This window comes from Camelus bactrianus, chromosome 18 (assembly GCF_048773025.1).
Source record: "Camelus bactrianus isolate YW-2024 breed Bactrian camel chromosome 18, ASM4877302v1, whole genome shotgun sequence".
Lineage (NCBI taxonomy): Eukaryota > Metazoa > Chordata > Mammalia > Artiodactyla > Camelidae > Camelus > Camelus bactrianus.
Window position 1 is genome coordinate 33,377,075 of NC_133556.1, and position 72,089 is coordinate 33,449,163.

Sequence of the window (72,089 nt, forward strand, 5' to 3'; positions counted from 1 at the left end):
GCCAGGAGGACATGAACACAGAACACAGAAAGGAAGTCACATCAAAGGCCAATCTGATATATTGTTCAGATTCTGGTTGTCTGTCTGGGGCAGGGCTGACATTTGCAATTTAAACAAGACACCCCAGGAAATACAGACCCTGCTGGTCCGCTGGCCACACTTTGAAAATCAAGGTTTAGATGTTACTTCGCCCAGTGCTTCTAAACAGCCTTTATGAGAATCACCTGGAAGTAAAATTATTATGATTATGACTACTTTTAACATGAGCGAGGTTTAGAAGCCTCGTCTGTGTCAGGTAAAGCAAATTCAAATATCCCAGAGTCCAGCTAGGTGACATGAATGATCTAAGGTGTCCAGGTAACAACAGGGAGCAGTGGGGCTGTGGTAAGCTTGGCATGCCTCAGCTAAAGGAGGCAGCCACTTTTCTGCTCCAATCAGATGTTGCCATGAGGGAATTCAGGCCGCCCATCTTTGTAGACCTTTTCATTTTGTAGCAGAAACTCCAGATTCAGATTTTGCAGTGAACTATCTTGATATTTTTTTAAGGCTCCTTTGCAAGAGCAAAACATACACGTCTGCAGGCAACCTTCTGTAACCTCCTGGGGTCCAGCAGATAAGAAACAGCGCTCTGTGGCTGCACTGTGTGTCTCGAAAGGCCTGGCAGAACTTGAACTCAGGCGTGTAATCAGGCATCCCTGGCCAATCAGCGTACTCCATCCCTCGGCCACAGTGATTGCTCCTGTCATGGGCACAAGATCCAGAGGTGTCCAATTAGAGTCAGCCCTGGGCTCTTTGACGGAGCTACCAGGAAGGAAACTCTGCACTCACTCTTGTTTCTCTGAGTCATTTAACTGGCAGAATGAAGGACCAGAGCTTCTGGTGGCCATCCTGCCACCTTGGGAATTGGGATGAGGGAATATTCCCTGAGAATGAAGCTAATAAAGAGAAAACCCAAGCTGAGAAATGGGAGAGACCAATGACTCCCGGATCTGGCCGAGCGAGAAGATGATTCCTGGCACTTTCAGTTCCATCACCCACCTTGTCTGACTTTGTAGAGCTGCCGTTGGTTAATAATAACCACAACACCAGATTCTTTTTGTGCTGAGATTTAGACTTTACAAACAATGTTCATTTGCATTACAGCGTGTCACCCTCAAAGCACCTCTATGAGGTAAACAGGCCACGGGCTATTTTCCACATTTTACAGACAAGATACCAGGACTCAGAAGGGAGCAATGTCTTGCAGAAGGTCACACAGCTCGCCCACGGCAGGACAGGGACAATTAATCTAGTCTTATGACTCCAGTTAGGAGGGCCTTCCACCCGCTCCTCCCCTGCCTCCGCCCAGTTGCGTCCGTCTCTCCTGTAACACTCGACAGGGATATATTGGAGGGCTGGCTCCAGCTCCAAGCTCCATGGCAAAATTCTTCCACGCTACTTGTTCTGAGATATGGGAAGGAAGAAATGTACATCCCCAAATGCCCACTTCCTCACATTCCAGGGAGCGAAAGCACACAAGCCCACAAGGAGCTATTGGAAGATTTACTGAGTCTCACGGAAATGACCGAAAGGGCTACAAAGAAGGGAGAGCCCAGCGTCAGAGTCAGAGCTTTGCTGCTTAAGTGTAGACATTTAGAAAGGGGAATAAGTTTTCAAAACAGACAAATAACAAGGACCCAGGGCTCCATAAAGACAAGAGCCCTGACTTAACTTCACCCACCAAGGCTCACGTTCAATCAGTTCCACAAACCGTGGGCGTCCAAACACTCCCCAGACTCCTCCTTACTCTGCACAACCCCGGCCTCGACTCAGGCCCCCTTGCTATGATCTCACTCACTCGTGCTCCCATGTGAAATCCTCGGGTCCCGTCCCTTTTCCAATTAGGTGCTTAATACAACTCGGATCCTTGTGCCACCACATAATAATTTACACAGAACACTTAATTAGCTTCTTGGATAAAAATAACATGTAATTTGTTTGGTAATTATATGTTTCCACAACTGCTGAAAGCAACTCATTACAGGAATTTGGTACACTTAGGATAGATTACCTTAATTTTATTTTCTGTTTATTCAATTATATCTGTCGGTCTTAATTGTATTATAAATTGTGTTGAGCTGGGGAAGGTGACTATAAAGCTGCTGCTCCTTCGGATTTCATGGTTGGTTTGCATGTCCCTGGTGTTCGCTCCAGGCTCTGACTGGCTCTGTCGACGCAGAGAAACAAGGACACACTGAGACCCTTCATGGGAGCAGAGAAGAAAGTCATCAGAAGTTTCTGCCCAGGGCCTCCTTAATGTGGTGTGTTCCTAGGTGAGCGTACATGGACCCACTTTCCTTCAAAGCTTTTAATAATTCGGTAGTTATCCTAATGTGTATGAGAAGAAATACAAATAGCGTTTCCAAACCATAATTTCAAACAAATTGTTGCGTGGAATGAAGCTTAAGTAGGTATTTATGTTTAAAAACATTGAGTCAATTTATGGGCAATTGATGAAATGAAGGAATTATTAGTTTTTCTAATGTAATAGCAAAATTATGTTTATATTCGCTACATGGAGTCTTTTTCTTTTAAGATTCTTACTGAAATTTTATAATAAAATGATACAATCCCTGGAATGTGCTTTAAAATAATTGAGGCAGTGGGTATGAAGGAGGAGAGAGCATTAAGAAAACAAGACTGACTTTGAGTTGAAGCTGAATTAAGGGCACAATGAGGATTCATTATATTTTCTGTCTACTCTTGCTTGATAATTTCCATAATAATATATTTTAAATTGAGTTAAAGGAAAAAATTGGTTAAATAATCATGTAGGTCAGGGATCAGCATACTTTTCTGTAAAGGGCCAAATAGTAAGTATTTAGGGTTTGAGGTCATACCTTTGGGGCAACTACTCCACTCAAAATATCAAGAAAGCAGCCAACACATGAATGGGTGAGCGATAGTCCAGTAAAATTTCATTTACAAAAACAGGGGACCAGCTACGTAGTTTGCAGGCCTTTGAGGTAGGCAATACACTGATATGGCAAAAACCATGAGAAGAAACTATAGAGAAGACTGTAAGAGGGAAAAAAAGCACTCAGTTCTTGGAACCCCGAGACTCCTTCCTTCAGGGTAATAAGAGACACAGAAAAGGGAAGTCGGGGACTGGGGAGAGCAGAGGAGCATATCCACTCTTCCATTGACTCCACAACACTGTGTAAGGTCCCCAGGAGGAGGACATCATGTCAGCCTGCATCAGGGGACGGTGCGAGGGGAGGGAGTTCATCTATTCTTGTCATCCCTAGCTCCTGCTGAGACCAGCTCACACACAGATGCGCCTCTGTTGTGCTGAACCAGCGGGAGAATGGAGGCTCCCGGACGGACTGTAAATTGGTAGCGCTACTTCAGAGTGAGAGTTATTAATACTATTATTGTTCTGACTCTGAAAGTCCACTCACCTTTGGGTTTCTTTCTAGAGGTGAAGGACAAGAGTTAAGGAGGTGACTCCAGGGGTTACTAGGCACGAGCCTGAATCCTAGAATCCACAGCTCATAATCATGCCTGGGACAAAGGGTTTCCCTGTCTCTGGCGTCCACTTGCTTTTGGAGAAACTACGTGGCAGTGACATTCCCAGGCTACTGACGGGAACAAGAGGTGAGAGGCTGCGATGTGGTTGTCCTCACGATGCTGGCTACACAACCCTATCAAGTGCAATCACAAATCCTGGACTCCCAGCAAAGATCAGACATGCTGAACTCTTCCCTGGAGACCTCCCTTCCGTCCCCATTGGGTCACCTAAGTGTGAGGGGACTTTGTGATTAGATAATCAAAACACCCCTCACTCAACAAAATACTTGCCAAGCCCTTAATATGCACCAGGCCGCAATATTAGGAAACCAGAGAGACCAAGAAGAGTCCATTTAGTCCATGCCCTCCAGGGGCTCACGTTGTAAATCAGTGGTTCTCCACTGGGAACGCTGACGTCCCCAGGAGATACACGGTCATGTCTGGAAACACGTGTGGCTGTCATAGCTAGGGGGAGGGGTGCTATTGACATCTAGTGGGTAGAGGCCAAGGATGCTTCTAAACATGTTACAGTGCACAGGACGGCCCCTCACAGCAGAGAATTATCCAGCCCAAAATATAAATGCACCAAGCTTGAGAGACCCTGCTCTCCCAAAAGACACAGATTGTAAACAAATGACTGTGTGAAAGCGGCAATTATAGAAGTGTGTGCAGATAAAGCTACGACAAAAGGAAGAGAGCAACTCTGAAATACAAACAAAGTCTCTGCCTTAAAAGCAGAAATAAAAATCCTTATTTGACCCCATAGCCCATCTAGATATATTCTCCATTTCTTTGTTCCCTTTTATAGCAAAAATGATCCAAAAGTCGTCTATAGCAACCGCTTCCACCTCTTCATTTACCACCTCTCCTCTGCCAACTCTAGTCAGGTCAGGTCACCACCATGCTGGTGGAGGGCTTTGCTAAGGTCTCTGCCTTCTCCATGCTGGCAGGTCCCCAGCCAGTTCCCAGCCCTCAGCCTGCCTGACATCTGACACCGTGCACCCCTCCTTTCCTTGACTTACCCTGGGTTTTCCAGCTACCCTCCTGGCGGCCCCCTCTCAGCCTCCTTGCTGATTCTTCTTTAACCTCCTGACCTCTCAACACTGGAGGCACCCAGGAGTTGGCAACCTACAGCCTGCAGGCACATCCAGTCTGCCACCCAGTTCCTGTTAATAAAGCTTCATTAGAACTCAGCCATGCCCATTCATTTCCGTACTGTCCAGGCTGCTTTCTCTCTACAGTGGCAGAGCTGAGTCATCGAAACAGAGACCCTATATCCCACAAAGCCTGCAAGATTCCCTACCTGGCCCCTCCTGAAAAGCATGCTGACCCCCACCCTAGTTATTATTTAATCATTCTTTTTCTTTAAATTGTCTCTATTCTAAAATGAATTTTTCATCGTAGAAATGATCGAATACACAGGAGTGGAAAGTTCTGTGACATTAAACACCATGTGACTGCAGGGAAGGAGCGGCGTCTAGAGCCCAGGCTTTTCCCTGAGCTCCAGATTCACATATCCAGCCGACTTACTCAACCTCTGTCATCACTTGGATGTAAAAGGACATGACAACATGGCCAAAGCAGAGCTAGAGGCACACCCCTCCTCTACATCTCCCCTATTCCAGCAAGTAGAAATTCCCACCCACCATGTTAACAACACTAAAACCCTAGGGTTTTACTTGTTAGGGCAACCTGAGTGAAAGGTGTACTGAAATGCTCTGTATTATCTTTGCAATCTTTCTGTAAATCTAAAATTATCCCCAGATTCAAACGTTTATTAAGTAAAAACCCTAGGAGTCTCCCTTTCTCTCTCTTCTTGACTTCTCTTTCTCTCACTCCTCATATCCAATCAGTCAGCAAGGAAGAGTGGTCTACCTTCCAAGCATATGCCAAACCTGATCCTTCTCACCACTTCCACCAACACCTGCTGGCCCAAGAAACCCTCCTGGCTTGTCTCCCACCTGGATTATTGCAATACCCTCCTAACTGGCTTCCCAGGTGCCCCTCTCATCCCCTCCTCACTCCCTTCTACTGGCAACACAGCAGCCACAGTGAGTTTCTTTTAACAGAAGTAAGGTTATATCACTCCTTTGTTTAAACCCCTCCAATGGTTTCCCATCACACTTTAGAATAAAATCCAAATTTCTTTTCATAGCCCACAAATCCTTTGGGAGCTGCATCTGCCCACATTTCAGAAACTGTCTCCTCCCACTTCCCATCTGATTGCTGTGTTCTAGCCACCCTGGTCTGTTTCCTGAACATGCCAAGCCTACCCACCCCTTCCCCAGGGCCTAGACACTTGCTGTCACCCTCTGCCCATCCTCCACACAGCTCACTCCCTGACTTAACTCAGGCGTCTGCTCAAATGCCACCCCCTCCGACCACTTTCCCTGGTCAGTCTATCTAAAATATGCCACCTCTCCCATCCCCAGTCTCTCATCTGACTCCACTCTATTCCTTGCCAACCACTTATGGCTACCTGAACTTATCTTATATGGTGATTCATTCTTTATTATCTATCTTCCCCACTAGAAGGTGCATTCCCTGTTTGCAGGAACCTTTTCTATCTTGTTTATCACCGCACCTGGTTGCTTTGAATATGCCTGGCACATGGTAGATGCTCAAATGTCTGTTGAATATTACATGTTGAATGAACAAAGAAGTCAAAGGAAGTTTCCAAGAAGAGATGACCATTGATCTGAGGAATGAACTGTATATATGTTCATTTCTTTGGCATCAAAGCAACCACCTCTACCGTAAATGCCTTTGAGGGATCCTCACTCTTGCCATCCACCATCTTGGTGAGTCTGTTAAATGCCTTCCCCTGGTCAAGACCTGAGACACAGGATGTAAAGTGGGTCCCACAGGCTTTTTAATTTTAAACAGCGTGTCCCCTAAATCCTGCCAAGAACCCCGAGTTGTTTATGTTCTCCTAACTCCAAGACCTGCCTTGGCCCCCTTCAGCCTCTCAATCTTATGAGCTCCCCTCTCTTTTCCTGGCCAGAGAATATGTCTGGTGCTTATAGGTGAGTAACTATTCCTGACTTTGCCAGCTGGGTGGGGAGGGGCATTTGAGATGCAGGTAACAACTTATACTAAGGCACTGAAGCATGACACAAAAGGAAATGATGGGGCATGAAAATCAAATGTCCCTTCAAGGCACAGACATACTGTCCCAAAACTCTGGGACCCCCTAAGGGTTCAATTGAAAAGTTGCAGAGTTATGTTTTCAAGAACATGTCTCATCTACAGGAAAACAGGGCACTTTCTGCAAGATCAATGTTTGGCCAACATCATCAGCCCCCAGTTTTGCATCCTTAAAATGGTAACAGACTGGCCAACTAAAGTTTCCTCCCACCTTTATCATGATGACTATCATGGCCATTGCCATCTTGTGTTTGTCCGGTAATTTCAGCTTTTCAAAGAACATTCACATACAGGCTCCCTCAGAGCCTCTGTTCAAGTCATTAAAGGTTCTGCAGGTGGAAATACCAACCTGTTAAAAACAAACAGATGAACTAGCAGAGCCCTCAAAGTCACTGAGACAGCCCAGCCTCTACTGACCCTCAACCCTTCTCATCAGACACTGCAGCCTTTCTTGAGGCAGCTGCAGGTGAGACATCTATTCAACCCAGCAGGGAGATAAATGCTGAGCCTGCACACTCAGGACCTTCTGCTGACTTAGCATTGTGCCAGCAGGGATGCTGGACTTGTCACTCATCATGAGAAGGAGCCAGTGTGCTCCCGCCAGCCCACGTCAGACGTGTCCCCAGTGGTGGCCACCAGGGAAGCTGGTCCAGTGGCGGTCTGAGCAGGAAGGAGCACAGGAATGAGCAAGCCGTTACGGGAAATTCAAGATACCTGGAAGATCCAAGAATGCGGTGAGTGCCATTTTCATTTGCCCCAAATTAGCATCAAGTCAAGAAGAGTTAGGGTTAAAATGCAAACACCCCATGCTCCAACCATACCATCTACATATGGTTCCCCACACACACCATGTACTTGGCCGCCTACGTCTTTATTCATGCTGTTCTCTCCGGCTGGATAAGCCCAGGCAAATTGCTTATTTTTGCCAAAGTTAGCATTTAATATGGACATAATTATGGTTAAACGCCATGGATCCCATGTGGCAATCTTTCCCCCAGCTCCACAATTGAAATCCTACTCATCCATCAAGCCTGTTCTTCCTCCCCACCAGCACTCACTCTGATCTGATTCATTTCCCTGTGGTCTCAGCTAACTGTTCTCTAGCTTTATCATCCTTCTTGGCTGGGTGTTCAGTTCATCATTGTCTTTACCCAGTCTTCCTCTAGTTAAATCCATGTCACCTTCCTGACAGGCAGTGGTGCTGAAGTCAGAACTCTCTCCACAGCCAAACTCTAAAAAATGCATAGCCTTCCTTTTCCTCTGCCAACCAGTCCACAAGTATTAGATGTATTGGTCACCCATTACTTGCCAGGCACTATTCTAGGTGCTGGGGATATTCAGTAAAGGAGATAGACACATCCCTGCCTTCTTGGAGTGTACCAGGGAGTCAGGACAGTGATAAAGTCATTTCAAGTATGATAAAGCCATCAGGTATACACATGAATAAACACTCGTTTTCCTCTTTATATGAATTTTATTAACATTATATAGCTAGAGTGACTTTACTTGTTTCTATCTTGTTTCATGGCTGGAACGTAAGATCCTTGAGGGAAAGGCCCTCAATCAAAGGACAGGTCAAAATAAAATATGTAGCCACAGATAAGGTCAGTAAACTGACCTGAAGCTCTTTGACCAAGGGACTCCAATATCAAACAACCCTCATGTGGGCCGGTTAAATATGTTCTATTCCTACAAATGTGCACTCACCTGAATCTACCACTTAGACGACTGGAACAGAAAGATCTCACGAGTGCACAATGTCCTGGAATTCAAGATATTCATTCAACAAACATTGCCTGGTCACCTGTTTGATGCCAAACTGTGCTGAGTGCTGAACGGTCTTTGCACATGCTGTTTCCTCCACCCAGAATGCCTTTCCCCCCTACCCTCATGGCTCCTTTCCTCTCTCTCGTTGAGGTGTCTGCTCATGCATCCTCGCATCAGAGGGAAGTTTCTGTGTATGCATTAATGCTGTCCGTCAACTACTCCAGTGCCCTCTTTTTCCAGGCACAAGGCAGGAGAGCATGTCCCTCTCCCCTTGAGTTAGTTGTAGCCAATCAAATGTATGCTGAAGCCTTGAAGAGCCAGTGCATGACTCATCACACCCCTTCTTCCCCATGTGGCCCAAGCCTTGTTCACCTGAGTCCCCAAGTGAAAGGATGTGGAACAGGGCTCCTAGCTGACCCATGGATGGGTACATTGCATGAATGAGACATGAGCCTCCACTGTTATAAGCCATTAAGATACAGGGGCTATTGTTTCTGCAGCACAACCTAACCCATCCTAGCTGATGCAGCTTTTCTGAAAACCCCATGTCTAAGAAAGGGCATGTCCTTTCACTTTCAGTCTCTTTGTCCTGCTTCTATCTTAGCACATACCCCAATCTAACATTATATATTTGTCACAAGTTCATATTCTGTCCCCACCCCCTTGAATGTAAGCTTTATGAAGGCAAGGACTTGTTCTGTTCACCTAGAATCCCCAGTGCCTTCAACAGTATGCCTGGACACAGGAAGTACAATACATATTTATGGAATGACTCATTGAACACGTGAATAGAAATAGGTACAAACAGTTCCTATTCTCAACAAAAATATCCTCAGCTTCAGAATGCAGGCGCTGCAAGAGCACAGGAAAGGCACCTAATCCTGGGCAGGGCAGCGGTGCAAGTTTTCCCAGAGGGCGTGACTTCTGAGATGAGTTTCAAAGGGTCCCAGAGGGAGGCAGGGCAGCAGCCTGGGAAAGGACCAGCAAATGTATATTGAAACAACCAGGGCAATGTTTTTTGTTATATTTTATCAAGCCAACAAGAACAAGCATTGTATAAAAAAAAAAAAAGGGGGGGTTTCGCGATTGAATCAATTTAGGAAACAATTTAAACACAGTTGAAAAGAGTTCTCTAGTGCAGGACTTCTCGAAGCCTTGTGTTGTAAATATCCGAGAGTTTCCTGACGTTCAGCATCTTCTAAACTTATTTTGGCTTAAACTCTTCTCTGGAGAGAACACCTCCCAGGACTAGTATTCCTCCAAACTCTCTTTGGGAAATACAGGACTAGAGGAAATTGAAAAGAGGAGAGAGAATGGAAGCTGGAGGTTGGAGAGGTGGCCAGAGGTCAGAAATCAGGGTAAGAGGACTTGTATGGCCAGTAGTTTACATTTCATATGAAAGCACTGTAGTGTGAGTGACAAGTCTGCATCGAGGATCCTCCATCACAGAAAAAGGATGCCCTTGTTGGTCCTTTCAACAGCACCAGTAATCAACATCCAATGAGCCAGGACATCTATGGACAAGGAGTCAGGGAGGAGGCTCAGCAAGTCCTTGAGCCTCTCTGAGCCTCATCTTCCACATCTGCTTGATGGCTTGAGTTAAATACACCCCTTTTATGGTCTCTGTCGATTACTGTGTTCAATAATGTGACTTTGATGCCATCAATGATTATGATGTTGGGTGTCTAAGGTACCAACTTTCCAAAGGCTCAAAAGATTTCAAGAGAGTGAACAATCATGAAGAAAACCCATTGTAAGTGGTAGAAGGGACCCTGGACAATAAAAGGGATAGCTTAGCCTCGAGGCCAAGAGAACTGTCAGCTTTCCTGCCTCTGCACACACACACCTGTCTCCTTGCTCCCAAAGGAAGCTCCAGTCCCCTACAGTGATTTTCAGCACTCTTGCCACTCATGGCATTAGCTGTTTTGTGGCTCCACCCAAATCTTCTGATGCAAAGAACAAGAGGGAAGGGATCACGCCACGAGGCTGAACTGCCTACCTTATCACGTGTGGTCAGCTGTGTAGCAGAGTATAAATTTTTTAAAACCCAAACAATTAAACTGTCACTTCCTATTAGAGGAATAGTATTCAAAGATGCAACTAATAGGAGAAGAAAAATAAGGAAAGAAAGTTATGTTTGATGGAGCCAGTGCAGCTACAGCTTTCTTCACCCCTGTCTACAATGTCAAGACAGCTTCTCGGGCAGGTAGACACAGATTTGCTCTTTCAAACCACACACACCAGGCACCGAGGGGAAGAGGGGTGCGGGAAGATGAAAATGGCTATAGCACGGATAAAGAAGAGGAGTAAGTTCAGTCGTGGGAGGCCATTCTGTCTGTCGCGCGGCATGAAAAGTATTGAGAGCATAGGAGGCAGGGGAAGGCCACTGCTTCAAACCTGAGACTGGAAAAGGCACCTTGACATTCAAAACTCAAAGGACTGAAGACAAAGCAGGGCTAGCAGAGACCTGTTTTGAGTTTGCTTTTCTTTTTAGAGTTTTCAGGGTTTCCCTATACCCTGTTTCACTTGATCTTCATTAAAAACCCTGAGAAGTACATCAACCAAGGTGAAGACCAACACAGGTGGGAGACGGAGGAGGGAGGGTAGAACTCAGGGACAGAGTCTATGGGGAATGTGGAAGAAAGAGGCAGCTCTTGAATTCACCTGATGGGGACAGTAAGGGAGACAGAAAGAGCTGGAAGGTGGCTGGGAGCAGATTGCCATGATTCTTGGGTGCCTGGCTAAGGGTTTAAACTTTACCCTGGAAATGATGGCAATTATCACCAAAGCTTCAAGAGTGGAAACGAGTATGCTCAAAGCTCCCCTTTGGTGGTGGAAGCTGTGGCTGACGGTGAGCACATGGGCAGGAAGACTGGAGTCAGAGTCCAAGTGAACGGGGATTGGGACCCAGTGACAGAGAAAGGAAGGAGGTCACCTAGAGTCAGGTAGTTAAGGAATGGACAGAACCAGAGGACCAGATGTGGTAGCAGAGATAGTTTTGTCTTACACAGACCAGGCACGAAGTAACATTATAGCACACAGGATAAAGCCCTGATTCTCTGTCAGTCCTTCTAATTAGTTGATGAGAAAGTCTCATTTTGGCGCTAATAGGTCTTCACGCCTTTCTAACACTTTCTAATGTCCTTTTTAGAGAGACTGTAACATGCTAAACCTTAGCAGGAAATAGCACCCAGTTATATTTAATAGCACTGCTGTGTTTCCTCTTTTTTATTTTTAAGTGTTGTGTGTGTGTGTGTGTGTGATTTTGTTGGTTTCTTAGTTTGCTGTTGTCATCTATTTATGGCAAAGGAAACTGGTTTCTATTTTTGGTAGTGATATAGCATTTCCTCTTAAAATGTATTTCCTTTTAAAATGTAAAGAAAAGCACTGTGGGAAAAAAGGTCAGTCTTTAGTAGCATTATCATATGACCCAGCAATCTGTTGAGTATACACCCAAAAGAATTGAAAACAGGTATTCAACAACAAAAAATGTGTACACAAATGTTCATGGCAGCACTACTCAGAATAATCAAAAGGTGGAAACAACACAAATGTCCATCAGTGGATGAATGGATAAACAAAGTCTGTTTCTCCACAATGGAATATTATCCAGACGTAAAAGGGAATACAGTACTGATACATACCACAGCATGGATGGTCTAGACCACACGCCATAGCTGTGTGGCTGACAACTCACATTTCTGATACCCCTGCTTGGAGGCAGAGGTACAGTCAGAGGACAGAACCTTTCCTACGTGCAGTGGAACCAGCGATTTTAGCTCCCTTAATGAATTCTTCCAAACAATTGCCCTAACCCAAATCAACCTTGGAAGTTAATAGATTCATTTGCGAGATAAAACTTGATATTGATGTTATTTTGGAGAAATGCTCAAATAAACAGAAAGCTCACTATTAATTTGTTCTTCCTCTTTCTCTTCCCCAAGTATCCTGAATTTCTTTACTCTTTTTTTTTTTTTTTCCCATCTAGGTCCAAGAGTGACGGGCAAACTCTGTTCATGAAGAATTTGGTGGAGGCATATTAACTGTTCAGACAACTCCCCGTAAGGCCATGTGTGAGCTACATGAATCATCTCTCTCAAAAGAATATTAAGCTCCTATGTGCACAAGTGCCTGTGCCTTGTGCAATCTGCTCGGTGCCCTTACTCAATCTGCCACAGCACTCCTCAGCTGCCAGGGAAGCCAACGAAATGTATTAACAGCCTCGCACACAAAGTTCTGCTCGGGCTTGACACCAGCCCCCAAACAGGAGAACAGACTCCACTGGATGCTGGTTTGATAAAGAGGCAGGAACATCAACTGACACTTGTCTATTCAGAGCTTTGAAGGTTTTGTAAAACGTAGGGCCCAAAGTGCAATGAAAACATTATTAAGCACCTACTGTGTAGATGGTATTGCACAAGGATCAGACCTCAAAACCCAGAGCCAGGGTTCAAGACCAGGGAGCATTTAGCAGGTCTGGAGACATCTTGGGTCATCACAACTGGGGCTGCAGGGCTGCTCCTAGAATTTAGTGGCCAGGGATGCTGCTAAACGTCCTACAATGCACAGAACAGCCCCTGCAACAAAGGATTATGCAGTCAACATGTCAGCTGTGCCAAGGATGAGAAACCCTGCCCAAGAGCCAAATTAGAACTGGGTTCAAATCCTGGCTCTACCACTTACCACCTGTTTGAATTCAGACACATGCCTTAAGTTCTCCAGGCCTCAGTTTCTTCATCTGTAAAATGGGGATGATAATGAGACCTACCTCATCATGCTATTGTGAGAATGAGCAGTGTTAACATGTAAAATATATTAGTGTTAGCATAGCATGTTCTGCCTTACCACGCAAGGTGCTATACACTTTTCATAGATAATTACTGATCTTCAGAACAACCCTGAAGGATTGATAATACTATTAATCCATTTTATAGATAAAGAAGTTGAAGCTTAGGATGGTTAAGTGACCTGTCCAAGGACACAGAGTTAGTAAGTTGAGGAGCCAGGTTTTGAGTTTTCTGGATTCTAAGCAGACACTCTCCCAGGATTCTCAAACAGAGGCTTGCATGGCCCAGCAGTACACACGTGCAGAGAATAAATACGGTAGAATTTCCTAGAGCATCATTTTCTCTTGACTCCTTGGTGACAGGAAAAATTGACACATCTATCTGACAAGTCATCTTAAAATGATTTTAGCCTTAATACCATCATAGTTACATTATGAGACGGGCTGCATCCCCTGCATGAATTTCTAAGATAAAGCAGAGAGAGAAGGCCACTTGGGGCACAGCCTGTCCTCCAGTGCTCGTTTACCAGACTGGTTTCCTATGGCTGCTGCAACAAATCCCCACAAACTTAGTGGTATAAAGCAACACAGATTTGTTCTCTTATAGCTCTAGAGGCCCAAAGTCTGAAATGAATCTCTGAACTGGACTGAAATCAAGGTGTTAATAGAGCTGTGTTCCTTCTGGAGGCTGTAGAGCAGGATCTGTTTCCTGGCCTTTCCCAAATGCTAAAGGCTGCCTGCGTTCCTTGGCTCATGGCTCTGCCTCCACCTTCAAAGGAAATGACTCCAACCTCTGCTTCTGTCGTCCGATCTCCTCTCATTCTAACCACCCCCACCCAGTCTCACTTGTATAAGGATCCTTCTAATTATGTTGGACCCCCCCCCAGATAATCCAGAAAAATATCCCCATTTGAAGATCCTTAACTTAATCATACTTGCAAAGTCCCTTCTGCCATAAAAGTTAACGTATCCACGGATTTCAGGGATTATGACATCTTTGCAGAGGGGCCTTTATTCTGTCTACCACACTCCCTAAGGTTGTTGTGTAAAAATAGTTAGGAAATGCTTAAGTCCTAGAAGTGTTCTAGGAAGGATTCCAAGACAAGGACTGGGTTCCTCAATGGAGGAACCCCGTGGCCAGAGCAGAAACCCTACTACGAGAAGAACAAAGTCAGTGTTAGAGAAGACGGGGGTCTGCATTCTGAGCTGGAGCATCCGAACTCCCTCCCAACTGGGGAGTAAATTAGAGCACTAAGAAGGCTTGGAATTAAGCTTAAAGCACCACCCAACCTCTTTGTATTGGTTTGCTAACGCTACCAAAGTAAAGTGTCACAGCCTGGGTGGCTTTACCATGAAAAACTTATTTTCCCACAATTCTGGAGGCTACAAGTCTGAGACCGAGGTGTCAGCAGGGTTGGTTCCCTCTGAGACTTTCCTCCTTGCCTTGCAGATGGCTGTCTTTCTTCCTGTGTCTTCACGTGGTCTTCTCTCTGTTGTGTCAGTATCCTAATCTCCCCTTCTTATAAGGACACCAGTCACCTTGTATTACAACCTCATTTTAACCTAAATTAGGACCTCATTTTACCTTACCTCTCTGAAGACCCCATCTCCAAATACAGTCACATTCTGAGGCACTGAGGGGATTAGGACTTCAACATATGGCTTTTAGGGGGACCACAACTGAGCCAGTAACACTCTCAAACAATAAACTCCAAAATGTCCCAGGTTCCTCCTACCCTCTGATGAAGCCAGAGACATGCCTCTTCTCCCTGGAAACCATCAGAATTTGAAAACCTCTGTATAGCACAGGTAACTACATTCAATATCTTGTACTAGCCTATAATGAAAAAGAATCGGAAAAGGAATACTTACATACACACATATGTAAAACTGAATCACTACACTGTACACCAAAACTAACACAACATTGTAAATCGACTACACTTCAATTAAAAAAGAAAAAGAAAAAGAAATACACTGAAAAAAAAAAATTGAAAACCTCTATGCACCAGCATGGGGAAGGGGCATTCCCCATTCTAGAGGTGGGAGGAAAGCCACAGACTCTACGTGCAAACCAAGTACGCGGTCTCACCAAGGTCTATCCATGGCCATCTTTTGAAAGTTGATCTCTAACCAAGCTCATTTAGGCTGTGGAGTAGTTCCAGCAGGTTACAAGAATATTTTTATGACTCGGCAAGCAACCACATCACACCTCAAAATCAGAGACTGAAACAGACCCTTACATTCAATGCCAGTGAAAAATAGGAGTTGCCTGGGAAGAGCTTGCTCTGGAAGACCAGGAGCTTCTGGAGGGGTAGGGGGCAGTGGAGGCTGCAGCTGGCTTCAGCTCCCAAGCCTGCCGCTTATCACGGGAGGGAGGCATGCTTGTGGAGCACAGGTGGAGAACTCACTCACAGGGGAGAAGGCAAAAACACTGGGCTCAGAGGTACAAGTAGAAGAAAGCATATTTCTATTCTGTATTTTAGGAGAGGGAGCTTGGAACTGTCTTCAGCCTCACCTCCCCATTTCAGGGCACAGCTGACATTCAGCAGAGGAGAGACAGCATCCTCTTTCCTGTTCTGGAAAACCACTGCACATGCTTTGCTATATAAGACATAGAGAGCTCACTAATACTCTCGTCTGACATCCAGCTGATCTATATGGGTACAATCGAGCTGGTTATTAAAATACTGAAAAGCCTGGGTTTTGATTCCACGATCTTCAGTGACTTCAAGTCCCTCTGCCATTCAGCCCCTCCTTCAGGAACCACCACCACCCCCAGCCCGCGCGCGCACACACACACACACACATAAACCTTCTCATAATCAGCCACTAGAGGACTAATGCCCAACACAACAGGAGTGCCAGGGTCTTATGAAGGGGGTATCTGCTCTGACTAATTGCTAATTCTCTTAGTCCTTTTGGGCTGCTCTAACAACATACCAGAGACTGGGTGGCTTATAAACAACAGGTATTTATTCCCCACAGTTCTGGAGGCTGGAAGTCCAAGATCAAGTCATCAGCAGATTCAGGGTCTGGTGGGGACCTGCTTCCTGGTTCACAGATGGAACTCTTCTCCCTGTACCATCACATGGCAAAAGGGGCAAGGGATCTCTCTGGGCGCTCTTTTATAAGGGCACTAATCCCATTTATGGGGGCTCCGTCCTTATGACCTGATCACCTCCTGAAGTCTGCACCCCCACATACCATCACAACGCAGGTTAGGTTTCAACACAAGACTCTGGCAGGGATGCAGCCATTCAGTCCACAAAATGATCATGCCGGGCTAGTGGTTAAATATTTTGAAAATCCCCCACAACTGTTAATATCAACCCTACATCCCTCTTACTTTCATTTAAAATTCATCTCACTGCCCCCACCCCTGCCATGGAAACAGGGAACAGTGCTTCTCGGCCACCCGTGCAGCATCCCCTTTATATGCAAGGCAGTCATCCTCACATCCTCACTCTGCCTTGGCTTTTCTAGAGAAAGGAATAAACTATGGCTTTGCATCCCCACCGTTCACCACAAAGCCTGGGACAAGGGCACAGCCCCGGCCCACTAGGACGCGGTTCTGTACCTCACCTCCTGGCGAATCAGAATCGTCAAGTCCCACAAAGTGAGTTTCTGCTGGGAAATTTTACATTTTACAGCAATTCTTGAAACAACACTGATACAGACACAACGGTTGAGCAGTGCCTGATGACTAAGAATGAATAATCATAGAACTCCCTGCCAGGCTTCAAAATATTTATTATTTTTTAGAAATTTAAATTATTTCGCTGTACTTTATACTGGAATCCATCATTCTCTGAGGTTTTTCCATTTGCACAGTGAGAAATATCAAAGAGGTTAAGATGTGCAGCACCTAGGGAATATAAAAGAGTGATCTGACTAAATTAAAATATATTCCACAGCAGGTGCCATAAAAGAGATGCAAATTAAAACAATGAGATAACATTTCCATAGAGCCAATTAGAAAAAATCTGTTTCAAGTGCTGGCCAGAGTTAGACAACAGAGGTATTTTACCATTGCTATTGGAAATGTCTAGTGGTTTAGTCTTTCTGGAAACCAATTAGTAGCAGTAAAGGATTGTTTAAAAAATAAATAAATAACCACAGCTAATATAAAAGTAATCTAATGAATGCAGAGGATTTGTGAGATTCAGAGAAGTATAAAGAAAATTAAAATCAACTTTGATCGCATCATCCACAAACAGCTATTATTAACATTTTGGTATCTATCCTTCTGGTCCTTTTTTCTATATTTATATACAAAAACACGTGTAAAATACATATTGATTATGTAATTTCATACATTGTTTTTAATTTACCTAACATTGCATCATGTAATTAGCACGGCAAATCATTTATAAGCATTTTTATCTACTACATTTTCCATTCTACGGACACATCATGATTTACGTGATAATTTAGATCTCTTCATATTTGTTGCTATTACAAACACCTCAGTGAACAGTTTTACAAGGAAAAAACCATGTGTGGTGACAAATGTTAACTGGAGTTATTGTGGTCCTCATTTTGCAATATACACAAATATCAGATCATGACATTGTACATCTAAAATTAACATAATGTCAATTATGCTGTAATAAAAAAAAAAAGAGTAAATACAGAAGAAAAGAAAAGTACCAATTAAGCACGGGGAAAACCAGTGGCAGTTAACTAAAGTGCAATTTGACCATAAAGCTCAGGTCTTCACCCAGACCTGCCATTTTGAAAATCCCACTGGTGGAAGCCATGGCTGCGAGCCATAGCAGGCATGTCATTTTCTACAGCTCCACACCCTCTTCCCATGGTTCTGGCTCTGTTTACCCAAATCAACCAACACTAAAAAATAAGATGTGGTTTTTTTCTTTTCAGCCCTAGGACTACAGATGTACACGACAATATGGATTTCAAATGCCACTCACTATTCCTTGACAAGAATCTCCTAGTGTGGAAGAGACAAGATAAAGCAGGAGGCATTTGGTCATTTGTGACAACAGGATAGAAACTGGCAAAAAGCTCAATGTTTTGACCATGAGAACTGCTGTCCAGAGGAAAATCCAGGAGCTATGAAAGCATCGCTGGGGCCTGGCATCCTTGAGGAACATGCTGAGAGGAGGGAAGCAGCCTCCTCCACCCTGAGGCTCATCCTTGGCCACGTGGAAGGGTCAGCTTCTTCTGGATCAGGAGTTCTCGAATTTGACTCTAGATCCCTGCCCTCTAGGGCATCTTCCCTGACAAATCCTCTACCCTCAGACTTCTGAAAGAGGTGCCTTTCTCCAAATTTCACAGCCCCCAAACTATCTCAACTGTCAGGCTTCAACTGCAAGTCTCCTCCAGTTAGATTCTGGGTTACACTGAAGCCAACAATTTGATCATAGATATATCTACAGAACATTTGGGCCCAGGGTACAGACTCAAAAAAATGTTTGAAGCATGAACATATTCATAAACCAGTAAGTAAATTCATTCCAAAGAGCCTATTAATGGGTTTCAGAGGGTCTGTGTGCCCCTGAAATTTCACATAATATTGAATGCATGCTCATGAATATGCATCCCTTTAGGGAGGGTCCATCACCCTTGTTAGCATATAAAGTGATCATGACCACCCCTCCCCCAACCACCTCACATTATCTTAAATTCCTTAGGTGAGATGTGGGCCTAGCTCCGAGTGCCAGTGATTTTCAGCAGTCACCTAACATCCGAGCGTGAGTTTTTATTTTGTTTGGGGAAAACAAGCCCAGTTGGGGACCAATGGAAAATGATTAACCTCTTTCAAGTCAGTAGGATTTAAAAGAAGAAAAGATCTTTGTAACATACCAACTTCAACAAAAATTAAAAAGGGAAACAAACTGCCATTCCAATTAACATTCTTCCTCTTTGAATAGGTAACACGGTCACCTCCATGGAGAGAAGCAGGCAACTGAGGATCAGCCATGCATTAATTAAGCAAATATTCTTTCTCTGAATGCTGCACTGTATTATTTGCATTTTTTTTACTCTGCACATGAGTACCTATTAATAATAAATGAATAATTAGAAAGAAAACATATCCATTTCCATCACACGGGAAATTGTAATTTTTGAATGGGAAGACAAAGCATTTGGAAGGAATCTGGGGTTGTGTCTTTTCCTTGGGAGACGTGAAGGGAAAACGGAGGAAGCGGATTAACAATGGAACAGTAGCCAGACCAGTGTCTGCCATAAGCAAATGTTCAAAACACAGGGGAGTACAACAGACAAAAAAGGGTAATTTGACAACCGAAAAGTCAGAGAGGGGACCAGCTATATCTCTTTCAGGTTTAAAAAAAGCATGACTACAGTAATATGTGCAAAACATCAGTGGACTTTAATGTCATTAAGATGAACTGGGTGCAACTGCAGAAACTTCCTTTTCGGAAATCGCTGGCAATTATTCTAAACATCGTCTTCGGAAGATGTGCTTCTTAGACAAAAACATTTCCACTAGTAAATATGACACCGGCTGACCTACTTATGCTCATATTTATATATGTGTGTGTGAGTTGATATATACGTAGGTTTTCTGCTTTTCAAATATCGTCTACCCTTTAGGATGATGTAAAGTTCTTTGGGGATCTGAGGTGGTGATGCAGGGATCATAAATTCCTCCCCCATGCCAGGCAAATTTATACTGAATTACTCACACACTTACAGAAAGTGAGGATGTTGGTTTTCAGCCAAATCCAAGGGCCTAAAGTGCCAGGACTTGGGGATTTAAAAAAAATTCAAGGATCTGAGAAGTGTAGAGTCTCGGAGTTAGAAAGGACCTCAGAGGTGACCCAATCCAGTCTTGCCAATGTGAATCCAACTCTACGCAATCCTGACAGATGGGCAGTCACTCTTGGCTCAGTCGGGTCAACAGACACATTATTCTATGAAACATCACAGTCTTCTATTAGAGACCTAACTGCCAATGCTTATTCCTCATAATAATCTTATAATTTTATCCTCTTGCCTCAGTTCTGTCCTCAGAAAAACAACAAAAAATTAAGAGCCTATGAAGTATTTGAACACATCTCTCCTATCCTCTCTGAGATTTCTCCAGGCTGAACTTTCCTAAACATTTCTTCTGAGACTCTTATCATATATCATTTAGATACTACATGATCCTGGAGGCTCTTCCTCTGGATATACTGAAGATTTTCAACAGTCATCTTCAAATATTAATCCCCAGAACTAAGTCAAGTCTACAGATAATGAACAGTGTCAGTGTTGCTGGAGACATGATCAGGGGTACCAGGTAACCACTGCTCCTACACCTTTGCTAACAGAAGCAAATTTTGCTCCAGTGGCAATTATCCATTCTTGGAGAAGAATCTTGATTATTAGTCTCTATCAGTGACATTCAAGGGGTGACACATGACCCAGTTCTGGCCAATGAAATGTAAGAGGAAGTCTGCTCTACTGAAAGGATAGAGGGCCTAGAAGAAAACTTCTTTTCTCTCCCTTTTCTTCCTTTTTTGAATGCTGGCATGTGAAGATGTGATGGCTGGAACAGAAGCAGCCATCTTGTGACCACAATGAACCAGCAGCCAAGCAAGGCAAAGTAGAAGAATGGAAAAGACCTGAGCCCTTACTGGATTACTGAGACACTAAACCAGACCTGGGGCTCCTTGTTAAACAATAAAACTAAACATCTTAATGGTTTAAGCCACCATTGCTCAAATATTCTGTTACTTGGAGCTGAAGACACTCCTAACAACAGAAACGGTATAATAGAACCATCATCTCTCTTAATTTGAACATTATATTTCTAGAAATGTGGCCTTTACTTTTTGAAAAGCCCTACCACTCCTTGGGATGGGCTGAGCATCTGGTCAATGCAAAACAAATGAACAAATAAACAGAAACCCTGTGACTGAGGATCACAATTTCAAATGCTTACAAAGGCCATGCAGTTAACATAAATACGTGAATCTGGCTAGATGTGAGGTAACAGGGAGCAAGGAGGGCACAGTGAACTTGAAAATGTGTGCCTCATACGAAGACATTAAAAATCAAGCATTTTAAAATACTATGCTGGTAAAATCAAATACTAACACAACTATGAGCCAGATTCAGTAGGCAGTCCACCGTTTAGTGACCCTTGCAAAAATCAGCCTCGAGTGAGCTGGAAAGCCCCATCTCCCCCTTCCTGCAGGAGTGTACATTCCTCCTACACAGGTCAGTGCAGTCCAAAGTATGGGTTCAGCATTTCAATCTGGAAAGACAGCTTTGAATTTTAATTCCATCATCCAACATCTTAATCATTTCAGTTAAGGCAACCAGATTATTAACATCAAAATCTATATAGTTCCTCTTGAATTTAAGCCCCTTCTCTAAACCAACTGGATTCACAGTCATTAACTTGAAAAGATAATAAAATAAGAGCAAAAGAATATGATCACAAGGATTCTTTAATCAAATATCTTCGGGACTGCCAGGGTCCTTGGATTTCATATCTCAGAGCCACTTACTCCCTGGCAGAGAGAAAATGAGAAAATATACGTGTCCACACCCTAAAGCCTTAAGCCTGGTGCAAATATATGTTCCTTTCAGAGGAATTATTTACAGTAAAGGTCACTGAGACAATCTCCTCCTCCAGTCAGTTTCACACTGGCCACATTTAATCTTCAGTTTGCCAGGATAAAGCTCATAGCAAGTCCTAAGAACTCAAAGGAAGCTTCTGGTTGTCCCAGTTAAGAAAATAAAAATCATTTCATGTTGGACTCTCTAGTTCTAAGAGTTCTGTGAGATTCGTTCCCAATCTTTTGCAGGGGATACCCTCATATCAGCACATCACCCTTCAGGTTATTATAATAATATTATAATATAATTATATTGGTTATTAAAAAGTACATGTACTTTGGAGAAAAATAAAAACCACAAAATATAAATACAATTAACAACAGTGTTTAGTATGAGCTAAGCTCTGAGCTTTATGTCCACCATCTCATTTAAATCTCACAACTCTGCAAAGCAGGTACTATTATTGTCCCCATTTTAAAGATGAAGACACTGAGCCTCAGAGACATTAAGGAATGTCCCCATGATCACCCAGCTGGTAAATGATGGCACCTGAATTTAAGCCCAGACATTCTAATTCAAGGTCCAACTTATTAACCATGCTGTAATGACATTTCTTAAAAGATGAAAATAGCCATGAATCTACCACCAAAAGATAACCACCGCTCACATTTTTGTGTGCTTCTTGCCCATCTTTTCTTGAAGGTAATACAATTTTCAGAGCTGGAAAGGGCCTTAAGAGATAATATCACCCCAGACTCTCATTTCGCAGAGGGAGAAGCTGAGGTTGAGAAAGCTGCAGGGCCTTTCTCGAGGTCACACCACGATTTGGAAATGGAATTTAGGTCCTCAGATTCTTTGTCCAAAGGTATTCTGAGATTTTCTGACTTGAGCTGGTTGCTAGTGGCTCCAGTTGGTTGGTGAGGGCTTCCTGGAGGACTGTGTTTAGAAGGGTTTAAGGCCTGTGGCCAAAAAGGACAAAATGCTACAGTAGATTAGTGATGATGATAGCTGTGAACGTAGCAGCACGGCTGCATGCACACCCCAAATTTGCTACCTGCCAAGGAGCAGCCCTGGGGGAGAAGAAGAATGCCCAGGAAAGGCTCTCTTAACAAAGACCAGCTATTTTCTTTGCCTGCATCGGGGTGTCAAACCCCAGGGTCTTCAGGACCAAGTCTGTAACATAGATGAGTGAGGTGGGCAAGCTGGAGCCAGAAGGAAGGAAGAGCCCTGCCCTAAGTGAGGAGGGGCTCTCTTCATCTCCAGTCAACTGTCACCACGGGGAGAAGTAGGTCCAGGGTTACCAGGCCTTCTGGTTTTTCCAAAGAAGCATGAAATTTGGATTTTTTTTTTTTTAATATGACAGGGCTTAACTTTAAAATGTTGGCAACTAATTCAAATTTAAATAATTAGGGAAAGTGCAGAACAAACCAAACACACTAGTTAATAACATTATAACCTCTCCTTTTCATGATAGCCTTATCAGAAGCCACTAACTCTCTGTTACAAACCCGGGATTTTCCCCTCTCTCTTTCTCTCTTTTATTTTGTCTCTTTCTCTCCCCCTTACCCTACCTATAGAAGCATTTTCCATCTGAGGCTACAAAAGAGATGAACCCCACCCCTAACCCCATCAGACCACATCTATCTAGTGTCCAAGTGATCGCCAGTGACCCCTGAGGGCCATTTGGAAAATTAATTAATCTCTCCAGTGACGCCTGTTGCTCTCAGATGACTGATGTGAGGAGGAGGGGATGACTGCATCTGACATGCCTCATGGAAGAGACTAAAGATAGGCCTCCTCACTCTCCCAGGAGCTACCTAATGCCTTTATGGTAGGAACTGAGTGGGCTCCACCAACATTCTGATGTGTGTGTCTGCCCTTTCCATGAGCTTTCTGTGTTTAATGGGAGGGCCTGTCACTCACATCCAAACTCCGCAGCTGCCAGGTTACAAGAGCACAAGCTCCCACCTCCTGCAGATGAGTTGTTACTCAGCAGTGCCACATCCCCCAATTTCTGTTAATCCCCAGGATGGCTGGTAATTATCGGCCCACTAGAGAGAAGAGAAGACTTGGCACACACCTATGAAATCAGTCAGCATTTAGGAACAAACACTGCATGGAAAGCCCTGCCCCACAGTGTGGTAAGTTCTTCCGGGAACTGCAGTAAGCTGGCATCGAAACCAATGACTTGATTCATTCAGTCAACAAATATTTACCAAGAAACAAATGCAAAGGGCAAGGTCAGTGCAAGGTGCTACATATGTAGACCAGAAATTAACTTTACTAAAGTTGAAAAAAAAAAAAAAGACTAGTTCAAATAATTGTGATACAAACAGAATATTCTGCAGCCATTTAAAATCATGTTAGAGAGGTCTGTTTAATGATAAGGGGAAATTCCAAGAATACATAATCAAGTTTGAAAAAAATAAAAGCAGGTTGTGAACTATAACTGGGTCAAAATCAGAGTGAACACATTCAGCAGCCTCCCTTTTCTGCTCCTAAGACATAGACTCTATAGATAAATCTTAGGTGTTTTAAAATTTACATAGTAGTGCTTAGAAATAAGAAAAGAGAATTACAGATCAGAAATAGAGGGGACTCCCTAACAATAAATGGATCAAAAGATGGGACGCCACAATTTCAAGTAGGAATCAAAGACCACGGGGGAATGAGCCTGGTATGAGCCATGGGCAGAGGTCCTAACCTAGGGAATAAGGGGCAGAACTGGACCCAGAACCACGCTGCTAGCTGTGAATGGGAACGTAACATCTGCACCTTGAGTCACAGCCAAAAGGATGCCTCTGTATGTGTCAAGGGGCCAAAATGAAGTCACCTGCATGAGACTGGGACCGGAGCCTGCACCACAGACTACATGGAGTAGAAAGAGAGCTCTGAGCTGAGCGGTTGACGGAGCTGTGGTTTAAAAGCACACACCCTTTACAGATATAGGGCAGAAGAAACCATAAAATTGCCTTGAAAATAAGTTCACACACAAAAATTAGAGACCATATGAGGCCATCCAACGATCAGATTCTACAAAATGGAAGAATTCATACTGGAAGAAACAAAGATACTAGAACACTCGGAGAAGGGCGTCATAATAAGTTTTTTTTTTTTTAAATCCTCGAAGGTACAGAGAAGGGATTTACAACCACAAAGCGAGAAGAGTTTTTATAAAACAAGAAAAAGCAGGAAGGTATGAAAAGGAACCAATTACGTATCTCAGAAATAAAGTGAAATTTGTTGAAATTTAAAACTCAACAGATAGGCAGAATAATAGACCAGACATAAATGAAAAGAGCTGGTTCAGTGGAATGCAGAATTGAGGAAATGTAGCATAAACATAGCATAGAGAGAGAACTTTTAAAAACGTTTAAGATACATGGAGAATTGATTAAGAAACTACATTTTGAGAGAAAAGAGAGAATGTTGGAGGGGAAGCATCCAATAGACAATGGCTGAGATTTTTCTAGAATTAAGAAAAGCCTGTATCTTCTAAGAAAGCCCACAGAATGCAAAGTACAATAAACAAAGCCATATATACAGTACAATCCTAAACCTGTAACTAAACACACGGAGCTTAGAGCGAAATAGACCCCAGTGTCCACAGTGGTTACTCCAGTGACAAGATTTAAAGGGAGGGTTTTATTGATTTCTTTAAACTTCAATACATTTTCTAAGTGCTCTACAATGAAAAGACATTATTTTTATAAATTGTGAAGGAGGAATATCATTATTTCAAATATGCATATACACATAAACACTTAAAATCTGCCCTCAAGGAACTTACACTCCAGTAGAGGAGAGGAGGTATTCATAGAGATAATACATAAAGCAAAACCCACCTAGTAACCCACATGGCTAGATGTACCTAAAATGTAAGCCTTACCTTTTCCCCCCACGGAGAAGTTAGGAATAAGCGGGGGAAAGGGAGGGGGGAGTGAGCAGGTTGAGCAAAAACGTAAAGGTCTAGTGCTCACGCTTGATTCACCAGGGGCTGTTATTAAAACCAGAGTGCATTTCACTTGGATGGGATCAAAACGGTAAACCAAGATTAGAACTTTATCTACATCAGGCATCATTTTCACGTCTAAATTAATTATATTTCAAGACCACCCACTGATGGAAGCAAATATTAATATCTCTCCACTGTGAATCAAAGTAAACCACAAATATCTGCCACGTAGCATATTTCAGTTATTACGAAGCTTTGTTCTTTTTTTTTCCCCAAGGGTCAAGTAGACTTAGGAAAAAGCAAAAAATAGGGGGAAAGGGTTCAATTTAACTGATACTCAAATTAACTACCACTCATCCACAGGGACCTATCATGCTACCAATTTAGAAGTGCAGGCAATATGTTCTGAGCTTTACCAAATGAGCATCATCTTAGGTGGGCACAGAGAGATCTTATAGGCTTAGGGAGATTCAGGTTTTGTGGCCATAACCCCACTGGCACACCCAACCAAACAAGTCGGAGTTTTAGGCAATGCCCACAACTGCTTCTTCACAGCCACACAAACTGCACTCAGCCTTGAGCCCCACAAGAAATAGGTGGCAAAAAGCACCAGCCAGCTCGATGTGTCACTAGTGGAAGGAAGGGCTGCTCACATCTCAGACACTCTCCTTCCTTTTTTAACATGACCAGGTTTCTCAAAATATCACCCTTTAACCCACTTCCTCTCAACATCATCTGCACAGCCCACACATGGGACCCAACACATACCCCAATATTATCCCACTGACTTCTTTGATTCCCTGCCATAAGGACCAACTTGAAAATCCTGACAACAATGAGGAGTATCCAGTTTCCTTCACCATTTTTGAGCCAACAGATACTTTCATTCCTCTCCTCTCTGTGCCCTCTTAAATCTCTCTTGCATCTTGACTCCTCTGAAAATATCCTTTCTCATTTTTCTTTTGCCATTTCCTGACTCCCTTTTTCTTCTTTACTCTTAAGTGGAGTCACACTTTTGTCCAATCCCCATAAGGCAGTTTCATGCGCTAGGAGAGGAAGATGCTTCTGCCCATATCCCCTGGACTTCACAAAACTCCCTTTCTAACACCCGCATCAAGGGAGGAGCAGGGTCACTGCCTATCAAGGGGGTGTTCAACTATGGGGACCCACTTCTGTTCCTGCTTCTTTGCCTACAATCAGGTGGGTAAGTCAGGTAAGACTCTAAGCCCCATACTCGCCAACTGAGATCTCTCAGCCTAAGCCTCACTCCAGTTTTTACCAGATTTCTCCACTGATTGTGCTGGGCCCTAGTCAATTCAGAATTTGCACTTACAATATGGCTGTTTTTGTGTGTGCTAGCTACTCCTTCCATCAAAACTTCAGAAGGGAGAAGGAATTGGTGGCAATTTTTAGGTCCCAAAGTCATACTCTAAAACCCTGTAGGAAAAAAAAAAAAAAAAAAAAAAGGCTGCTATTCTCCTTCTCCATGCCTTCATCAGAAATCAGAGAACCAGAAAACCAGAGGTCTAGTTCCCTCACACACCATGTGGTCTTGGCTGAGTCTTAACTGCCCTATGCCCCCGGCCCTTCATCTGAAAGTTACAGGATGCTGTAGTAGACTCTTAAGGCCATTCTCAGTTCTGAAATAGCCATACATCAGTGGCAAGACATGGCTGTTCCCTACTTTTTTCATCCCAGAAGGAAGCCCCTCAAAACTGAGAGGGGGCTGGGAAAATGCTCAGCCACACATAGGAATTCTGCTAGGCTGCAAACCACTTAAAATGAATGTTTAATAAGATACTGCATCCGTTGTGTACTTCAGCTGAATGTGCTGCAGCCCAGGAGACCTGAAAGAATTAATACGGTTCCCAAAGGAGCTGGTGGGAATTGCTGAGGCAGAAGCAGACTCTGATTTGATAAATGTAAAAGTGCTTTGAGAACGTCAGAAGGAAAGTGCTATGACAAATGTCTGCTCGCTCCATTAGGATGTCTCCTGCTATCTAAGGAACACACTCCAAGAAGGTCTCAGGGCTGGGGACCACAGCACACAAGTGCATTCACGCTTCCCTTCCCTTCCTCACCCCTCCAATCCCTTCCTGGGGCTTAGATCGAGCCACAGTGCCCTGCAACACCAATCCTTCCCTTTTTCTCATTCTTCACTTTGCTTTTTCTTTCCGACCTCCACTTCTGCACAATTCTCAAACCAGGCACTCATGACATCTCACTCAAATCTTCAAATCTCTCCCCCAACCCTCTCCAAATCAACACTCTAAGCTGGTCCATAGTAAGACACCCCCCCCCCCCGTCATTCTAAGCAAGAAACTTGGACACACCTTCCTTCATTCTGACTGCCTCTAACTTCAGTATCAAAACCCATCCTTGGGAGCCAACCCTTGCACCTGAGGGCCTTGCAGCCCTTATCAGTCCCTCCCAAGGAACATGTAGGAAAACACCAGGCCCCTGATGCTCTGGGTCTGCAGTCATTTCTCTCCACTCACAGCCACTCCCCTAGAGAAGCACAGCTGCACGTGCCTCTGGCCCAGGGCTTCTCAAACTTTCCACCTCGCTCCCCATAACCGTAGAGAGTCTGCAGAAGTATGACATTTTTCTGCCCTTTTGGGGTTCACCTAAAAACTTTGCATTTTATTCCACAACATCCCCACATTTGATCTTTTAGAAATCATTTTAGTTGCTTACCACGGTAGGGGGAAAATGGACATTTTTCACAAAACAAGCAGGTAAAATTGACATTATAGGAGTATAAGCCTTATTCAAGTCCCCCAGGCTCTCCTCTGTGCACTACTTGGAAATCTCCAAGCATTCCACTACCACTCACCCCATCATACTTTTCATTTCCTGAGTTCTTCCAGGCACACCAAGGTGCCTCGAGTACCCCGCTTTTCAGAACCAAAGCAAAAAGCATTTCCATTCAATTCTAGGTTGGAGAGGCAGGACCTGGTTCTCACTTGGGTCAGTGGCCACTACCCCTTTTCAGATCAAGACAGAAGCCAGAGGCTCCCAAAGATTGCTGTGGCCGCCATATGATTGTCGTTGGCTCGGTCGCGGCTGCCCACCATCTCCCGGCCTTACCTTGTCAGCCATGATCATAGATGCGCCCCCGTGGATGCCCAGGATGGGGATGAAAGTCTGTGAAGAGATAAAATCCAGCATCTGGGCCACGGCCTCCTGATCGGTGTCGTCCCCAAACACCAGGCCGTGGATGCGGGCCCCTGACATGAGGTCACACACGTGCGTGATGAGGCTCTTGGGGTCCGTGCGGTTCATCAGCAGCGCTACCACGTTCACGTCCATGGGCAGCCCCGCCGCCTGCTCGGGACCCCACAGGTTTCGCAGTTCGCGCTCGGTCACGTCGTGGCTGTGACCCAGCAGGACGGCGATGTTCAGCGCCGGTGGGCCCTTCTCCGCCGCCGCGCTCTGCGTCGGACCGCGCCAGACCAGAAGGGCCGGCAGCACCAGCAAGGTCCAATAGCCCAGTCTGCCCATAGTCGCCACTTACGGTCCCTGCAAGGTGAAGAAGAAGAGTCAGGGCTGCTGTGTGCAAGAGTTCTAGACGAAAGGGATTACCGACCCAGCCCGTTGCTCTAGGAGCCAGGTACAGAACCCACTCCCAGCGAGAGCTGCTGGAGTCACTAACTCCATTCCCCATGCCCGACGCCATCCACAACTCTCGACCCATCTCCAACTCTATCTCCAACTCCAATCCGCGCTAATTCTCCATCCCTGTCCCCCAAACCATCTTCGCATTCAGCCTCCTCATCCCCGGTCTTCAGCCTCCTCTCCATCTCCGACTCTCACCACACCTCCCACCGCATCCCCCAAGTTAGCTTTGGACCACTGCCCCTGAGCATAGGCGCGGAACAAACCCTCCACCCACCCGGCTCCCACCCGGGCTAGTGCGGACCAAGTTACTGACCCCGCCCCCTGTTCGCAGGGAGCAAACTGCAAAACAGTCACGGGCGTGCGGAGGCGACAGAGCGACTCTGCATCTCTACTCCCGCTCTAAGCGAGTTGACTGACCCCGCCCTCTGCGAAACCGCGGGGTTCAGCACCCACCTGACTCCACTCGGCACCGGCACGGGCTGCAGACCCCGCACCTCTCCTGCAGGGTACATCCCAAACGCATGGGAGTAAGGACGCTCGCTTGTGCGCCCCAGGATCTAGGGTGCCTGGGAGAACTTAGGGTTCGCCCCACCTTGCGCAAAGGGGCCATAAAGCGATTTTCACTCAACTGCAGGCAGCCCTAGGATCCACCCCTTACACGCGAGCGTACACACACACACAGACACACACATACACACAATCTCTGACGCTCGCCGTGTGCAATGCAGAATTCCGGAGAGGAGGCAGGTTCCCCCGGGGGCCGGCGCGTGGGAGCTGGCGAAGAATGTGCACAAGGGTGTGGGGCAGGGGACAGTTGGCTCCCTAGAAACCCTCCGACCGACGTGAAATGTACAGCACCCCCACCCATCCATCCCAGCCTTTCCTTCAGGTTCTGTTACCAAGTCTTAGGTGCACGTGGGCAGCGGGCTGCACACCCTCACAGGCACGCACGCATTTCTGCGCACATCTGCAGGCCGCAGTAGGGGAGCCCACGGCCATCCGGAGTCTGCACACGTCCTCGGGCGGTGCACACACGTATCGCGCCAGGTACACAGCAGTGCCTGCCTGCAAATACGGGCACAGTCGTGCACGCGTGCACAGGCGCGCGCCCCTCCGGCCGGGCGCTGCTGGAGCCCGGGGAAGTTGAGGAGAACTCGCACGGGCCTCGGCACTCTTCGGCTGAGCATCACGGAGCGCGGAGCCGCAGCGCCCCCTGGTGCTCCTCCCGCACCTCGCCAGCGGTGCTCCCTCTCCCGCTCTATTTCTCCCTCTCTCCCCTGATCCTTCTCCCGCTCTCCCTCTAGTCGAGTCTTCCTTCTGCCCGGCCCGCCGAGCCCAGGTCTTCCGCTGGGACGTACCTGTAGCCGGAGAAGGTCGAGGATGCAGTGGGGCGCGCTGCGCGCACGAGCATCTCGGCCGCCTCAGCAGCCACCGGGTTTAGCGGGTTCCCGCATGCTGCGGCCCCCGCGCGCTCCCCTGGCTGTCCCGCGCTGTCCGCATCGCCCCCACGGGGGGCGGCTATCCCAGCCGGAGGCTCTGCAGCAGGGCTCTACGAGGGCGGAGAAGAGATGGAGAGGCAGGATCAGCCCACCGGCGGGGGGTGGAGTACGGGGGGACAGACTGCAGTCTGCAGTGCTCACAGCCCCTCTGTGCGCACAGGGGGCTCGACCGGAGACGGGGAGCTGAAGCTCCGTGCTCAAGACGCCCCCAGCTGGGATCCTAAGACCCTGAGGCCGAAATGGAGAGCTCCACTTCGGGTAGCACAAGAGAACCGGAGCCCCACGTTGGCCACCCTCGAGAAGCTAACAGGGCACCTCCACTCTCACCCCCTGCCACCTCCCTGGCGCCGGCTGCTGGGAGTTGTGCGGCCAGGAGCTGCTGAGCAAGGCGGGTAGGGAGAGAAAGAGGAGGGAATGGGGGTTGAGTGGGGGTGCTGGCTGAGTTTGCGATGTGCCGGCAGGAGGAGAGGGGGAGGGAAGGACTCCGGCTCCCGCGGTCCCGGATCCCCGAGGGAGGTGCGATCTTTCCCACGCAAGGATCCTCTTGCGGTCCTGTCGCCCCCTCTTATCAAGGCCTCCCACCGTCCTCTTCCCAAAGGGGCCGCCCAGACCCAGCGTCCCGTGCCAGCACTCACCGCAGCCTCTCTCCACATAGTTCTCAGCAGTGGCCGCCCCTGGTCATCTCCAGGGCTGATGGCTGCGGCCGCGACTCTCAGCGCTCACCCGGCCCCATGCCCCGGCTAAGCCCTCGGCGCCTCCCTCCGAGAGCCTGAGCTCGGCTTCCTGCCCCACTCCGGACAGCAGCTGCCCGATCCTCTGAGAGCGCCCAGGAGTCCTCTCCGCAGCCCAGGCTCCGGGCTGGTGTGTGTGTGAGGGCGAGTGTGTGATTGAATGTGGGAGCGCGCGCGCGCGTGTGGCCGGGGATCCCCGCGGTCCCCGGCCGAGAGAGGCGCGGGCGGGGGAAGGCAGCTCCCTCTAGCCCTTAGCTGCGGGGCCAGCTCCGCGCCTGGCGTTCAGCTCCCCACTTTCCGGCGGGAGTCCTGAGAGCTCCTGGCCACCCTGATTCGCAGCTCTGGCCAAATCGGGCTCCCCAGGCGTGCTTCTGCTGCGGTCGCCTCGGAGGAAGAGGAGGAGGAAGCCAGGGGCGCCCCCACTGCAACTTGGGGACTTGTTCTCAGTCGGCGAGACGCAGCAGCCCCCGCGAAAACCGTAAAGGCTTGGAGCTCCGGCGAGCGAAAGAGTCTCCCGTCCGCAGCCACCCTCCCCAGCGGCGGGCTAAGGCAGACCCCGCAGTCCCTCGGCGGCGGCGCAGAGCGCGGCCACAGGCTCCCGGAGCGCACGGCGGCGATAAGGCCAGGATAGGTGGCTGGCTAGAGGCAGGGGCGCCTGCGGCGGCGCTCGCCGCTGTCCGTCGTGCTGAAACCACGCTCTCCGCCCGCTCCCGCTCCTGGGCGTCTGGTGCGGCTGAGGAATCAATTATTCAGATCTCAGCTACCGCTTCCTCCTCCCCCAGTGCCTCGCGCTGGGTACAGCAATCCCCCCTCCACGCACAGGCGCGCAGACACACATATACACACACACCCCACAGAATCTGCTCCAATGCTTCTCCCTGTGCCTCGCCACCCCCGAACAGGAACCCACTCCTCTGATCTCAGGGAGCCAGAATCCTAAAACTAAAACCATCTCTACATCCTCCACTTGCTTCTTTTTTGTTTTCTAAGTTATATCATAAAGTCGTCCTGAGGCTGCCACTTTTAAGCTACCAGCAGGGGCGAGCCTGAGAGCATGGGACTGCTTGGGTGTATAGGACTTGACTGGCTTAAATTCTGGCAACTGGACATGAAAAGCATGGTCAAGTAAGGACCTTTGCCCCTTTCACACTCAAGTGCATCTCTCCTTTCAACACGCCTCTCTGCTTTTCTCCCCTCAGGCCCTGGAAAGAAAGGGATCTTAAATTGTAAGGGGTTTTGCAATCGCTGTTCTAACCCTGAATCTTCCACTTAATCAGCCTGATGTCAACTTCAGGCCCATTATTTATCTTCCCTTATCAATTACTAATCTGGAAAATGGGGAGGACAGTAAAAGAGATCAACTTCTCAGGGCTACTTTGAAAAGAAAATGAGATAGCCTTGGTAAAGGAGCCACCATGGTCCAGCACATAGTAGGTGCTCAGTAAACTACAGAGTGGCCTGAGATGGAAGGGACTCCTTCCAGGAATGCAGGTGTGGCTACTGAAATGGAGATAGGAAAGAAGCACCGTTCCTGGAACCTATGTGTTTATTATTAAGCTGGTTATTGTATGTTGAGTTCTCTAGAGTTTCATCATCCAAAAGACAGAGAAAGGATGGGAGAAATTCTGGAGGGTAAATGAGAATGGGAAGTTGTGTGATATAAGGCAGAGAGAGGTTGGGGAACTGTTCCACTGCTTGAGGCTGTCACTGGGCTGAGCTGGGTTAGGCCCATCCCTTGGGTGGAGATGATTCTTTCTTGGGCTTTGGCACAGGGAAAGGACCCTAATGTGGGGACTTACAGGGAAGTTGAACTTTTTCTGTTTAAATGAGGTAAAAATTATATACAATGAAATGCAGATCTCTTAAGGGTTCAGTTCACATTTTAAGCTGTATGTATCTGCGTAGACTGTCACCTAAAACAAGGTACAGAATATCTGCATCACCTCTATGAAGTGCCCTTGTGTCCTTTTGTTGTTAATTCCACTTCCCCTCAGTAGAAACCACAATTATGATCTCTTACACAGGTACTAGCTTTGCCTATTTTTGAACTTCATGTAAATGGAATTCTACCTTGTACATTTTTAGTGACTGAAACTTTTGTCACTTAGCCTAATGTTTGAGTGTTAAGCATCCATGTTGCTGTGTATAACAACAGCATTTTCCTTTTTATTGCTGAGTAGTTTTCCATTGTGTGAATATACCACACTTTGTGTATCCAGTCTCCTATCGATGGACATATGGGTTGTTATCTGTGGAGCTTTCTAAAATATTGATGCCTGCACACACATCAGAGTCTTCAGGGGTGGAGCCAAGCATGTTTGTTTTAATTTTGTAAATGATTCAGATGGTGCTTTGGTTAATAATAACCACTGCACTTTCCATCCTTATTTATCAATGCTGACCCTGAAATAGTCTTTGATGAAAACTATTGGTATGGAGAGTTTGAAGTTATTCGTGACCAGACTTCCAGAAAGGTAGATTAAATAGGTGTGACCTCAAATACAAAACAGAAACAGACTCATAGACATAGAATACAAACTTGTGGTTGCCAAGGGGGCAGGGGGTGGGAAGGGACAGACTGGGATTTCAAAATGTAGAAAAGATAAACAAGATTATACTGTATAGCTTAGGGAAATATATACTAGATCTTGTGGTAGCTCCCAGAGAAAAAAATGTGACAATGAATATATATATGTTCATGTATAACTGAAAAATTGTGCTCTACACTGTAATTCGACACAACATTGTAAAATGACTATAACTCAATAAAAAAATGTTTAAAAGAAATAAATAAATAAAAGCATGACCTCTTCTGAATAGAGAAAGACAGCCCTTCATTTGAAGGAATAGTCTGTCTCTAGGAAAGACACAGGCAGCAGGAGTTGGCCCAGGCTGGACACCTCCCCAGTGTGGAGAGCCACCCAGGGTTGGGCACCTAGAACTCCACCACACTGTGGATGGAGACTAACATTGTGTATGTCTCCCTGACAACTTTACCCTACGCTGTGCTGAAGTGCTAAACCCACCACACAGCTTGGGACACTGAGTAGGATTTTGCTACTTGAAACTTTCAAATGGAAAACCTTCACAGCAGCTATGCTGACAAAAATACCCCTAGTCAACACCGCTCTGCAGTCAATTCTGCCAGTTGTTTTTATCACATGATTTACATCATTAAAGTAACTGAAATAACCTAGTCTGGTCTTAAGGAAAAAAATCATTTCAGTTGTTCTCAACCTGATTGATTTATCTTCAAATGCTCAACTAGAGAAATGACCCCCAGGGTTGCCATTTGCTTTGAGCCACTTAAATGCTGTGGTTAAAAATCAACCACCATATCATATCTACGGGAGAGAACTAAAATAAGCCAGTCATTGATCATGCATCTCTTTATACCTCTATTCTCAAAGGAAATCGGTAAAGAATTTTGGCATTTTAAAGCTGAAAGACCTTTAGGGACTATGGTGTGTGGTGTATTCCCTGTTTTCAAGTAAGTCTGGGGAACTGAGTAACTTTAAGGTGAATTCTTATTACAAATCTAAAATGTCTTGTAGTTAAAAAAATGTTTTTATCAGTCTAGCAATATTCCAAAAGAAAGTAATCATGGAAAACTATTCCACGTAATAGCTGCTACCATCCTAAGGAACTACTGTTTCTTTGCGTGCTTTTTGAGAATTAGTGCCCTGTCCCAACACCTTTATTTTGCATATGGGGAAAGTGAGACTCAAGTGGAACTAATCAATGTTGGTACTAGGGGAGACAAAATGCTGAAGGCAAAATTTGGAGCAGGATCCAGAATTTTTGCTTTAATTGCTGTGTAAAATAAGGGGTGTGTGGGTGTGTGTGTATGTCTGCATTCTACAAGGTTATTGGGATTCTAAAGCAGTATAATAGAATTCTGAGAGAGAAGGATAGAGCAAAAAAGGAATTTAGGGTGGTGGAGTAACCGAAACTCCAGACTAGCCACCACCTTTCGGCATCATTTTGTCACCTTCTTCATTGCTCCAAATTCCAGCCTGTGGCTTAACACATGAGCTAACCATGGTCCTAGCCTTCTTTACCAGGTCTTTTCTGTAGTAGCAGATGTCCTGTGCCAAGGCAGACATCACTAATCAATTCTTGAAATATTTCTCTCAATGTTTAGTTAGATTTTCACAAGCTTGCTCAGTTCCAGGTGCTCTGGGTAGCCCCATCCATAATATCTTAACTAAAAGGCTAAAAGTCCCTCTCTGCTCCTATTACCCATTAAGGTATCAATAGTTTATCAATAGTTCTAATCAAAGGACAAGGCTTGTTCTAAACAAATCTACTGCTAGTTTTGAGAACTAAAATGAAGACAGCAGCAAAGGATTCCATTTCTTGTTGGTCTTCACCCAAGTGTCCTTCCTTATATCAGAGAGTTGCCTGGGGGACACCAAGGTTTGCCACTGAGAAAAGGACAGTGAGTTGGGAGTCAGGGTCTACCATTTTGGTACCTCCAACCTCCCATTTTGGAAAAGTCATTAACCTCTCCGGGCTTCAGTTTCTTCATCAGTAAAATGGGAGTAAGATCATCCTACCACCTCCGGCACTGCAGTGAAGTCTGTGACAGGACATGTCTTACTGTGGATCCCTTCAAGAGCAGTGAAGTTTCTGCATCAGTCCAGTGTGAGGGAGGAGCTCCCACACCACCAAGCAACTTTCCTCGAACACCAGCTGGGTGTCCTGCAACGCAACTCAGTTCTGGCACTCTCTATCTGGAGACAGCATTAGACTCCACGGGTTAGGGGCTCAGTCCCACAAGACTGCCCTCTGCTTCAGATGCCAATGGCAAGTCCAAGTGGTCATCTGTGCTTCAGACCAACTGGCTCTATAAATCAGAGGTTCTCACAACCGCCTCCTGGAGATTGGTTAATTTGCTAAAGTGACAGAAAACTCAGGAAACCAGTTTACTCGCCATATTACCAGTTAATTGCAAGGAATGTTAAAGGATACAAATCAACAGCCAGGAGAGACACAAAGGGCAAGGTATGGGGAAAGCATGCGGCGCCTCAGTGCCCTCTCCAGGCACACTCTTGTCCCCACATCTCCAAGAGTTCGCCAACCTAGTAGCTATCCCTCGGGGTTTTATGGAAGCTTCATTACACAAGCATGCGTGATTAAATCATTGGCCTTTGGTGACTGGATTCAATCTCCAGGCCCTCTCCCCTCCCCTGACATCCAACTCTCTAATCATGTGGTTGGCACCACTGGCAGGCAACCAGACTCATCCTTAAATGCTTTCCAAAAGTTACCTCATTAACATAACAAAAGACACCTTTGTGCTCTCATTACTTAGGCCATTCCAAGGGTTTTAGGAGCTCTGTGCCAGAACTAAGACCAAATATGTGTTATTGTAAATCACAATATCCTAAGCAAACCCTGAGATAGATAGGAACTAAGAATCCTGACTTATCTGAGAGGTGCTTCAGAGAGCGCAAGAGGAAGTGGGAAGGGAGGGAGCCAACCAAAGGTGTGTTAATGGGAGAGTGGTAACTGGGCGCAACTAAGACCCCATCCAGTTAAAGACTGACTAAGAGACTGCAGAATACACCCCAACATTACCTTCACTTGGTGGCAAGGAATCAGGGGGTTTATCCACCCCCATATCCTTCCCTGGCTGAAGGTCACTCCTGGGGCATTAACTCCCCACCCTCCCAGCCCTCCTTGTGCACAGAGAAACACAGGAAGCCATCAGGATGAATTTTCCTCATGTGACCTTGTAGACCGGGCAGGCCAAGGAGATGTGAGTGGGGCACTGACCACGCTGTCTTAACAGACCAGAAAAGCACGGGTCCAGTGAAGGCACCGACGCGCGTGGGGCTGACGGGAGGGGGCAGAGGGACAGAGGTGCCCCGGCCTCCGCTGTGAAACCAACCTGAGTCTTTCACTATTCGGACCTCAGACAGGAGGAAGCCTTTTGTCAGCCAGTCACCCAGCCTGCTAGGAAACATGGTTCCATCATTGCTTGGAAATCTGACCAACCAAATCAGCACCTTCTCCTTCTAAGAGGAAGAGAAAGGACGAGTCCCCGAGGTGGCCACACTGACCACACTGCTCTACCCCGAGCAAGTGCCCTATCTCACCCCCCCCACCCCCCCTGCCGATGTCGAGCAGCAGCTGTGCCCAGGGGAAGACAGGCCTCTCCTTCCGGAAACTCTACCCTGAGGCGCTCAGACTCCACTGTGTGCAGACCTGGCCTAACCTCGAGCTCTCCCGCTGGGCTGTGGCTGGGTCAGAGTTGTCCCTCAGGATAGCGCTCTGAAAGCCCTGCAGCCACACCATTTGAGGCCAATTTCCCAAGGCCAGGAGAACTCAAAATTTCATTCTTCGCCACACAGATAAAGGAGGGAGGCTTGGTCAGCTCCAACTCTGTCTGATTCATGAGTATGCGCTTAGGGAGAAGACTTCTCAGGGAAATGTCTGGATGCAGAGGAGAGAGGTCATATTTCCTGATGCCTGGGATCATTGAAGCATGCTGTCATGAAGCTGCCGAGGCCCATGAAGAGCATCGAACCTCCAGCACTGCCCTTTAAAGATGAGGACACTGAAGTCTGGAGATGTGAAGGAAGGTACTGAAGGTCACACAGTTACTAAGGGTCATATGCAGTCTCTTGTTTGTGTCTTCATGTCACCAGCCCAGCCCTTCCCCTATCCATGAATACAGACTCTGTTGAGCATAAATTCCAGTAGATTCCTTTGAGGAGAGTAGGGGGACAGTTCTTGGGTACCCCTGATATCTGCATCATAACTGGGCAGGTCCAAAGGCATTTGGGTGCCCTGGGCCCTTTGAGTTGGGAGTTGGGGTAGGGGATGCAGAGTTGCAGGAAAAATGACCCAGTTACTGAGCTCTTCCATCCAAGAAATAGTTCAGGGCCTCAACTATCCCACTGGGACCATTTAGTGGTAGTAAAATAGGGATTGTCTATCCGTCGGGCTAGACTCTGCCCAAGGACACCACTAGGGGTAGGCAGAGCCAGGGCTTGAACCATTGGTGTCTGGCTCCAGAACCTGCAGTTTTAACCAATACATTATCTGCCCACGTCACTGGCTTGCTGGGTCTCTTTAAATGGGTCCCTTACCTTCCCTGAGGTTTGTTTTCCTCCTCTCTTTATGGTACAAGAATGTCAGATCAGCAATTGCTAGTGTTCAAATCTATCATAGCCCCTTCTGTAAGCCACCTCTTAACATCACCCTGATAGAGGGAGAAGCAAAAAGTGGCGTTTGCTCTCAGGTTAAAAGCAGTAAGAGGTTGGGAGTCAGATACTCATCCTCAGCTTCTCCTCACCCCTTCCCCAACTCCTAACACACCCACACATAGCTCCTGTCAGAATTCTGGGACCCTGATGAACACATTGTGAAAATGTGGTCCAACTCCCACAAAGTACACAAGGAGAAACTGAAGACTTTTAAAGAGCAGGAGACTGAACAGAAGTACTCAACAGTAAGAGATTGGGCAAAGTTAGAATCCAGAACTCATGAGACAGCCAGGCTTTAAAACAAGGAATCTGAACCCTGGCTCTGAAGCACACCAGCTGCACGGCTCTGTGCCTCTCTATGCTTCTGCTTCATCTATGGAATGTGGATAATAACACTACTTAAACACGGGAATGTATGATAATGAGTAAGTTAAGCGAGACAATATATGTGAACCACTAAGCCCAGTGCCCTGCCGTGAGAAAGTTTTGACAAACGTTCATCATTAGTGTGATTATTATCGTCAGATACAGCCTCTGGGACTAAAGAAGAGGTTCCCCTGGGAGGTTCTGTCCCCTGACATTCTGATACCTTCCTGGGCTGTGTGCTCAGGGAGGTGAGGCCCGCAGGGTGGAAGAGGCAGCCATTGGCCGCCCTGCTCTCCAGCTCAGTGCATCCCAGATGGTGCCCAGTGGGGAGCTGGCCAGTGACACGTTGGCAGAGCCTCCCTTCCTTGCACAGTTCACTGAGCCACGCAGGGCTCAGGAGCCTCAGGCTGTAGCCCACTCTGCCAAGGAGGCCGGCTGCCCAGCCCAGACGGATGGAAGCCAGGCTTGGCGAGCCTCAGGGAGAGACCTGTGCCTCCAGCGTCCAGAGAAGGTGCAAGTGAGGCATTGGTGCAGCAGCCTCCCCAAACTCCCCTGCACACCCCACCCCAGCTTCTCCCTGAGAGGCAGAGGGAGGGGCTTCTTCTGAAGCCAGCCACCACCCCACATGATCTGAGTCCACACCTAGCTTAACCCTTTTTCCCAAAGTGACAGTTCTTAGAAGACAATCATGGAGCAGGCGAAAACCCCTCACCAAACACATGAGAAGTCAGTTTCTTCATCTGAGAAAATGGAGATGATAATTTTGACTTCCCAGAGTCATTCTGGGAATTAAATGATACACTACATACAGTGATGGAATCGCGTATACCACGTGGAAATGTTCAATAAATGTTAGCTGCTATCCATGTCTGTATCACATCCATATATGTATCAATATGATAGCACAGTGGTGAAAAGCACAAACTCTGAAAGCACAGGCCCAAATCATGGATGTAACCCCTCCTATCTGTGTGGCACTGGGCAAGCTGCTCAATGCCTGAAGCCTGTTTCCTCATCTATGAAATGGGGATATTTGTACCGCCCTTCCTCTCAGGATTGCTGAGAATAAGTCAGGTGGCGCACATGAGTTGCTCAGCACAGCACCTGGTGCACACTAAGAGATCAGTAGGTAGAGGCTATTATTATTACTGATGAGCATTTGTATTGTTGCCCAAGGTCACACAGGCAGTCAGGACTGGAACAGGTGCTTTCTGACTCCCCACACCAACACTCACTGCTGCCTCTCACCCAATTAAAATTCCTGGCTCTGCCCTCCAGAAGTCACTGTTCCTAAAAAAGAACTCCATTTTTACTGGGAATTCACAAAATAAATTGTCACCAAGTCCAGCGGTCAGATCCAAATTGCATCAAGAACATTTCTCTTCATTAGGCAAAGCCGCCCAAGGATCCCGGCTACAGGGAGAGGAGGAAAGACTGACGTTCACCAACCAGCCCGGGGCGCAAAGGGACCAGGCAGGAACCCCACTCCTGTGTCTGCCCTCCAGTCGTGTGAGTGCGAGCAAGCCATTCTGCCTGCCTGAGCCTCGGTTTCCTCATCTGCAAAACCACGGCTGTGTGAAAATTAGATTAGGTAAAGCATCTGGCACATATGGGGTCTTAAATAAACGGTGAGTATTATACTTCCCAGCTTTCTTTCTTGAGTGAAGTTATCTGTGGGGTTTGGGTTGTCTTGTTTTGTTTTGTTTTTGCTTTTGTTTTGTCTGTTTGGAATTTTGTTTCGTTTTGCTTTTAGTGAAAGGGTGAAGGGTTTTTGTGATTTCTGCCCATAGATGCGTGTCTACTGACACCGAGGTCTGTGGCCCCTGGCAGACAGCTGGCTCTCTTTCCATTTGAAGAGATGGATCAGGTCAAGAAGAGTGTACCTCTGGGACCAGGAGCACCAGCACGATGCAGCCTGGGGCCCTGTCATGGCCACGGCCAGGCCCTCTCCTTTGCTTCCCATTGGAGTTGCTGCTTTAACTCTGTCACTTGTGCCTGCCCAGACTGTGAGCACAGAAACACACATGCTCACCCATGAACACACACACCCACTGCTCCCTGCCACCTCAGTCTTTTTATTCATTTTGCAAACAAAAGGTAAAATACAAGTGCATGCCAAAAAACAAACCAAGCCCTGCAGTGAGACATAACCGCCCTTCTCTCACACGTCTCTCTCTACTGTCCCTTTCTCCCCCGCCTTCCTTGCTCCCTGCCACCTAGTTTCCCTTCCCACAGGCAACCACTATTGCCACCTCCCCATCAAGAGGCTGATTTATGAACCCGTGAAACTAGGTGGGCCCTTCTTACTCTCTTGATCAGCAGAGCACAGTGGAGGTGTCGCCAAGTGACTTCTGTGGCTAGAACATAAAAACACAATGTAATTCCATCTTGCTCTCTTGGTACTTTCACTCTTGGTACCCAGTCTCCATGCTGTGAGGAAGCCCAAGCATTCAGTGGAGAGCCTGACACAGAGAGGAACCAAGGCCCACAGCCCACAGCCCTGGCAGGATTCTCTGCCAACAAGCACACCAACCTGCCAGCCAGCTGCTTGAGCCATCCTGACAGTACATCCTCCAGTCCCCAGCTGGGCTGCCCTAGCAAAGGCAAGCCGTGATTGCTGCGCCCAGCCCTAGTTGCAGGTTCCTCAGCAAACTAACTGCTGTTGCTTTAAGCCACGAAGATTGGGGGCAGTGTGTTACACAGCAATAGATAATGGGTAGACCACAAATTTTTAACAAGTCTCCCAGGCTCTTCTGTCACAGGTGATCAGAAATTGACACTTTGGGGTAGACTGCCCTTTGTCACCTCTGTGAACTTGGAAGCCACCTTAGTGAGCCATCCCTGTCCACCACTGGGCATACTTCTGTTATAAGCACCAAAGCCACCTTAACAAGGAGACGTCAAGAATCCTTTACACTGCTGGTGGGAATGCAGTTTGGTGCAGATGCTGTGGAAAACAGTACAGAGATTCCTCAAAAGACTAGGAATAGACTTACAATATGACCCAGTAATCCTACTCCTGGGCATGTATCCAGAAGGAACCCTACTTCAAAAAGACACTTGCACCCCAATGTTCATAGCAGCATTATTTACAATAGCCAAGACACGGAAACAGCGTAAATGTCCATCGACAGATGACTGGATAAAGAAGCTGTGGTATATTTATACAATGGAATGCTAGTCAGCCATAAAAAACCACAACATAACGCCATTTGCAGGAACATGGATATCCCTGGAGAATGTCATTCCAAGTGAAGTAAGCCAGAAAGAGAAAGAAAAATACCATATGAGATCGCTTATATGTGGAATCTAAAAAAAAAAAAAAAAAGAACATAAATACAAAACAGAAACAGACTCATAGACATAGAATACAAACTTGTGATTGCCAAGGGGGCAGGGGGTGCAAGGGACAGCCTGGGATTTCAAAATTTGTAGATACTGACTGGCATATGCAGAATAGATAAATAAGATTATACTGTATAGCACAGGGAAATATATACAAGATCTTGTGGTAGCTCACAGCAAAAAAAAAAATGTGACAATGAATATATGTATGTTCATGTATAACTGAAAAATTGTGCTCTACACTGGAATTTGATACAACATTGTAAAATGACTATAACTCAATAAAAAATGTTATTAAAAAAAAAGAATCCTTTTCTCTACCATGGAGTTGATGAGCAAAATCTAGGCCTTTTTTTGCACACACATATGTTTGTACCAACATTTCCCAAGATGCCTAAAGCTCTCCCCACTTCTGGGTAAGCAAAGCCAATTTTCCATCCATATTTACAAAAGTATTTTTTACCTAAGCAAGAAGCAGACTTGCAAATTCTTGGGTAAATAACACAAGCCCAAGAACTCCCAGGCCAGTGGCCACAGGATACAGGAAATGACAGATCTCTTGGGACTGCTCAAGCTCAGTTATAGACTCATTAAGGGACTGTCTCAAAGGAGTGTGTGGCCACTGCCCCTCTCAATAGAGCAGGAAGCCAAAGACAGGGTAGGGCACCATGATTAAGCACGGGGGCTTGAGGACTTGAGTTTGTGACTCTGTGACTGTGACTGACTACCTGTGTGTCTTTGGGCAAGTTGTTCAACCTTTCTGAACTCGAGGGTTCCACTATGCAGAATGGAGAGGAACTGAAAAAAATAACTTCTTCATTGGGTCATTATTAAGGTAACGCATGAGAATCACTGAGCATAGGGAGGAACTTAGTATACACTCAGTAAATAGTAAGAGTTACTGGGTTTTAACATGTTGTCATTATGCTATGCTGCCCAGATAGAAAAGAGGAAGATTGGAGAGATGGGAAGGCCCGGGGATGGAAGTCAGGAGACCTAGATTCTTGTGTTGGTTTTGCCGCTCACTTGCTCAGATACCTGAGGCAACGTGGTTAACAATGCTGGACGTTAGCTGTGAAATGAGGTGGAGGGACCAGAAGGTGGTCTTCAAGTTCCTGGTATACTCTAGCTTTCTTCTCCCTGGGAATGCTAAGAGTGTCCTAAAGCTGAATACACTGGACACCTTTTTAGCAATAGATGGCAGAAACAATCTCAAACACCCTTAAGCCAAAGAAAGGAGAAATGGTTGGCTCAGAGAAGCCAAAAATGGGTTGAACAGTCAAACCTCAGGGATGCAGTCAGATCCCAAGAACAGCTGGAACCTGGGTCTCATGTGTCTCTCTTCCTCTCACTTGCTCACAACATTCATCTTCCTCACCGAACTGTTTCCCTCATAGTTAGAAAGCATCTGTTATCAATGCTCTCTGTTTCTAATTTGGACCTAAACTCAAAGGGAAGGAATGACTGGCCACCCACCCTTCCCAAATCCAAACATCCCAGGGCAGCCTGGGTCAGTTGCCAAGGCCTTGACCAATCAGTCAACTATAGCTTTGGGGTGGGGTCCTGTTGGAACACAGGAACCATATGCTCCCTACCTAGCCAGCATGCGCACCTGAATTTGCAACTCCTGCGGTACACCCGAGAGGAGCTCCTATATCTCCAATGTTACTCCCACTCATTCTCGTATAATCCTTATAACAACCTTACGGTGGAAATTGAACTGACAGTTTTAAGTTGGATATAAGACAGGACACCTGGGCTCTGGGAAACTGGGTGCCATAGACAAAGACACACAGGCTGTCCACGGCAGAGGCAAATCTTGCTAAGGATCCAGGTGCCTAGACTCCCCTTCCAGTGTTCTTTCCCGAAACACACAATCTGCTTTGCCTGATTTTTCCAGAATGCTCATGAATGAAGACCCAGGAGTGGAATAGCTGGTGGATCCCACAGGTCCTTTACCCTGGCAGCTGTGGAGGCTCCCTTGAGAGCTGCTTTCTGGGTCTGATATCTACTTGTCTATAAATAGCAGATCCAGGGATTCTCAAGCCTAGAGAGGGAAAAGCACAAGCTTTCTATGGCCCATCCAACCTGCTAAGAATGGAAGAAAAGGAGGCAGAAGGAAACTCTGGAGATGTCCAGGGTAGCTCCAAGCTCTGGCAGAAGAACAGATTTAATCACTGAAGACACCACTCCATCACTTCCCTGCAGACCTCTCCCCGGGCATCATGGGGAATCTGCTTCCTGGTTGTCATTTAGCATCCCCAAGGGAGGCAGGATTGGTTTCCCTGACTTTAGTTCGCAGCATTTCTTTCAGTTGTTTTAATACTGCATGGATGTTAAGCTTGCTGGCTGGAGAGCTGGTCTGCTCAATGATGGGGCCTTGGCAAGTCATTCTACTTTTCACCATTTACATAATGATATTGATAAAAAGGGTATTTACGTCATGGGTTTATTGTGAGAATTAAATAAGATAAAACTAATAAAATGCTAAGTGTCACGCCTGGCACATGGAAAGTATAGTTATGACTATTGCTCACACAGCTGAGAATGTGGCTACATCTACAGAGGGAAGATTTTGGGTTTTTTTCTTAGTCACATTGTTTTCATATTATAAAAGCATTGCAACCACAAAGAAAAGGCAAATACAGAAGTTGAGACCTTCAACAGAATAACTGACCTGGTCTGTTCAGCAAGTCAATATGATGGATACAAAGGTGGGGCTATGTTTTGCTCCATTTAAAGAGAATTAAAAGACGTGACAACCAAATGTAATGAGTGGTCCTTAATTGAATCCTGGTTCAAACAAATCTGTTTTAAAGGAAAATTTTTTTGAAGGACAATTAGGAAATTTGCATACAGATTATGTACAGACAGACCTCAGAGATACCGCTAGTTCAGTTCCACCGAAATAAAGCGAATATCGCAATAAAGCAAGTCACGCTACTTTTTGGTTTCTCAGTGTGTATGAAAGTTATGTTTAAACTATACTGTAATCTATTAAGTGTGCAATAACATATGCCTAAAAAAAGTACATACCTTAACTAAAAAATACTTTATTGCTAAAATATGCTAACCATTATCTGAGCCTTTAATGAGTCATAGTTAAAGATCGTGGATCACAGATCACCATAACGAATATAATAATAATTTAAAAGTTTGAAATGTTGTGAGAATTACCAAAATGTGACACAGAAATGCAAAGTGAGCAAGTGCTGTTGGAGAAGTAGTGTTGATAAACTTACCTGACCAGTACATATAGGGTGGCTACCAACCTTCAACTGGTAAAAAAAATGCAGTATCTGGGAAGCACAATGAAAGAAGGTAGGCCTCTATTAGATAACATGAAAGATTTATTCCTAATTTTGTCAGATGTGATCATGGTATTGTGGTTAGGTAGGAAAATATTTTTACTTTTTAGAGATACCTACTGAAATATCTAGGAATAAAATATCATGATGTCAGTAAATTTAAAATATTTCACTCAAAAGAAAAAAAAGTTAAGCAAAGATGGCAAAATGTTAAAAATCAATAAATCTAAGTCATGGGTTTATAGGTGTTCATAAAACTGGTGTATTTTTGTGTATGTCGGGAAACTTTCATAATAAACAAAACATGTTTATTGTAAAAAGTTAAAAGCCACATAAAATATACTAAAGAAAATAAAATAACCACTTAGAAAAAAAAAATCACCAATGATGTTTTTGATGTATCTCCATCCTGTTTTTGTCTATGTTTAAAATCACTGCAATCACAAAGCACGTGAAATTCTGCAGTCTGCTTTTTTAAACTTAACATAAGCATCATTCCTTGTTATTAAAATGTCTTTGCAAACATCATTTTTAATGGCTACAGAATATTCCTCTGAGGGGTTGAACTAGAAAACCTTTAAGTTCCTCCAACACAGAGTTGCAATTATAATTAAAATGATAATGAAAAAGATGATGATGATGATGGCTAATATTCATTGAGCATTTATTATATGAGTTATAACATACATATTCTGTTTTTATCTTTGCAGCCTGTGAAGCAGCCACTATTATCATCAACTCTATTTCACAGCAGAAGAAACTGACACAGAGAAGTTAAGTGACTCAGTCAGGGTCACACAGTTAGAAAGCAGCAGAGCCCAGACTCATGCTCAGAGGTACAAATACAAACTAGAGACTTTAAGTTCATTCATTCATTCACCAGACATTGATAGGGCACCTGCCTGGGGTCAGGGCTGGCTTATGGCCCACACTGTGAGTACAGTCTACTGCAGGACTGCTAACAATTTAAATTCGTCAGACTAGAGGTCACGAGAGCAGTTATTCCTGGGGCCTGAGTCTTCAATGTCTGCATTCTTTCTCCAAAGCAGATGAATAAGCCAAATGTCAGACTTCTGGTAATAACTCTTCCTGCCCAGGGAAGAAGGCATCCCTGGCAGCCAGAGAGAGGGTAGGGGTAGGGGATAATTTATTATTGATAATTAATGACACCAGAAACCTTTTAATATTCATACTATTTATTCTTAGCCCTGTCTGCCTGCATCGACACTAACAGTTTGTTGTTAATGAGAACAGGAGCATTTTTAAATCAACTTAATTGACATTTTTACGGTGTTTAGCAAGCCCTAAACACAGAATTTCAGCTGGGGAGCTGAATATGAGCTATGGGAAGGGATGATGCCCCGTGGAGCCTGGTGCAAAGGCAGGTCACTGAGAAATAGTCAAGCAAAGAAGGAGACTCATATTTCCGCAGCTGGATCCAGGAATTCTGTCCTATGACTGCTTCCTGGTCCTCCACTAAGTTCCCAGCCTGGAGGGAACCGGAGGTTCTCGTCATCCAGCCCTGATGTTTCCACCTAAGCTCTGGAACCTTAGGCATGGGGCTTTAAGTGCTCAGTGCCTTGGTTTCCCCATCTGTAAAATGGGAATAAAAACAGTCCCTTCCTCACCGAGTTGTGATGAGGGTTCAGTGGGTTAATTTATATAGAGAACTTGGAACTGCACCTGGTGATTTGCTGCTATTAGTATTAATATTGTTCATAAAATGAATTTTATAAGATTTACATGGTAGATTTTAACACTATTTGCCAAAGATTCTGGATTACCTCCCACAAGAAGATTTTTTACATCCCCATTCTCCCAAACTCAACAATGACTATGTGGCTTGTTTTGGCCACCCATATGCAGATGGAATTGACACGTGTCACTTCCTAGCAGATTCAACAGCCAACACATTATTCACTATGTCTTTTCTTCCCCTCTGCCATGAGACTGGCAATATTCCACATAAGAGTTTCTTCCATCTGGCAGGTCCCAGAGTGAATATGACATGGAGCAGAGCCACTGCCAACCCACGATGGACATGCAATGTGAGAAAGAAAGAAACCTTTTCAGTTGGAGGCCACTGAGCTTTGGAGGTCATGTGTTACTGCAGCAAAAGCTAGCCTATCGTAACTGACATAGAACCTTGCTTTAATGCAAAAGATACAATAAACAAAGATGAGCTGTGACTGTAGAGAGCAAAAGGGCCATGGAAGTCCCAAAGAGGGACACCTGATCTAGCCAGGAAGGACTGAAAACCTTCCTTCCAATTTGGACTGGGAGGAAGCATTGTGCAACAGAATGATACATAACATGTGTTGACTGCTTACTCTGCTCCAGGTAGTCCTTACGTGCTTTCTCAATCTTCAAAACAGCCCTGTAAAGTAGTTATTATTGTTACTATTTATTATGATGACTCCTATTTTTTAGGTGGAGGTACTGAAACTCAAGGAAAGTTTAAGTAACCTGCCCCAAGTCCCACTGAGAAAACCTGGACTCAGGCAGAGTGCACATACTCTCCATCACTGTTGTTTCTATAGGTCTTCCCCTTCCACCTGCATCTCAATCACTGGGGACACGGGAGGAGTGGGCTCATTAAAATGAAGATTTTGTGGTTTGTCGCTGTACGCAGAATTCTCAGATGTCCCCCATGATCTCCACCCTCTGGTGTCTCATCCTGTATAATCCCCTCTCCTAAGTGAGACTGGGGTTTGTGATTTGCTTCGTCAATAGAATATGATATCTATAATCAGGCATCTAGAAAGCAGGGAAGGAAGGCAAAAGCTTTAACTATAAAGGCACAGAGGTCACTCATATTAGCCAGGATGGAGGCTGTTTGGTCACTTCTGTGGTTCAGGCAACATTCCTGTCTTGTGTGTGTTCACACATAACTGCAGAGTGGCCTCGATCCATCATCGCCACAGAGTGGCCTTGTCTGGTGGTGCTGATCTGTGAAATCGTTTCTGCTCCGCAGAAGAGTACCAGGCCAGCTCCCAGCTATCAGGGGCTGATTTTCTCTTTCTCAGAAAGGTTCAAGGTAAAGAACAGGGGAAGGTAAACCCGGAGAGAGAGGCAAGAGCCAGATGCGTAAGGGCTTGTGCATCAGGACCTGGCCTCCTGGAGGCTGTTAAAGAGACAAGGACTAGCTGGTTAGAGGCCTCTCACTCCAACCATGGGTCGGGCAAGAGAAGAGATAGCTCCTTCCTCCCCTTCTTCCCACTGCCAGCAGCTGGCATCACTTAGGACTCAACTGGGGAATTACAATCACATTGTTGCCCAAAGTCAATGGCAACCCACCTTAGGAATTTAAATCCTGACCACCCTGCTGGGCTTTCGATCTCCCCCGTGCCTAACCCCAGCAGACTGGCTATTCATTGATTCCTTCCTCCCTTCTTTCATTCTTTATCTAATATTCATGAAATGCCTACTGAGTGTCAGGCAATACGCATTATCAGGCATTACTGATCAAACAGAAAACAAGACCAATGACTGTGTCAACCAAGCTGCTTTCAACAAAATCACTTTTCCCCAATCACATGCTTCCCTCCTACACTGCCCTCTCTCCACACCATCCCCACCTGTGAACCTTCAAGGTTCATTTCAAAGACGTCCTCCTCCATGAGGATTTCTAGATCCATCCTGACCCCAAAGTCCATCTCTCCCATAAACCATTTCCCCCAGAATCCTTTCATAGTTACATGCTAGGGAGACGGGTCTGATGGTCCTGACACTGGTTGGACTTGAAAGACAAACAGCCTCCTCCAACAAGAAGAGAGAAAGGGCCCAAAGGGGTTATTAGGGGCTGGGGGGCATTACTCCCTAATGACTGTGAAGAGACTTGACTACACTGGGAAGCCCCAGAAATTCAGCCAGAAGTACCTGCCCACCAACTTGGGGCCAAGTGAACTAGACTGAGGAAGTGCCCACCTATGGACTCTGTGCATTGGACAATAAGACTCAGAGTTGAAGAGAGGACTTTCTTTATACATTCTTCTGGGCTAATGATCATTTAGTCTTAAAGACAGTTATTTTTGGCCCTCCCTCAGGTGCAGAGTTTAATTAATTACATTCAGGAATCATGGTGGCTGCAGGGTCAAGTTCGTGGTACACACAGGGCTCTGGGCAAGCCAACCAGACAAGTTCAGGTGATGCTCCTGAAAGTTAAGACATTTACCTCTGAGGACCAGGGCTCCCCACGTACTTTTAACAAGCTCCTTTTCTGCCTAATGAACCCAGGTTGGTTTCTGTTAAGAACTCTGGTGGGTATACCCATGATGGAATAAATTTATGCTTTGAGTGCTGTACACCTGAAACTAACACAATATTGTAAATCAATTATATTTCAATTTTAAAAAATTTATGTTTTGAGGCAGGACAAGACAATTTAACCATAACATACTCCCTGCCCGGATTGGGCCTTCCCTCATGCACAATTTGTATCTGCATTATATATTAACCAGACCTCCCCTTGGCAGGAATGCCTGCTCAGTCATAAAGATCAGTGTTTTCCCTTCTTCCTACACCAGCAATGGACCTCTTTAGGAGATAACATTCCTCTCCCAATCCTGTAAGGGGCCATGGTGACCTGTTGCTCATTTTGTACATGCTTATCTGGACTACGCATCTCTGGTGAACTTTATGTAAAACGTCAGTGTGTCATTTGATGTACAATCCTTTGCCTTGAAAATGTATGTAACTGTGTAAATGTATACAATGACTTCTAACAAGCAGAACAGTCTTCAGAGTTCCCTGGAAGGCTCTCTCCCAGGTTATAATCCTCATGTTGGCTGGAATAAAATTCTCTATTTCTCCTTTGGATCGACTATTGATTACTTTTTTTCTGTCAACACTCACAATCCACCTACTCAGAGAGAATCATTATTAACTCCATGGTGTTCAAATTTTCAAATCTTTTTCTGGCTATATACGGATAAATACTTTTTTGTAAAAAATGGAATTATATTTTATATAATGCCATATGACCCACCATAATTTATTTGAGCAATTCACCAATTGTTGGAAGTGTTCAGCGTTTTCCTAGTAATCCTCTATTTTTAAACAATTTGATTGTTCCTACTAATTTTGTTCCCAGTACTTCGAGTGGAACTACCTGAATGATAACAGATTATAAAGGAAAGAACTACCTCCTTCCCCACTCCAGTTCTTTAAGGTACATAAAATATGAATGGCTAGCCATCAGGGGTTTGAATGTTTACTATGTGTCAAGCACTGTTTTAAATTCTTAACATATATTATCGTATTAAATCCTCACCAAAATCCAGGGGTGGGTGGATGAGTGGTAAGAGGTGGGTCACATTCTCCCCATTTTCCAGATAGGGGAGCTGAGACTGAGGACAGGTCTGATGCTTGCCCACGACTGAAAAGCCTATGGGTACTAGAGCCAAGATTCAAACCTGGATATTCCAACAAAAAGCCCTTGGCACACTGCAGCAGGAAGACTCCATGTCTCTTGTGAATGCTCAGAAACAGCTGCATAGGAATAGCTTTTAGGCAGCCCTGATCCTCTTCAACATTTGCTTCAAATACCTGGTAAAGTCCAACTATATACTCCTCTAAATTTCTTACTCCACCTGCCATTCCCTCCCCTCCTCCTCTCCAGGACTAACTTGGTAACAGAGATAGCTGATACTAGGTATACGTGCCACCTCTCTCTTATCTGAAACCCACTGCAGACATTGATAATCTATCATGCTCTTTTCCCTGATGGGTCTGCACTGATCCTCAGAATCTTTCTTAACACAGTACCCCCAAGCACCCTCTATCAATCCACCAGAGTTGACATGTGAGATAAAGCCCCTTGCCATCTCTACCCTACACTATGAGTTTTTCCAGAATAGGAACCGTACATTTTAAAAACAGTATCACCACCAACAACCAACATTCTGTATGCTTTTAACATGCTTTGGGCACTGTGCACAGTGGTTTATATGTATTCTCTCCTTTAATCTTTACAAGGGAGATATTTATAATACCCATTTCTCAGACGAGGAAAGTAAGGCAGAGGAAGCTTAAACGACGCACGAAACATGGTACTGTTACTAAATGGTGGAGCCAAGATTGCAACCTGAGGAGTCTGACTGACAACACTCTGGTAACCACCAGGCCACATGCCCCTGTCCCCCTTCCAGTCTGTATCCCCAGGCTCCATACAGCGCGTGGAATGCAGCAAGTACATAACCAGCATTTCATAAATGAACAAATGCACGCATCAGTGAATGAACTGGCTCGAGGTCTCGCTCCAAGGTGGAAGGGCAAGGTAGGATCAGCCTCTTGTGGGGGCTGGGTTGTGGGAGATGGCTTCTGACTCAGACCCAGCTCCCAAATCGGGCAGGAAGAACTGCCTCCCTGCTTCTCCGCCTGAGAGTCAAACCTTCCAAGATTATAATTATCCCGCTTGCCCCGCCCACGGCCCTGCTTCTCCATGGAGCCACCACACACGGCCTGGGGGCTCCAGAGGAGAGGGGGCGGCTGGGGGTTGACAGAATGGGGGGCCCTCAGGGGTTCTCTTAGTCAGAGAAGGGGAGGAAGGAGTGGGAGGAGGCTGCCGCCCTGGGTTGGGGAGGGAAGCCATGGAGGGAAGGAGCCACAGGTCACCACGGATCCCCTGGCATCCTCAGTTGATCTGGCTGGTGGGGCCCAGGCAGCGGGGTGAGCATGCGCCCTGAGAGCCGGGATTCAGTAGGCGCGGCCCTGCACTGCCCCTGAGAGGCAGGAGGGTGGTAGACGTTCATTTCCTCTACCCGGGCCTCCCTTGCCCCAGCCTGAAAGTGCAGGCGCTAGATCATCTCAGGTCCTCTGAGCCAAATGTTCTCTAACTGGCACCGTTCTTGTTGTAAAGGAAACAAGTCTGCATCACCCTCCATCCACCTCCACCCTCTCCCTCTCAGCTTGGATCCAGCTGGCACTTCGAAGCAGACTTCCTGTGCCCTTCAACATCGGTACCATCACCCAGTGCTTATGTCAAAGTTACCTACGACCATTAGTCATTTCCAATCCCTCCCTCACCAGGCACTAACAAGGAGGCCATGAGGCCTGGCACCAGATGTTACCTGGGCATGCGTTATAATATTAACTCCTCTGTTATGCACTCTCCCCTTTGTGGACTTTATGGCCACCCTACAGAAGACAGCCTGTAAATGCTGGTGGCGACTCTCACAGGCTTTGCAATCAGACAGGCTGAGTTCAAAACCTGGTTCCCACGTTTACCACCTGTGTGGCTTTGGGTAAATCTGCACTTCCCAAAGCCTGTTTCCTCACCCGTCCAGTGGGAATCGGTCAGGTGCAGAGGTAACAGGCCTGTGTTACTTAGTGTACAGTAATTGTTACTGTTACTTGGATTACCACTTTCCCAAGTGTTAAGAGTTGTTTCAACACCAGGCAGGTAAGCAAAGGGCCCCCAAGGAACATCTAATGAAACTTCGAGGTGCCCCCTTGAGCATCTGAGCACACGGTGTGTTACAAAGAGGTGAATAGGCACCTGATGGAAGGGAGGGTAGCAGGTGACGTGGTTATGGCTTGAAGCCTTGTTCCACCTCATGCTTGAAATGTCTACCTCTCTGAGCCTCAGTCTCCTCATCCGTAGCGTGGGGTGTTAACAGAACCTAGCACAGGGGCAGTTTAGAATTGAGATGAGGTAAGCACCTAGCAGAGGGCCTGGCTGACAGTAAATCACTAATGTCAGCTGTAGCTATCATTAAAGGGGAGACATTAGCAGCCGGGCCACCCAGTGGAGCAAATAATCAGGCCACATTCGTTGCTCACAGCCTGTGTAAATGGATTAAGAGAGAGATCAGGAAAAGAGAGAGTGGTCCTCTGAGAGCGCTGATCTAGCCCGAAATGAACCTCGAGGAATTGGCTGCCAAGAATCCATAGCTTTTCTAGCATTTCCGTCTGACCACGGCCAGCTGCTCTGCATCTCCTTTTAGGCTAAAACAAAGAGAAACAAGAAGAAACTACAGCAAGAGAGATTCTTGGTGGACTTAAGAATTTCCTGACTTCAGTGGAAGGCGTGGAATTGCAGGGCGAGGGCACTGAAGCAGTGTGTTATTGTCGTTTCTGGAGCGAATCCCTCGCCCCCTCTGACTTCCCTCGACCCACCAGCTTCAGTGGCAGCTGCGTGTCTGGATCCACGCACCTGACCCCGTCCCTCCTAGGCTCCCACGTCCCTCCATGTTTCTGTCTCTGAGCTTTTTCCAGGGCTATGGAAGCTCATTCTGTTGTTGTCTCCACACACAGGAATTGCAGAAGAGTTACACCCCAAGGCAACCATCAGCCATCATGGATCAATGCCCTGGACCCCGTGCTCTGGAGGGACGATTCTGAAGTACATTCTGTGGCTCCTAGAGAGTCTCAGAGGCCCCAAGGCCCAGGTGCCCACAGCTCAGTTACACACCTGTTATCGGCTTGCTCTCTCCCTGCTCCCTCCCTCCTGCCTGCTGGAGTCCCCTCCCAAATAAAACACCTGCACCCACATCCGCATCTCAGGCTGTGCTTTCAGAGAAGCTTCAACTAGGACATAAACCCATAACGACGTCACCGCTGTAACTGCTCCAGGACACCCTTGCCAACCTCTCCCCCAGGCCTGCTGGTTCCTGGGTCTCCGTCCGACATCTGTGGGGCAGGCAACTGCGTGGTGGACCTCACCCTGTCCCACCATCACAGTGAGTTTGTGAGCTTGCTGTTCAGCTCCAAGAAGCTTCCAGACTAAGATAATCTCCTCGTCACCTGGGGGTCCTCTTACTTTTTTGCATTTGTGGTCATCATAAGAGCACAGACGCTCCAGTAGCCTCTGCATTGACATGTCGCTTTTCTAGAAGGTTAGACAGTGCTATATAGGAAAAACTGGGTTGAGAATTGGCTTGATTACCTGATCCTTAGCTACTACCTGTGGGCTCAACAAAAGAACAGGTACATGAGTAATGACACAGTCACTCAACATACTACTCATTTATGACTACTGAATACTTCATTATAATAATGTTTTTGCTGAGCACTCAGTATATATCATTCACTGGTAAAAATTTTACATGCATTTTCTCTCATTTAATCCCCACAATAATGCTATAATATAGGTACAGGTATTATTGTCATTTTTATTGTTATTCCCATTTTACAAATGAAGAAATTGAGTCTTTTATGAGGTTATCAACTAACGCTCATAATGTAATATTGAGGCAAAGAGTAGAATATAAAATGATTCATTCAATATGTGTCATTTATATTTAAATATATACATGGAGGGGGAAAAAGACTAAAAGGTAATGTATTAAAAAGTTAGCCATTGTTATCTCTGGATAATGGGATTATAGGCAATATTTATTTCCTCTGAGTACAACTTGCTGGGTGATTATGGGCAATTCACACCTTCAGGCTGGGTTTCTGCTGCTCTCTCTTCTCCTCCATGAGATGCAGATTTGGTCCAAGGGCCCACCTTCTCCTCCAGGAGATGCAGGTTGAGTCTCCATGGCTCCACCTTCTCCTCCAAAAGAAACAGATGCCAGAGCCCATGAGCTCGGAGGGCCCTCCCAGATGAAACATCCCAGGATTCTACCATTTCAGTGTCAGGAGAGGAAACTGCCAGGAACCAAGGCCCAGCATACAAGAGAGGCTGCAGCAGTTATGCTGAGTCCGGTCACTGAAAGGACTCACAAGAAGCAAGAGTCATGAAAGATTTCGTTACAGGCAAAGGATGCAGAAAATAAGAGCAAGGAAACTCAGAACAACTTTAGGAAGATCCAAAACACTCAGGGGCAGTTGCTAAGGGCCCCTCTTGGTCGCACAGAACTAGCTTGGTCTCTGGACCACGAACCACCCAAATGTAAGTGGGAGATCTCAGCCTCAGGGATGCCAAGGCATAAGTTTCCATGAGACGTTTGTTCATTTTGTCTCCCTCTGGTCACGTAGCCAAAATAGGGGTGAGTAACCAGCATAATAACTGAAACCAGGTGCAAGCCATTCATCTATGTTTTCCCAATAAACTGCGCAGTGAGTTGGTACTTGGCACCTCCAGGCGGTTTTTGGACTTCAGACAACACACTACAAATCACTGACTAATACATCCCATCCCCTCTTGACCAAGTCCATGGTTCCAGTGTCTCTGGAGATAAGCACAGAGTTACACAGACCAGCTGCAAGTTGGCCGATGGTGAAGATCAGACTTCCTGGGGCCTCTGAAGTCACAGCCAGCCATGCTCCAGGTGAGAACAGCGCCAGGTGTGTAGGAAGTCTCTCTGCCAACATCCCATAGTCTGGCAGATAGAAAAAGCTTGGGATGAAGGGGAACTGACCAACACGATCTCCATCTTTATTCAATAAATATTTATTAATTATGCCCCATGTGTCAAGAGCTGTGCCAAACGCTATAGAGTCCATGGCACTATGCAGAGGCCATCTCTATTTACAAGGGGTTTACAGTCTAGTAGGGGACACAGAAAATAAATACTCAAATAAAGATACGACTTCAAATCCACATGTGGTAAAGGAAACAGGTTGTCATGAGAGAGAATAAAGGGGGCCAGAACCTACAGGAGATGAGGCCAAGAGGAAGTGATGCTCTCTAAGGGACTGATGTTTAAGCTGAGACTTGAAGGACTGACACAGATAAAGAGTGAGAGGAAAAGCATTCTAATCAGAGGGAACAGCATGTGCAAAGGCCCTGAGGAGGCAATGCTTGGTAAGTTAAAAGATGACAGGAGGCTGGTGTGGCTGGAAGGCATCAGGCAGTAGGGAGAGTGATGGGAAATGAGGAAGGAATGATGAAAATGCTGGACCCTACAGTCACACTAAGGAGTTTGTATCTTATTCCAGGCATGATGATGTTGTGAACTGGGTTTCCCCCAAAGCAGAGCCTGAGACAAGGGCTCAGTACAGAGGATTTATATGGGAGATGACTTCAAGAAATAGAAATGAGCATGTGGAAAGATTTGGGAGGGAAAGCCATATATATGTTCTCCATCAAGATGACTGCCAGGGTTCCCTGATGCTACCAAGACCCCACAGAGGCATGCAGGAAGCCTCTCAGAAATTTCCTCCTGCAGGAAGGAGGATAGAACCTTTATCCATTAGCTCCTTTCCTTGTTGGTTGATGGCTGTCCCCTGGGCTCTTTACTCTGCACTTCTGCACTTTTGCACAGGTTGAGAAGGTTCTGGCAGGTTCTGGGAATATTCAAGAAAGCCCCAGGGAAGAAAGCAGCAGATGCTGGACATACTCTTGAGGTGGACAGCTGTGAGCAAGTGAGTTTCAGCTCAAAAGAGGACTGTGGGGATATGATGCAGGCATGGGGGACCTCTGCCACCAATAGGGAGTCTCAGAAAGTCTTTAAGCAGGAGAGGCCCATCTGCTATGCAAGTGAGATGGTGTCTGCCTAGCTGTGCACACAAAGGAACAAGAAGACTCTGACATGTATTAAGCACCTACTCCATGCACCAGTACTGGGAGCTTTATATACAGCATCTTTAACTCTTCACAATAGGAATGATCACCCCCAACTTACAGATGTGGAAACTGAGGCTCAGGCAAGCAAACTAATTTGCAGGAGTTCTCACAGTGAGCAATGTCGCTAGGGTCCCTTAGCAGCCCCCACTGCTCTTGTGTGAGGCTGCAGCAAGACTGGGGGGCCCTGCCACTATGCTCTTGTCTGGGGGGCTTCACTCCCCATGGGTTCACCAGCTCAGGTGGCACCACGGAGCCAGCTCTCAAGAGCACCCCAGGCCCTGCATTTTGACTTTCTGCCCCTGCAGGTGTTTGCCTCCCCCATACGCAGAACTGTGCCGCCACGAAGACTAATTATAAATGCAGGGTATTTATAGTGAGTTTCTCCACCCAGTGCTTCCAGCACCTCGAGGGAACTATTTACAGAATCCTCCCAGCACCTCAGAGAGAAAGATAGAGCCTGGAAGGGGAGACCGGGGTGAAGAGAGGGGCTGACATCTCTCAGAGTAAGGACCCTCAGCCAAGGAAGACTTGCAGGGTGTCTTTTGAAAAAGCTGGGATTTGACCAGACAGCTGTCAGGGAGGAGGGGAGAGAGAGGGAGAAAGAAAAGAGAGAGAGAGAGAAAGAGAGAAAGAGAGGACCCATGACTACACACCTGCCCGTGGCCACAGACTAGGCCATTTCCAAACATCAGCCCATTTCCTCTCTCTGCCTTGACATCCTCATCTGTAAAATGGGGCTATGATCGTACTGCTTCCTTGGCTTGTAAGATTTAAATGAGCTCAAACACATAAAGAACAGAACTTGGCAAGGAGTAAACCTCAATAAATGTTAGCTATTTCTTATTATCATTATTATCATCCTCATGACTAACCCAATAACAGCAGGTAAGTGATATGCATTGGGTCTGAACTTCAGAAAGTTAATAAAAACAATAATTAAGATTTCCAAGTGTTTCCTCTGTAATGTGTGGTTGTGTCATGAGGCTATTTGGGAACCAAATTAATGAAGGTAAAGGCAGGTGGTTTCTTGATGCCTCCACTCAGACCAGAGGAAAAAGAAAAGAAAGAACGGAGATGCACAGGGAACACACAGCAGCCTGTTTCTGGTCCTGTACTGACGGTCAAAGAACAGTGACCACAAAGCACATGACAGATGAGTTGGTAGAAACAGGAAGTTGGGACAAGATCTTTGGGGGCTGCTGCACACCCAAACCTCTCAACCTGTAACAGGGGCCAAGCCCAGAGGTCAGCCGTCAGCTAGGTTCCAGTGCCTAAACCACAGAACTCTAAAGGTCACCCAAAAATGTGCAAAGTGGGGCAATTACCTCTCACCCAGCCAAGGTAAGGTGAAGATTGAATGAAAAACTATGTACAAATTTCCTGGTACATGATGATGGCTTTTGCAAAAATGGTCACCATTATTAGAGACCTAAGTTTTCATTATTATTTGTCTCTTATCCGGTCTTTATTGTATATATTAAAATTACAGCATGCTTGACATTAAAAATAATTCAAACTCCCCTTCCTGGTCCTCTTTGATAAGAATCTCTTCCCAGGTGCCAGGCTTCTGTACTGTATGTGCTGGACATGGACGTGATGGTCTGGCTTTTTTTTTGAAACCTTGAAGAAATGTATCCCTGACTTGTTCAATGTTCTTTGTTCTGACAAAATACAAAACTGTGCTAAAAACCCTGCTTCTCCAGAGCAGTTTCTCAGGGTAATCTGGGAAGTGGGCTTCCAGGCTAGTCCTCAGTTTGGCTCAAATAAAACTCTTCTCTATTCTTAAAAATAATAATAATAATTCAAACTCTAAGAAAGATACAGGCAGGAAAAAAAGGCTCCTCCTCCCTCCCCTCACTCCACCCAAACTGATGTTGGTATTTTTGCTATTATTTTTGTCTTCTTAGTCAGGACAGAAATCCTCAGTCCATAAAGTCAAGAGTGAATCCCCTCCTGGCATGAGCAGTGACTCTCTGCATGACCATGGGCAAGTCACTTTCCCTCTCTGGGAAATGGCCTTTTCTGCACAAGAAGGAAGCTGGACTAGTCCAGCCATTCCCAAATTGGACCAGCAGAATCTCAGGCCCTGGAAGATTCAAAAAATCCCAGTGCCCAAGCCACACGCCAGGCCATGAGTCAAGTGGAACCCAGGCATCCATATGTTCTTAAAGCTCTCCAGGTTGTTTCAATGAGCAGCCATGGTTACAGGAGACTGCCCAGACCTTCTTGAACTCTAATGTGCACACACATTGCCCTCAGTCTGTGCAAAAGTGTCGATTCTGGTTCAGCAGTTCTGGAGCAGGGCCTGAGGTTCTGAATTTCTAACAAGCTGCCAGGTGGTGTCTGCACTGCTGGTCCAGGGATCCTGTTCAGACCAAGGAGGGACCTGACCACTAGTTGAAAAACTTTGTTAGCCTTGGAATACTCTCTCCAAAGGAAATTTTGCATGGAAACATATTTAACGGAGTTAGTCTGGCTGAACTAAGAGATTGGAAACAGAGGTCTCACAATCAGACCTACCCCCATCGCCCTGTTAGGCAGAACCATGGCCCCCTAAAGAGATCATGTCTTAATCCCCAGATCCTGTGAATGTGTTCCTTTACATGGCAATGGGGAATTAAGGTTTCAGATGAAATTAAAGGTTGTTAGTCAGCCAACCTTAAAATAGGGAGAGTAGTCTGGATTATCCAGGTGGGCTCAATTAATCAGAAGGGGTCCTTAAAAGTGGAAGAGGGAGGCAGAAGAGGTCAGAGTGATGATGTGTGGGAAGAACTCAACCCACCACTGCTGGCGCTGAAGACAGAGGCAAGAGCCACGAACCAAGGAAAGCAAGCAGCCTCTAGAAGCTGAAAAAGATGAGGAAACGGGCTTCTCCTCTGGAGGCTCCAAAAAGAACACCTTGATTTTAGCCAAGTGAGACCTGCACCAGGCTTCTGACATCCAGGACTGTAAGATAAATTTGTGTTTTTGGTAAGCCACTCAGTCTGTGTTAATTTGTTACAGCAGCCATAGGAAACTAATAACCCCTCTGAGGCACCTCCTGTGAAGACATAGATCACTGAAAAACAGCTGCACTAGACGACCTTCATCACCTGGATCCGTGATGGGACTGAGATGCACTAAGTCGGCCCCACACAGCTACCTCCTAGGCAGTCAGTATTCCGGGGCTTGCTGACACATCCTGGTCCGGTGGTATCAGCTTCCCCAGGATTCCAGGGTCCCCAGTGCCCCCACCCCCCACTTTCTGGCAGGAGGGGAATCCCTGGTAGCCTCCTCAGCACTGAGGAAGCTATTTTCAGCTCAGCAGCTGAGCATTTCAGCAAAGAGCAGCTTGGAAGTGTCTTCTGGCCCCCGCCAGAGGAGACCTCTGTTCCTCTCCTTGTGGTGTGCCTGGCCAGATTTAGCCTAACACCTGCCCACTCCCCACTGCCATGGTACCCAGAGCACCTCCGGTCCAGCACAGGGCAGGACAGGGGGTGAGGAGGAGACCCCGGGTCTGTCCCAGTCTCATCTCCCCTATCATAGAGGTAGAAGATTGAACTATTCTATAAGGAGAGCAGGAGCGGGGGTCTTGGAGGTGGGGGTGGGGGGTCCCGGAACAGATAAAGTCTCAACAAAAGGCATCAGGACAGTGTTTCTCAGCCCTGCTACACACTAGATCCCCCCAGGAAGCATTTAAACTCTTGACGCTCAGGCTGCTGCTCTCCAAACTGATTAAATCAGAATTTCTGAGGTGGGGCCAAGGTGGCCTTTTATTAATTTTTTTTTTATCTCAATGTGCATTCAGGAGTGAGACCCACTAGATCAGTGATTCTCAGAGTGTGGGTCACAGATCGAAAGCTTCAGCATCACCTGGGAGCTTGTTAGAACTGCCGAATCTCAGCACCCCTCCCCCAAGATCTGTTGACCCAGACCCTGCATTTTAACAGGGCCCCAGGAGAGTCCTCGGCACATTAAGTTTAAGAAGCAAGACGGCAGAGCATCATAGACTGCCGGCTCTGGGTCAGACCACTGCCTGAGTCTGTGACGTGTCTCCACTGCCTCACAGCCACGAGGCTTTGGGCCAGTGACAGTCTCTGAGTTCCTCCTTTTGACTTCCTCCTATTTCCCACCAGAAGGGTTGAGCTGGGAAACTCCAGGAGCCCACCATAGTCCAGGGAGCCTTGTGGAGAAATCCAGGAGAACCCACAGCCTGTCTTGGAGGAAGAGATTCAGACGGATCCTGAAGCTGAAACATTCTGGAGGGCCTCCTGAAGAAAGCGAGTCTGAAATCCCAAATGTAAGATCAGCTGCAGTAGGAAATGGCTCCATTTAAAGGGTTCTGCCGTTCTGTCTCTTTCAATGAGCACCCTCATCCCATCCTGTCCCGAATTCCAGTTTCAAAAAAAAAAAAAATAGTCTTGGTGTGTGTATAAATGGAATTACAATCTTGGCCTCGTGGAAAAAAAATTAACTACCCATCCATAGTAGCTGAACAAGAATAGAAGCTTCAGGATGTACAAGGGAAGGATTAGAGAGAGTCAGCACTTAATTGAAGCTCCTCCGTTGATGTCATCAGAGACCTGGAAAAACGTTGGAAAAGCCAGGGCTTCAGAGGGAGAACCAGGCAGCTCTCCGAAGAATCTTAAAAACAGGAACAAGGATTTCTCAGTTTGCAGGGCTCTCTGGAAGCGGGCCCTTTCAGATGAAGGCAGGCAGGCTATAGTTAGAAAGAGACGCATGGTGGAGAGCAGTTCTGTTACTATAAATTCATTTCCAAAAGCCAAACATATGTGTGTGCACACACATAAATACCATATATATGAGGAGATAAATCGGCATATGACATTTAGCCCTTCCTAAATTGGGAAATATATAAAATTACTTTTTTTTTTTTTTTTTGTGCTAGTGTGGGAATAGGGAAGACATCTCACTCCAATAAGATCGATCTGGTAGAGAGTAATCTATATTCCTGAGTGTAGTTCATTCATTCATTCACTTGTCCAGTCTGCAAAGAGTTGAGAGCCTCTATGTGCCAATGACATCATTCCAGTCTTCATGCAGTCTAGTGCCCACATCTCAGAGTGCGGTCCTCAACCAGCAGCCCTGGCTTCTTGCAGGAGCTTGCTAAAATGCAGATTCTCAGGGCCCATTCTAGACCTCCTAAATCAGAATCTGTACTTTAGCAAGACCTCTCAGGGACTCATATGCACATTGAGGTTTGAGAAGCACTGATCTAATACAACCTCATTTCTAAATTTGCTTAACCATAGAGGAAAGCTGCCTGGAATTTAGATTTCATACATGACCCACAGATAGGATATCCTTAAATGGAAAGATTAATGTAGCTATCCAACCCAATCACCCCCTCATACCAATGCAGATTATGAATCCAAGACATTGATCTACATCATTGCCGAAGACGGTGGAAATTGGCAACAGCGAACTGGGGGAGATACCGTACAACCGTTTCATGATTCATCAGTGCCCATGGGTCCAGGGTCCCTCTTAGGAAGGAAGAGATGGGTTCAAGATGCAGGGTAAGAGGGTTTGAAGGGAAAGTTTGCTTATCTTGGTACAGAAACTGGAAAGTGTCAGATTCTAACTCCAACATTCAAACCCGCTAATGGATGGATTGGCTCCAAGATCGGCAGGGTAACAGATGGAAGTAGAAGGAAAAAATATCATTTCCCCCAAACTTGCTGAGTCCGATGAAGATGTTGGAAGATTTGGATGCAGCCAGCATGATTAATCTTACCAACTTTACCTTGAGTTTCATTTTTGGTAGGGGAATGGCATCAGCTTAAAAGTTAATTACAAGCAAGAAACAAATCATGCAGCCAATGTGCACATCACAAACAAATTAAGTTCTTAAAATAGGCAACACACCACTTGGAACAATGGTTTATGAGCCCAAGGGTGCATGAAAATAATTGTGGAAGGTGAGCAAACTAATAGCTAAGAAATGTGAATTAAATGAGGGCAAATTACAGATATTAACCAAATAAGAGAAACAAGGTCAACCTCTCATTTTGTAAACAACAAGCCAAGCAGAATGATCCAGGATGCAACCCCCTATGGAGTGAGAAGGGACGCCCCTGATGGAAACAGGGCTCCCTGAAGATGTAGAAGAAGCCAGAGTGCTGGGAATCAGGGCAAGAGGAGGGGCTGTCAGCAGGGAAAGCTCAGCTCCAGGCTGGCAGGCAGCATCCCACCACAAAAGGGTAAATTCAGAGGTGTGTGGGAGAGGAAGTTTCAGCCGTAGAAAGTTAGAATTAAGTCCAAAGTCCTCATCATGAAATGAAGAAAGCAAGCACAGAGAGGAGAGGTAGTTTCCCAAGATCACACAGCAAGTGTCAGAGCCAAGACCTGAATTCAAGTCTCCTCACTCCAGGTTATACTTCCTTCTCATTCGTCAGTGATTGCAAATTCATGTGCCCGTACAGAGACAGGCAGGCAGCAGAAATGCACGACGCTGGCCTGACAGGGGAGACTATGGGCCGGCACTGTCCAAGACAAATCCAATGGGAGTCAGATTTGTCATTTACAATTTTCAGGACGACATCTCAATTTGAACTAGTCACACTGCAAGTGCTTGACAGCCACATGTGGCTGGTGGCTACTTTACTGGATAACAGAGTTATAGGGAGTGGTGGGGAATGTTTAAAAACTGGAGACAGGGTGATGCATCTATAGAGGATTACCGCCACAATCTCAGCCAAGGGGGTTAAGATCACAACATTGTGCTACCCAGAACACACCTGAGAATTCGCATGTGGGCCACCAATTTTACAACATCTGTCTTACACCATGCTGCCTCAGAAACAAAGACAATTTCATTAAATCATCATCTTAAGCATCTTTAGGAACCTAGTCATTATCAACCACCTTTAACAAGTCCGAGTCCCACCTCTGTCACTCCTCTGTGTATGAAATTTAGTGAGTTCTCTGAGCCTCAGTTTTCTCACCTCGAAAATGGGTGTAAATCTTTTTCCTGGGCATGTTTTAAGGGCCAAATGAGAAAAATAAATGGAAAAGCAACTTTCCCTATCCGTCTTCCCCACCCCTTTGCTGTCCTTTTCTCCTGGGAGCACGTCCCTAATAAATCATGTGCAACAAACCCTCATCCCAGGGTCTGATTCTGGGAGAACATGACCAAGGACACAAACATTGTTCCCACACAGCCCCTGCCCTCAAGGAGCCCTCCAACTAACTGGAGAGGCTCACACACCACAAAGTGGAAAATGCTTGATTCACCAGGATTCCTTTTGGAGGAAGTGCTATATTTGTTTGCAAAGATGTCTTGATAAATTCACTGGAGGCAAAATTGGTTACCTACAGACACAAGGGCTGCTGGTGCCAAGACTTCAAATGAAGAGGATGAAATTGCTCTGCATGAAACCATGAGAGGGGTTTGTTTGTTTCCCAGAGCAAAAACTGAAGGAGCAAGCCAGGCATGCAGGGGAGGCCAGGAGCAGTGTGACGTGGTATGTGATGCCTCTCAGCTTCAGCAAGTTAGCAAACCAGCATGCACACACAGGGGCTGGAAACGGAAGAGACCACGAAGAACTAAGCCCTTGAGAAATCATGGGGAAGGCTTTGGACCATCTCAGGCCATGGAATCAGGGACATCTGAGTCAAGTGTGAAAGCTGCCACCAGTCCCCACCAGGAAGACGGCATTAGCCTCCTAAGAGGTCTCCTGCATCTTTGTCTACCCCCTCTCACATTATCAATTCCCTACCAGCAGCCAGAGTGAGCTCCTAAACTGCAACTAGGGCTTGACATCTAAATTTATAAAGTCCCTGAGTCCAGGTCATGTCATGCCTCTGTTTAAAACCCTCTGATGGTTTCCCATTGCATTTAGAAAAAGGAAAAGGAAAAAACCAAAACAAAACAGAGTTCTTATCCTGGCCTGCAAAATCCTGTAAGATCCCTCTTTCTCTTCCTTGAACAGATCCACCTTGCTACCACCCCAGGGCCTTTGCACTGGCTATTTGCTCTGACTAGACCACTCTCTTAACCCCTAGCCCTTCCCAGGACTGGGTCCTTCACATCATTCAGTTCTCAGCTCAACTATAACCTCCTCACTTAAGTCTTTCCCTACCATTCTGTGTCTTTTAGCACCATTCCCTAAATCCATACCACATAATTCTATATCAGTTTCTTCAGGACATTTCTTATCCTCTGAACTTGCACTATTGGTTCATGTGTTCACTTGTTTATTATCTATCCCCAGAACATAAGCCTCATGAAGGCAGAGACCTTATTTACCAATATGTCTGTAGGGTCCAGCACACAGTAGGTGCTCAATGAACACTGAGTAACAAAATGAGTTTCTGAGGGACACAGGAGCCCCAGTTGGCATTTAGATGGCATAAACAAAGGGTATTCACATATGAGTGCACACAGCAAGGATGTACCAAGTTCTGTGAGAGCAGAGAAGGGTCAGAGAAGGTTCTCCAGAAGAGAGGCTGTTTGAGCTGAGCCTTGACATGCTGGCCTTTGCTGTGTTCAGAATGTCCTGATTATTCCTCAAAAGCACAAAGCTCCTTCTGATTCAAGCCTTTCATAGAGGCTGTTCCCTCTTTCTGGGACATTCCTCTCCATTCTTCACCTGGCTAACTTCTGCACACACTCCAGGTTTCAGCTTAAATGCCTCTTGCTTAGCCAAGCACCCACTCCTTGACCCACTCCCACCCAAATTAGGTCCTCCCTACAGGTCTCTCTCCAAGCATCCTATCCTCATCATTCTTAGCACTTGCTCTCTGGGATTCTCTGTTTCATGTCTGGCTCTCTCCATGAGACTATCAGCTCCGTGAGGGCAGGACTATGTCTTCTTCACTGTTGTATCCTCAGCACCCAGGGTGCTGCCTAGCACATAGTAGGTGTGAATGAGTCAATGGGATTCATCCCACATTGGAAGGGAGAGGAGGAGGACATTCTCAGCACAGCTAGGAGCATATGGTGCATTTGGGAAGTCAGACATCATTTTGTGTGCCAAGAAAATAATGTGCACGTGGAGAAAAAGCATGGGACAGGGTAAAGGAAGCAGGGAGATGTGAGGCCTGAGTGAGATTTTCCATCACCCTTGTGTTTCCTGCCAGCTACACAGGTCCCTACAATTATTGTCCCCTCTGCATCTTTGAGTGATGAAGGAAAGAGAGGGTTTGCTTTTCCAAAGTCTCTCGAGATAAGGGAAGAATCTTTGTGAGAAACCTCCCATATGCCAAGAGGAGGGAGAAAGAGAAAGAGGGAACAGCTAGTTACTCTAATGAGCTGCAGGTCGTCATGGGTCTGCGCCAGCAAGACCATGCAACACACTCACCTCAGAATGAGATCCAAACAAAACCCAAACAAGTTTAGGTCAACTTGAGTCACTCTGAATCATCTAGTTTTCTCTCATGATAATGGCTTTCTGAAATAGTCAGTCTGTTGACAAAAGACGACTGGATGGAAAATGTTTGAAAGTCAGTTGATTCTGGGGCAGGGAGGTTTATGTATTTATGTATTATTTTATGTATTTATAGTAACTCCAGTGGCAGAAGATTGGGGTCCCAAGATGCCCACTGTAGTGGTCATCAGTGCTCTTCCAACAAATGTGTTCAGCCTTCCGCCTCCCTGGCTCACGGTGGGATAACACTTCCTGGGCCCTCTGTGGTTGAGTCGGGCTGTGTGACTAGTTCCACACAAGGAGTTGTGAGCAGAGTGATATGTGTCACTTCTGAACTGGGGCATTTAAATGACAACGCAACATCTTCCTTAGACCTCTTTACCTTGGTCTTTCTCCAGGATGCACCATTATTTCTGCTCAACTTCTCTCTTCCCTCCCCTCCCCTCAATCTAGGGAGAAGCCTCACTCTTCTTCGTCTGTAATTATTCTAACCATTTGGAAATTCTTCTGAATCCATTTAATTCTCCTAGAGGCTGAGATATGTGAACACTAAAGTCAGGCACTTGCAGACTTTCTTGTTTATACTGTCCCATATATATTTTTATACTGTGCTATATTTCCCCCTAAGAAATTGCTCAGCCATCTGTTTAGACTGGGGTGGAAGGGGCATGAGAGAGAAAGGAAAATGAAGAGAAAGTACATCAATTAATATTTCAAATTCACTGACTCTTTCCTCTGTCATCATTACTCTGTTAACCTCTTATTGTGAACCCCTTGCTTGCTTGTTTTATTTTGAATTTTGTATGTTTTAGGTCTAGGATCTCCATTTTTATCTCTTCTATTTTTGGCTGAGATTTCTTATCATTTCATTTATCACGAGCAGATTTTCCTTTATATCACTGAGCATAGTTACAACAGATACTTTAAAAAAAAACCCTTGTCTACTAATTCCAACGTCCAGGTCATCTTGGACTCAGCCTCCATGGATTGTCTTTCCTTTTGAGAATGGGTCACATTTTCCTACTTGTTTGCATTTCGAGTAATTTTTGGATAGTATCCTAAATATGTCTAATGTCACATTGTAGAGACTCTAGATTCTGTTCTACTTCCCCCAACAGTGTTGATTTTTTTTCTTAATTTGCTTAAGGAGGCAATTAACTTGGTTGGACCCAAACTGCAGACTCTACCAGTTGGGCGCCAGCTCAATTCTCAGTTTATCTCTTTTCGCCTCGTCTGGACGCTTGGGGTTTGCTGTGTGCAAAGATGCTTCAAAAGTCAGCCAGAGATTTGGACGGAATTTATCCACAGATTTGAGGCTCCCTGTCTCTGGCTCCTTTCCTGTGACAGCAGTTGTCTATAACTCTTCCTCTGGCCCTTTGAGTGCAGGTTTTCTATTGGGGTTTTAGCCACCACCATCCACCCTGCAGGTAGTTGGGTTTTTAACATTGTTTTCCAGAGTTTATGTTTGTTATTTGTGGCAAGATAGGTTCAATCGGCACTTACTTGGCTGTTACCAGAGCAAAATTGCGTATTTCACTTAAGAAAGGGTTTTAAGTTCTAAAAAATTAACAAATAATAAATCAAAAGCACATTATCTCATAAGAAAAGACAAGGCTTTATAGACACACACACACACACACACACACACACACACACACACACATATACACACATAAAGAATTGCCTACACATTATTTTTTCATTTAATCACACGCAGTGAAAACTTCATCTGGGATATTCAAGAGGCAAAGAACCAGTGTGGAAATGACTGAATTTGTAAGCATTTCCCACCTCACCTCCAGCCTGGTTCCTCTTTAGAAATAAAAGGACCAAATTAATGTTTGTAGAGTACCTTCTACATGTCAAGCCCTTTGCTAGGTGGTCTTCCAGTTTAAATTAGAGCTTTACCTTCATTTTTACTGATGAGAAAACCTGGGCTTCAAGAGAGTAAGTATATTGGCAAAGTCTCAAAGTTACAAAGCGACGGAGCTGGAGTTTTCCCCCTGGTGAAAGGGGTGCCCCATAGAGACAGGTGCTATCAGCAAGAAAGACATGTGCTGGGCACAACCCCTGCACTTCGAAAATTCAGGTGCGTCTATCTTTTCTAAACACTACCCAAGCTCAGCCAGAGATCACACAGCTAGAGGTGATCAGGCAGGTCAAGGATGCGGGGATTCCCTCAATGTCACACTTAATGGAGTTCCACATGATTCCAACTCGATGGTCCTGTGTAAGCCACAGACTCAAAGTGACCCCAGTCACAAGGTGTGTGCTTTGAAATTTCTCTGACGTGCCCTTATAAATTACAAATACCAACCCCTCTCCTATTCTGCTAGTGGGGCTATAAATTGCCCTTTCTGGAGGACAATTTGGTAATACCTTACTAAAATTGTTCAGACCCTTTCACCAAGGAATTTCGCTTCTAGGAACATAGCCTAAAGGAATAATCATAGAAGCACACTGAGATTTATGTACAAAGATGAACACTGCAGCATCATTTGTAATAGTGAAAAATTGCAAAGAATTGAAATGTCCAAAAGTAGGGAATGGTTAAATAAAATATGATACAGCAACACCATAGAATATTCATATGCATCTGCTAAGGATCACGTTCCTGGAAAATATTTAAGGACATGGCGAAATGCTGGTGTATATAAATATTGAACTAAATAAAACAATGCAGAACACAGATCTCTATACAATGTTATCCCATTATCTGTATGTGTGTGTTCATATAGGTTCGTATAGGTTTGTATCTATCTCTGTGTATGTCTGATAAGATATACAACAAAATGTTGACACTGTTTATCTCTGTAGTTTGATATCACACATAATTTTTTAAAATTCTTTCCTTCTCATACCACTTCCTGAAATGAGTGCATATTGCTCTTAAAATTTTAAAAGAAATATTTAACTTATAAATGCCATCAAGAGAAACCAGAGTGTCAAAGAGTGAAGAAAATAGTAATGTAGACCCTTAAATACTGGAATTTCAAATACTCAGGGAGAATGAAGGTATTTCAAACCAAATAAGTAATAGCCGTGTATCAGTCAGCCTCTGTCACATAAAACTACAAAATCTTGGTGACATATGACAAAAACCATTCATTTAACTCACATGTCAGTGAGTTGGCTGGGGTAGGCTGATCCACGCTAATCTTACTTGTGTGTCTCTGGGCTGGCAGTGTTTGCATGACCTAGACTGAGCTGGGTTAGGGTACCTGCAGTGGTTCTGTTCTACTTGCTTCTTGTCCTCTCCAGTGGGTGGGGGCCCATCCAAGTTCTTCTCATGGTGAAGAGAGAGGTGCCAGATGGCAACCCCCACCATGCAAGTACTCAGTAAGACTTTGGTGGCCTCATGCACATTTACAGTGAAGCACATGACCAAACTCTGAATCAAGGAGCAATCCTGCTTCTTCAGCTGGAGGAGATGCAAAGGCACACGTCAAAGAGCGTGAAGAACCGGAGCCATTAATTCCATTTCCAGTGGTCAGCCTCGTTGATAGATGCTTGCAACTGGTGTGAGTTGGAGACCATGACTTAACAGGTCATCCTTTGCGGTCAGTGACAGATTTCTGCACCTCCACCACCTCCACCACCTCCACCAGCAGTACTTTTAGTTCCATGGATATCAAGCATGTTTCTTGATGACTGGCCATTTGAGTTTGTTTGTTGTTTGATTTTGTTGGTTGGTTGGTTTGGGCTTTTCTGTATCATTCAAACCATTAATTATCTTTGGGATGGCTGTTATTAATTTGTTCCATTGCGTATTTTATTCTAGCCTTCCTGATGACACAAAGGAAAATAACAATGTTCTGAAAGGCAAGTGATTTGCCCAAGAAATGTATCAGTCAAAACCACAACTTACAGCCACACAGGCTGGGCCCTGCAAGACTCCAGTGTTGTGCTGTCCAAATGGTAGCCACTGCTGACATTTAACTTTTAATTAATTAAAATTAAATGTCATTAAAATTAAATACAGTTAAAAATGCAGTTTCTCAGTCACATGAGAGACATTTCAAGTGCTCAATCGACACATGTGGCTAGTGGCAACCACAATGGACAGTACAGACACAGAACAGCTCCATATTTGCAAAAAGTGCTGGTGGACAGTGTTGCTCCAGATGGCACCACTGTCATGAACTACGATGTGGACGGTGCCCCCTGGAGTTGTGCAATCCAGCAGTCCCGATCCAGTAACCTGGGTAACTTGTATCCAGGTCTCCTGGCACTCAGTATAATTCTGCATATGCTCAGATTTTTGGTCAACATTTTTAAATGCGCTGGCTTTGTTTCATCCTTTCAATTTAACAAACATGTACCTACTGTCCTTTTAATCAGTCTCTGCAAATCTAGTTCATCCTGGATACTTTTCAGAGACTAATGGGTTCCTCTGATGTTCTAGTTCCTCCCCTTGGCACCCTCTGGCCCTGGCCCATCCCATCTCCCAACACTCCTTGCCTCACACTCTTGGCTCCAGTACATTTGTAGTTCACCACACATGTTATGTTGTTCTGTGTCTTCGGACTTGGGGACGTTTGGACATTCTGTCCCTGTAGCTAGAATTCTTTTGTCCCACTCATTACCTGGTCTTCTGAGGCAGAAACTCAGTCTGCCTTTTGAGGGATGCTTTTCCTGACCACAGTGATTGAGAGGCTTCCCTCTACCTTTATGCTCCCACTGTATCCTGGGATTGCCTTTTTCCTTCCCCCTCTGCTCTCCTGTCTGGCTTCCCTTCCAGCCTGGGAGCTCCCTCAGGATAGGACATTTTGTCCAACTTGGAAGGTTGAAGTGGCCCTGCAGGCAGATCCACCCTGAACTGCTGTTCCATCACTTGCTGGCTCTATAATCATAGACAAGATGCTTTAGCTTGTCTGTGTCTCATTTTCCTCATCTGCAAGATGAGGATAACAAGAGGAGTGTTTTGAGGGTGAATTGCGGTGACACATGTAGGAAACTTAACAGTGCTCGGCATACTTTAAGGGCCTACTAAGTGTTAGCAATTCTTCTTTATATTGCAAGAGTCTGGCATACAAGAGGTGTTCATTGTATTGCTGCCTGAATTAGTAAAATGATAGGAGACCCAAACTACTTTAAAGGAAGTCACCATGGGTTATCATGGTGCTATAGAAGACCCAGGTACTTTTAAATGGTCCACTCCCTGCCACAAAAGAACTGGGAGCAAATTTTGCTTATTATCTATCGCCAAGGAGAAAGCACAGACCTTTGTTTGAGATGGTTCTTCCTTCAGATAGGCCCAGGCAGGGAGCAACTCCACATTTCTTCAAGAGGCTGCCTCCTGGATGTGAAAATGATTAAGGATCTACCTAGCACACTAGCTTTGCAGTAGCTTAAGGTCCGGTCAGAATAATCACCATCAAATGTCTATCACATATTGGGTACTTAATATGTGCCAGTGATTCTCAAATGAGGG

The 72,089-nt window shown here is 45.7% G+C and overlaps 1 protein-coding gene across 1 annotated transcript; it reads right to left on the reverse strand.

Annotated features, from left to right (window-relative positions):
* Positions 1-7,269: 7,269 nt before the first annotated feature.
* On the reverse strand, positions 7,270-30,908 carry LOC141573830 (glutamate receptor ionotropic, NMDA 2A-like). The gene is made up of 3 exons (XM_074345411.1): positions 30,722-30,908; positions 28,833-29,264; positions 7,270-7,356 (listed from the first exon to the last, which is right to left on the reverse strand). The coding sequence occupies exons 2-3, from the start codon at positions 29,244-29,246 to the stop codon at positions 7,270-7,272; spliced, it is 501 nt and encodes a 166-aa protein (XP_074201512.1). The 5' UTR covers positions 29,247-29,264; positions 30,722-30,908.
* Positions 30,909-72,089: the final 41,181 nt, after the last annotated feature.

Coding starts and splice junctions, on each gene's coding strand:
- LOC141573830 (XM_074345411.1), bottom strand. CDS start 29,246: ATGGGCAGACTGGGCTATTGGACCTTGCTGGTGCTGCCGGCCCTTCTG. Junction 7,357..28,832: donor CTATGATCATGGCTGACAAG/GTAAGGCCGGGA, acceptor CTTCCTGCTCAG/ACCGCCACTGGACCAGCTTC.